The following is a 69,209-nucleotide window of genomic DNA, read 5'->3' as shown; positions in this document are numbered from 1 at the left end:
CTAAGAGAACTAAGAGGAAGGGCCGTTGCATTCTGGGTAGCCAACCAAGTGACAAGATGCTGACAACACTGGGTCTATAAGGACTGATGGGCCTACAGCACTATTCCAAGACTGGTGATATGATGAAAACAGGGGACAGAGTAATTTGGTAACACTCCTGTGGAAGGCCACTGGGGAACATGTGGCACTGGGGGATAGAAAGGCTGGGGACCTGGGCCCTAGCATGGCCCAGAAAGAGGGCAAGACAGGGGCAAGAGTTGGCCACGTGACTCTGAATGAAGGCCATTAGAGGAGCCAGGATTGAAGGACCTCGGCAGCTCCAGGGAGACCTGTAGCCCTGGAGGCAATGGACACAGGGGCCCTAATTGCTGGCCTCTGGGAAGAGCTGCAGTACCGGTGTCCGCTCCTGTGGGAGGCAGGTGCTCTCTTCTGCAGCAGTCATGAGAAGGCCCCTGTGGCGTGTGGGGTGATAAGCAATCACATGTCACTATGGCTGATGGCAACACAGAGGGAATTAGCTAGAGGGCTGGAGAACCAGACTTGGAGGCTTTGCAGAGAGGAGCAGGGTTCCAAATCCCACCGCAGTGCTGGGCTGGGGGCTCCCCTGCGGCTCCCACCGATGACTGGGCACAGACACTGCCGGACTCAGGGTGCTGCCACGAGAGCCACGCCTACCACTGCTCCTCAGGAAACTGGTGGCACTGCCCCTGCTGCCAGCAGCCCAGCCTGAGTGGGATCTGTGGAGCCCTGCTTCTTCCCACCCCACCCTCAGACTCAGTCGGCAGTGAGTGCATCTGACTGCTGGAGCCCAGGTCACGTGCCTGCACCCTAGCTGCAAGGGAAGCTGGGAGAGCTCAGACCTGGCATGTTCTGCCCCTTTCATGGCAGGTGGACTTAACTTCATAAAGTGGCAACTTTCTGGAACAGAAAGATTGATTGGTGCCCGCCAGGTCCAACAGCATCCTGCTGCCCTTGGCATTAAACCCAACTCCTCCCCATCCCCGCAGGGCCCAAAAGGTCTCATCTTCTGCACCCTATTTCCCCAGTTTTCAGTACCACCATGCCAAGCTCCAGCCCTTCCAAGGGCCAGGATATATGCTATGCTCTTGGCCTTGTTTAAAAACATTCATTAGGAGATCACTAGCATGAGACAGCTCCCCTGCCTTGGAGTCTTGCATAAGCAAACTGAAGTCCAATGTAAACAATAAAACAAAACGTAAGCTTAACCCATCAGAAACTGCCAACTCACCTCTGCCTAAGGACCTTCCACCAAGTCATACCCAACAAGGCAAACACCTAGCTGTAGCCAACTGAGTATTTCTTTACCTTGCTTCTGCATTCAGTCTCCAAAAGCCTGCTGCTCGCTGCTAACATGGAGCTCTCGGAACCTCTTCGTTTTGCATACTGCCCAAAGCATGAACCCTTTAATGCTCGGATAAACCTTGTCGAATCCATTTAGTCGAAAGCTTTTCTTGGAACAGGCTGCTACTCCCACTCGCAGCCTGAATGTCACCCCTTCGGAGAACACACCCCCGACACACACGCACACCCCAGTGATGACAGGCCCCCTTTCATTGCCCCCCTCCCTAGCCTGCTCTTCTGTTCTTTGAGAGAAGTGTCACTTTACAGGTGGAGGTTGTATGGACATGTGTGTGCCCATCCTCCTAGAAGCCCCACAGGTGTCAAGAGATTTTGGGTTGCTCATTAAGTTGTTCTCACTACTTCATGGTAAATTTTTCAAGACTAAGATATCTCAAATTTAAAAACATTTGGGGTTTTACAAAAACCCTATCACTCTAATATTGGCTTTCTCATCAGAGTGTGATTGGCCTTGTGGACAGGACTGTTCCTTGTTGCATGGCCCCACCGCATCCATCACACGCACTCAGCAGCCCTGAACCCCAGGCACTGCGTGCTGGTGGCACCTCCCCCAGTCTGGGAGACAACCAGCATCATTTGAACGAATTTTTTAAAGCCCCAGGGAACAAGATGAGCCAAGTTTAAGGACCACTAAGACCTCAAAATATTACAACACACCTATAAAATATAAGAAATGCAGTCAGGCATGGTGGCTCATGCCTGTAATCCTAGCACTCTGGGAGGCCAAGGCAGGAGGATTGCTTGAGCTCAGGAGTTCGAGACCAGCCTGACCAAGTGCCAGACCCCATCTCTATTAAAAATAGAAAAATTAGCCCAGTGGCATGGCACGCACCTGTAGTCCCAGCTACTTGGGAGGCTGAGGCAGGAGGATCAGGTGAGCTCCGGAGTCTTAGGGTACAGTGAGCTGTGAACATACCACTTCACTCTAGCTGGGGCAACAGAGTGAGACTGTCTCAGAAAAATTGAGAAAAAAAAAGAAAAAAGAAAGAAAAGCCCTCATCATGTCATGTCCTGGTGGTCAAAGTGTTTACCCTCTCATTGGAGATGCCTCCCATGGTTGCTGAGCAGGGATCTTACTCTTCCCCTCCACACCCATACCATCCCCAGCAGACGCCCCCCTCAATGGCCCACAGCAGAGACAAGACTCAGCTAGAACATGCAATGAAATTTATTGAACAGAAACATTTACTGCAACCACTGGAGAAGGGAATGACAACAAAGACAGCAACTGATGACGGCCACTAGAGGCCATAGGTCCCGGGCCCCCTCCTCCTGGGCTCCCTGGCCAGGTGCCTCCTCTGCCCGGCCCCCACATCTGCCCCCGGCCAGGACGCTGGACTCTCGCAACTTCCACTCCCTTCAGGGACCCCCTCCCGGCCCACCCGCTGGGGCGCGGCCCTGCCCTATGGCCGGCACAGGACAGTCACGGGACACTGGAAAACACAGCAGAACACACCCCACCACGTCGAAGAAACTGAGTCACAAGGGACAGCAGGGGTAGACGTCAAAGCACAGTCCCGGGGAGCCTCGCACAGCCCCCCGTCCGTCCCTGGTCCAGCTCTTCTCCCCGAGGTCACGGGGTGCGCGTCCCCGCCACCATCGTCGTCCGTCCTGCCCGCTGCCTCCTGGGACTGTGCTCCGGGTCTCCAGGGAGGAGCTGCTCGGATAAGAACACGCACATCTCCGCAAGGACAAGCTGCGGTTGGCCTAAATCTACTCGAAGAAAGCAAAAGCTGAGCTCACAACACTGCACGACAGCAAGCAGAGCCTGGGCTGGCACCGAAGCCCACAGCACGTGCCCGGGGCCGAGAGGCGGCCGGCCGGGCAGGCCGGGACGTGCCCCCCGGGGCTGGCGCGCACACAGCGGCTTTGCACAGGAATGGTGGCTGGTGGCTGGGGGTGGGGGGTGGGAGGGCGCCTGTGCTTGACACGTGGGTCACTACCTCTTCGAGTGCCCTCACCCAGGCTGCTCACGGGTGCTTCCAGGCTGGCTGCCCAAGTTGACAGGGTTTGGGTCTGGGGCCAGGTGTGGTGGTGTCATGGCAGGGCCGCCTCTCCCCTCCCCGTTGGGTGGCAAAAATGGTCATTTGGGATCACCAGGAAGGGTGGGGGATGGTGGCTGGGGCCCGTTGGGGGAGGTGGGAGGCCCCTGGGCCTTCTGAGCCTGTTTGCCTGAGGACTTGGGGCGGCTCATGTCCCCAGCCCTGTCCTCATCTCCCTACTCCTCCGGGAGGGACATGAGCCACTCCAGGGGGGGCTCCTCGGCCTCCTCGTCCCCTGCCTGGGCAGGGCTCTCGGGCACCCAGCCAGGACCTCCTGGGCCTGCCCCAGAAGCACTGCCCATCTGGGCTGTGGGGGGGGTCCCAGTGGCCTCAGTGGGTCCTGCCTGACCCAGGCCCGCAGGGGCAGGGACACTGTCGTCTTCCTGAGCATCAGGGGTGGCCTCGGCGACCTCTTCAGGGGCAGGGGAGGCCTGGGCGGCTCCCGGGCTACCGGCAGTAACCTGGGCAGCATCTGCAGGGTCAGGAACAGCCTGGCTGGCACCTTCATGGGCTGGGGAGGCCTCAGCTGCGCCTCCCGCGGCAGGGGCGGCCTGGGGGGCAGCTGGGTCTCCACCATCCCCAGGGGTCCCTTCCTCTCCTGTGCGCAGCCCCTGCTCCCTCGCAGCTAGAGCCGCCTCCCAGGCTTCGGTCTGCCGAATGAGCCGCAGCAGCTCCAGGAAGCCAGGCAGCCTCCTCTCCAGCTGCATCCTCCGCAGCTTGTCCCGCAGCGTCGTGTTGGGCCGGCCCTGCAGCAGCACCTGCCGGACTCGCACCTGGTCTGCGATGGCCGGGTGGAAGGCCCCCTTCTCTATGGCCTCGTGCAGCAGGCCTTCCAGGCGCAGCACGTAGGCAAACAGACTCTCTTCGGGATGCTGCGAGCAGGTCAGGAACTTCAGCCGTACCCTTATTCGGGTGTCCTTGTTCCCGAACACCTGCACGAGCTTGGCCAGGCAGTCCTGCACGGGGGTGTCAGGATTCTCTGCCAGGAGGCCACACATGAGATCCAGGGCAGGGCCGCCCAAGCCCTCCATCAGCCGCCGCCTCTTCTCCCTTTCAGATATGTTGCGCCACAGGTACAGCATGTTCTTGGCGTGCCCCAGCCAGCTCTCAAAGGACTCTTCCCTGCGGCCTGGCTCTTTCATTCCAGAAAAGGTTCTCAGTGGCTGGTAGGACAAGTTTTCCAACACAGCCTGCAAAGCCTGCCTCAACTGCTGGGCCCAGCCTCTGCCCTCGTTTGTTTCTTCTGCCAAGTGCAAGGCTTCTACCTCACCTAGAGCTACTGCCTCACCTGCAGCCCCTGCCATACTCACAGCTCCTGTCACACCCACAACTCCTGTAACGCCTGCAGCTCCCTCCTCACCCGCAGCTCCTGCCTCAACTGCTGCTCTTGTCACACCTACAGATCCCGCCTCTCCTGCAGATCCCGCCTCTCCTGCAGCTGCTTCTTCACCTGCAGCTCCTGCCTCTCCTGCAGCTCCTGCCTCTCCTGCAGCTCCTGCCTGTCCTGCAGCTCCTGCCTGTCCTGCAGCTCCTGCCTGTCCTGCAGCTCCTGCCTCACCTGCAGCTCCTGCCTCTCCTGCAGCTCCTGCCTCACCTGCAGCTCCTGCCTCACCTGCCGCTCCTGCCTCACTTGAAATATCTTTCACAACTGCAGCTCCTGCCATGCCTATAGCTCCTGCCTCACCTGCAGCTCCTGCAGCTCCTGCCTTACCTGCAGCTCCTGCCTCACCTGCCCATCTGGCCACTGCTTGACCCTGGGGCCTTGCAGGGAAATTGGGTCTGTCCTGTAAGTCAGCATCATGGGCCCGGGGCAGGAAGATCACAGTCCAGGGTCCCCCCTTGCCTGGTATCTGTCGCGGGATCACACCTTGGTTTATACAGTCTGCAAACTCAACCAGGGCTGTCCTGCCCCCCAGCTCCTTTCTGAAGATTTTGCCGAGCACGCGGTACCTGCCCAGGGGCCACAGCGCAGCCCGAAGGGCCGCCTGGAATTCGTCCTCCCGGCAGTTGTCAGGGATGCCCAGGATGAGCAGGGAGCGCTGCGCGTTCACGCCCATCCAGCGGCACCAGTCCTGCAGCATCGCCATCGCCATGGCCAGGGACTCGGGGGAGGAGTTCATGGTACAGAGGTGTGTGCTGATGGCTGCTGACTGTTGCAGTCTCTGTGGAGGCCTGAGTGTGCAGGGAAGAGAAATATGTCTGTGCCACACACCCACTCCTACTGTTCAGCTTCTCCCTACCTAAGGGAGGAGGAGCCTGCAGCGTCTCCCCACTTGTTTTATTTTGTTTCTTTGATTTTAGGGAACTTTTAAAATAACAAATTAAATTCGTTTACAAGATATAGGGCAGTCATATTTTCTGTTTTATCTGGTGTCAGTTCTAGTAAGTTGCTTTCTGCCCCTCAAAGGTATTTGCAAGTTTATCTACATTTTCAAAACTTTGGGCATAAACTTGTTCACAATTATTCCCTCATCTTTTAATGCCTGCATGATCTGTAGAAATGTCCTGTCTCTCATTCCTGATATTGATTAGTGTTCATTCTCTTTTGTCTTAACTAGGTTTGCTACGGTTGATCAATTTTGTTACTCTTTAAGAAGAGCCAACATTTGGGTTTATTAGTTGTCTCCATAGTTTGTTTTTACCATTTCTTTCCCCTTTTATCTCTATTATTCTTTATTTGCCTCAGTTAGTTTACTTTTGCTCTTCTTTGTCTAGCTTCTTCAAATGGACCACTAGGTCCCTGATTTTCTGCCTTTCTTTTTTTCTAATATAAGCATTTAAAATAAAAAATTTTCCTCTGATTGCTTCTTTAGTGGCCTCCCAGTGGTTTGGGTAAGTTGTATTTTTTTAAATTCATTTTGAAACATTTTCTAAGTTCCTTTGTGTTCTTCTTTCACCCACAGATTTCAAAATATTTAGACATATTTATCATCATTAACTTCAAATACAAATGCACCATGGTTAGAGAACTTAGTGTAAAAAGTACAGTCCTTTTAAATTTACTAAGACTTTTTAATGGCCCAACATGGCCTATCTAGGTGAATGTCTAATTTTCCCTTGTAATGAATCTGCATTTTGTGAAGAGGCCACGGCCCTGCTTCCTCCAAACCACTGCAAGCCTGTGGCCATCCCCCACATACGAAACCAAAGCATCTCCAGTTCCAACTATAGAGGGCCAGAGCACCTCACCGAACGCCCCACCCCCTGACTCGCCTTGGTGGACAACCACCGCTAGGGGGCTCTCGTCATCACCTCCACCCTAAGCAGCCATCCATTCCAGCCCAACCCCTTCTGCCCGCAAGGCATCCTCCCCTACTGGGCGCCCCAACACACAGCCGGTGACACTCCCCTCTAGCCCCAGGAAGCAGGATGCCTCCACACCAGGGAGCCCTCCAGTCCTGCCCCCACCCCTCATGCGTGCCCCCCCAGAGCCCACCCCTTCCACACCGCAGCCAGAAGCCCTCTCTTCTAGTCCCCCACAGCCGGGTGCCCCACAACCCGCTCCCTCCCCCAACCTCTGCTCCCACATTCCCCATGGCCAGGAGCCCACAGCCCCAGAAGCGGCGCGCCAGCACTGCCGTGCGCCCGCATGCTTAGAAGTTAACCCTCCCCTCCCGGCTGCCCACACCGGGCAGGCACCCTTCCTGCGGGTAGCCAGGCTGCCTTCCCCTCCAGCTCTCTCCCACGTGCGATCCTACCCCACTCCTCCCATCAACCCCCCCAGACATGTGGGCCTCACTCAGCTCACACGTGCCTGCCCAGGAGCCCTCCCCTATCCCTCTCTTCTAGTCCCCCACAGGGGGCACTCCCTGCACCCACCACCCGGCCCCTCCCCCTCCCCCCACCGGTCCCTCTCCCTCCCCTCACCCGATCCCAACTTCCGCCACCCCTTCCCCCCACCACCGGCTCCCTCCCCCCACCCGATCCCAACTTCCGCCACCCCCTCCCCCCTCCCCCCACCACTCCCCTACCCGCTCTTTCTCCCTCCCCTCCCCCATCCCAACCTCCGCCACCCTCCCCCTCTCCCACCCGCTCCCTCCCCTCCCCCCACCCCTCCCCCACCTGCTCCCGCTCCCTCCCCTCCCCATCCCAACCTCCGCCACCCCTTCCCCCCACCACCAGCTCCCTCCCCCTCTCCCACCCGCTCCCTCCCCTCCCCCCACCGCTCCGCACCCGCTCCCTCTCCCTCCCCTCCCCCATCCCAACCTCCGCCACCCCTTCCCCCCACCACCGGCTCCCTCCCCCACCATGCCGCAGGTAGCCCTTTCCTCTCAGGACCCTCCAGCCAGGAGCCTTCCCTCCATCCTCCACCCGACGATGCAGCCGGTTGCCCTCCTCTCTGGGCCCCCACACCCTGTGACGCTCCTCTTTAGTCCTCCTCTCACGCCCCCCACGCTTAGCCGTTGGCCCCATCCTCCCGTCTCCCCACACCAGAGCACCCCCCGACTGACCCCCATTCCCTCACCCCTCCAGCCGCCCCACGGTAGGGAACAATAGCCTCTGCCCTCCTCTCCAACCTCCCTTCACAATGGCGCTTTCCTCACAGGCTTCCACAGCTGAGAGCCTTCCACTACAATGATGCCCACGCAGAAAGCCAGGACCCCCATCCACTTCCCCAAAACCAGACAGGGAAGCCCCCACCCCATTCCCTACCCCAACCTCTGCCCGCTCTCCCCATGGCGGCTCCCGCTCTCCCCATGGCGGCTCCCGCTCCCCCCACGCCGGCTCCGGCTCCAACCCAGGCGGTTAACAGGCCTCTATGCGGGACTGCCTCCTGATAACTGTGGGGTCTAAGTCCCAGCAAAGCCCCCAGCTTACCTTCTCCAACTCTGTAGGCAACTCTGGAGTCCCACGTAGAAGGGTCTGAAGAACTTCGTCAGCCCCGCACGCCTGGAACTCTGAGCAGCTCCCGGTTCCCGTGTGCTAAGGCACGCAGGCTCCCAGAAACCGTTGTTCTCCCAGAAGCCCCAGCTCAGAGAGAAAGTTCTGGCGCCTTTGTGCAGGGCCAATGATTGGATGGAGGAATCACGTGAGGCGAGCACAGGAGGCGGTGCTAATTATCAACCTTACTTGAATGGCTGGAGCCTGATGAGCAAGGCGTGGAGCCTCCCTATTGGCTCTCCACCAACAAAATGGCCTACCAACAAGCAAGTAGGGTTGGGGAAGTAAATTGGCGGAGGAAAAGTTCGTTTTGTCAGTTTGGTCCAATTTTCTCTACTGTTTGCTTTACACTGTAGTTGATAATGTCAAAAAGGTATTATAGACTGGGCGCGGTGGCTCACACTGTAATCCTAGCACTCTGGGAGGCCGAGGCGGGCGGATCGCTCCAGCCTGAGCAAGAGCGAGACCCTCCCCCCACTCCCCCACCCCCACCGCCCCCATCCCCCATCCCCCCACCACCATCTCTACTAAAAAAATAGAAAGATATTATCTGGCCATCTAAAATATATATAGAAAAAATTAGCCGGGCATGGTGGCGCATGCCTGTAGTCCCAGCTACTCAGGAGGCTGAGGCAGGAGGATCGCTTAAGCCCAAGAGTTTGAGGTTGCTGTGAGCTAGGCTGACGCCACGGCACTCACTCTAGCCCGGGCACCAAAGCGACACCCTGTCTCAAAAATAAATAAATAAATAAATAAAATAAAAAGGTATTATATATTTTTACCAATTTCTTGAATAGTATCAATTATTGAGGGAGGATTGTTAAAATCTCCAACTATGATTGTGAAAATTTCTATTTCTCTCTTAATTCTTTAAATTTTTAAATATATTTTGAAACTGTTACTGGGTGCAAACACATTTATGAATTCTATGTGTTCCTAATTAATTGACCTTTATATCATTATCACCTTTTATTTTAGGTGATACTCTTTGTCTTTAACTCTACTTTGTCTGCTTTTAATATAGCCATTCTGACTTTATTATGTTTACAATTTGCATGAGTAAACATAAGCACATCTTCTTACTATCAACCCATCTGAGTGTTTAAATTTAAATTATGTCTCTTCTAGGCAGGAAAAGCCTTGGTTTTTTAATCCATTCTGACAGTCTCTGCTTTTTGATTGGAATTTAGCCCATTTACATTTAATGTAATTTTTATATGGTTGGATTTAGGTCTACTTTTTTACTGTCTGTCTCATATATTTTTGCTCTTATGTTCACCCTTTCCTGCCTGGGTTAATCAAATATTTTTTAGAATTCCATTTTATTTATCTATTGCCTTTTTAGAAATACCATTCTACATTGATATTTTGTGATTGCTCTGGACATTACAATATATATTCTTTACTTTTCACTGTCTACTTACGGCTTATATTGTACCACTTCACATAAATTTAAGAATCTTTTTTAACCATATTGATTCATTCCCTCTCCACCCCATCTTTTTAGGCTGTAATTGTTGTATGTATTATACATATGTATTATAGCTGTTATAAACCCTATAATGCACTATCATAATTTTTACTTTAAACTGTCATAAGTATTATAAAGATTGTGTTCTTCATTTCTATCCAAAGATCAAGGTTTCCCTACTCTTCTGAGAAGCGTTATCTTCGTAAATGGCACCAAAAGTCACCCAGTGAGGCATCATCTGGTGGGGCTTGAGAGACTGTCATCTATCCCACAAGTCATATGAAGTCTCTAAACGTTCATAACTATGAACAGACACGAACCATAGAGGAAGGACGGAGTAAGAAGAGCCAGCAAAGGACTCTGTGCAGAGCAGCCCCAGTTCTAAGAAGCAAACCAAGGGCCAGTGGCGTCCCTGAGCCTGGGCAGGGGAGCCCTTGAAGCAATGCGCAGACAGCATCTGCAGAGACCCAGTCCATCAGGTGGGCCCTGCTTCCCACCTTGGCTTCAGACTCAGTTGGCAGTGGGTGCATTTGATTGGTGGAGCTCAGGTCATGTGCCTGTACCCCAGCTGAAAGGGAAGCTGGGAGAGCTCAGATCTGGCGTGTTCTGCTCCTCTCATGGTACGTGGGCCCCCCATCAGGTGAGAGAACTGCATGTGCAAAGGTCATGGGGCCAGAAGGAATGTGGTAAATATTGGACTTCAAGAAAGTCAATGTGGCTAGGGCGGCCAGACTGTGCAGGAGGGGGTTGGTCTTTATCCCAAAATAGTTGGGAACCCATTGAAAAGCTTTAAGCCAGTGGTGCATACATACACATGTGTTTCTGTGAGTGACATGATCTCATTATATTTTTGAAGAGCTTTCTCTGGTTTCTTTGTGGAGAAATTACATGGGAGCAGAGTGGATAGGGAAGACTAGTGAGGGGTGCTTGAGGTTGCCCTGTAAGAGATGATCATAGCCTGGACGACAGTAATAGTGGTGTCATGGAGCAGATAGGGCAGAGTTAACAAACCTAAAACACGTGGAGAACTAACACAAGTCCATGAGTGTTGGGATGTGGAGGGTGAGCAAGGGATGCATCTCCATGTTCTGGCCTTTGACACGGGTGCATGGAGGTTCCATTCACTGTAGCTGTGGGCTTAGGGACCAGCTCTGGTAGGAAATTATCAGTTCAGTTTTGGCTATGTGCACTGGAGCATCCAAGTAGAGGTGTGAAGAAGGCAGGTGGATACAAGAATCGGGAACCCTGAGTAGTCGTCTGCACTTGGGACAGAAATAGACATCATGGAAAGCTGCAGGTGTCCCAAGGAGGAATGTACTCACTGACATGCCTCACTTGCCCTTCCTCCCCAAGCATGGATACAGGCCAGGGGAACAGGGGAATGTAGCCACTAGTGGGGACAGGCAGTGGGGAGAGGTGCAGCCCAGCTCTGCATGGCCTTGGGCTGGACAGCTGTCCTGACTCACTGGACGACTGAGCCTTTCCCTCTGCCAGGAAGTTTTGGCAAGGCTGTGGTCCCTGTCACCTAAGCAAATGCCTGGAGACTGGACACTGCTGGCTGCCCTTTCAGCAGCCATCTCCCCTTCTTCTTTGCTAAGAGGACATATTTTTGTTCAAGCGTCTTTCCCTCCCCCATGTGGGGCATGGTAACCCATCCACAAATCAAGAGACAGCTCCTGAATGGTTCAAGTACAGCTGCACGTGTCGTGGGTTAGTGATCCAGGCAGCCCGCGGCCCAAATGGCCCAGTCGGACCAAAGGGAAAGATCCCGACTCTGCCCACAGGAGGAGAGGCTTCTCTTTCTGTGGGCAGGAACAAGGAAGCCTGTGGTCTCCACTGACGCTGACAGACACTCTCAAGTGCATGGGGGCACATGAAGCCAGAGCCACGGCCTCCTCAGGCCTGGCTGCCCCCCCCACTGGCTCGCACCCTCTCGGGGGGCGGGGGGGGCTCCATCACTTCCCACGGGCTGGCGGCATGGCTTCACCCTGGACCTCCCTGCCAGGGCCCCTGGGGACCTGCTGCAGCTGCCCTGCGCCGGGGAGGGAGCTGTTTCTGTCCCGGCCAGCGCCCAGCACAGAGGGCAGCTCCACGGCCGTGGGACAGTGCCCGCTCCCCTGCACCCCAGCTACCTCGCCTGCCTGTCTCGCAGACCAGCCTTGGACGAGGAGAGGGCAGGACACCGGAGCTGGGGGCAGCCGAGCCAGCCAGAGCAGGAGACAGTCAGCTGGCGAGCCAGGGCTCCAGGGAGAAGAGGGGGACTCCTCCTCCCAGCCCCCCCCCACCCCGTCTTCCTCCCCAGTTTCTGAATCTGGGAGGAGGTCCTGGGCCTCCCGGCCACAGTAAGGAGAGGCGGCCGGAAGGAGAAGGGGAGGCAAGGTGGCCCTGCGGACATCGCTGTTGGTGCTGACAGGAGGTCCGTGCACTTTTACCCTCTCCACGCCCTCTCTTGGGCGTGTGTTTCTGTCTGTTTTGCGTCCGTCTAACAGAGTACCTGAGACGGGGCAATGTGGAATGAACAGAGGTTTATTTAGCTCACATCGCCAGAGCTGGGAAGTCCAAGAGCACGTTGCCAGCATCAGTCAAGGGCCTTTGGCCCACATCATCCCGCGAAGGCAGGGGAAGGGCAGGTGGAAGAGCAAGACAGCACGAACAAGAGCACGATGGCTGGGCTCACTGTTATTTCAGTCTGCCCTGAGGTCCACTCCCGAAATGACGACATTAATCCATCCCTGGAGGCTGCGCCCTGGTGACCCAATCACCTCTTATTACACCCCACCTCCCAACACTGTCACATTGGGGGTTAAGTTTCCAATAAGTGCATTTTGGGCGACTTACTCAAACCATAGCAGCACATGTCTGAAATTCTTCATCATAAAAAACTGAAAAAAATTCTAGAGGGGGGATTGATCTCCCGGTATAATTGTGGGCTTATCAACATCTCCCTCGTTCTGCCTTAGGTCTGGGGTGCTCCAGACTGACCACTACCACCCCGAGTGTGGGCAGCGCAAGTGGTCACACGCAATCCTGCCCACAGTGTCCCCCGGTCCCCCCATTTCCAGGCTTGCATGGGACCTGCATGCTCGGCACACAGCACCCTCCTGCAGTGGGTGAGGGGTGCACACCCAGAGCCCCCGGCCTGAGGCTTTCACTGCCCGGCTCCCGTGAAGGGTGGCTGCTTGCTCTCTGGGGACAGCCCAAGGCCAAAGGGAGCTGCCGTCCCAAGGTTGCCCCAGCCTCCGCCAGGTCCCAGATGATGTGGGTACACAGCACCCCCACCTCAACTGGCCCAGAAGGACTCCGGGCTCGGTCTGTTCCCCCGTGTGTGTGAACGAGCGTCCTGGGGCTGCCACGGCAAGTGACCACAGACAGGTGGCTTAAAACAGCAGGAACTTACTCTCTCAGTTCTGGAGGCCAGAGTCTAAAATCGAGGTGTTGGAGGGGCCTCGCTTCCTCCGAAGGCTCTAGGAGAGGGTCCTGCCTGCCTCTTCCAGCTTCAGGGGCTCCGCTGTTCCTCACTGTGGCCACACAGCTCCAGTGGCCACCTGCCTCTGCACGTGGCCTCCTCCTCTGTGTCTCTCTCTTCTGTCCCTTACCAGGACACCTGCCACGGGATTTAGGCCCCACCTAGATAATCTAGGATGCTGTCATCTGGACATCCTTAATTCAGTTACGTCTGCAAACACCCCCTTTCCATAGAAGGTCATGTTCACAGCGCCTGGGTGTAAGGACGTATCTTTTGGGGGCTACCATTCACCCCACTATAGCTCTCCAGCCCAGGCCCGCCCAGCCAGAGCACCAGTGAGGGGACGAGGTCGGGCATCCGGGCCCACAGTCGGGGGTCACAGGGGCCTCCCCGCCTCTGCTCCAGGAAGGGGCACCGAAGCTGTGCCTGAACTTGGCCCCCTGGGAACCTCGCTCCCCTGGCCAGAAGCTCCCTGCGTGGGTGTCCCAACCCTTCCCCGAGCCTGGGACCGACAGCTCTCGTCCTGGGAGCACAGGCCTGCCCAGGGCTCCTTGCTGTGGGCCAAGCTCTCCTGGCCAGGGCCCAGGGTCGTCTGAAGAAAAGAAACCGCCAGCAGCTCTGGTGTTGTAAGGACACGTACCCCTCAGAGCGTAATGCCTAGTTTCCAAGGGCTGGGACTTCCTGTATGGCTATTTTTTCCTTGTTACTTTTCTTTTATAGTGTTCTTCATACTCGTAAGTTTTCTTCAATGAACTCATAATTATCAACGGAGCTGTAGCCCAGTCAGCCCAGGATTTCAATCCCAGTTCTACCAGGTGGACCGTGACCTGTCGGAAAATGGCAACCCCAATGCACACCCTGAGGGACTGGCTTGCAGGTCACATGTGTAACCCAAAGAAGAGACCGATGCACCCACCAGGTCTCCACTTCTGTCCCTGCCCTGGTCTCCTCCTTCCCCTCCATCGTCTCCACACCACCCTCCCCCAAGTCACTTTTCACCTCCCCCCTACTTTCTGATTCTCGACATCCTGGCTCACCCGGGCTGGTCGCTTACTGGGTGACCATGGCTGAGACACTTGGTGCCAGCTGCCTGGCAAAAGTCCTCGAGGCCCCAGAGAGATGCACGGATGAATGGATAGACGTAATGCCCAGGGGTCTGGCCCACAGGAGGTGCTTGACCAACAGGGCCCCCTCACCTGTCCCCTTGGAGCAGCCCAGACGGAAAGCGGAAGCGCCCCAGGGTGCGCGGGGAGCGGGTCCCGAGGCCCCTGTGGGGCGGGCGCGGGCCGGGCCGCCCTCCCGCCGCGCCGCGCATGCTCCATGCCCCCCCTCCGCGCCCTGTTCCCACGCCGCCGCCGCCCCGGCCCCGCCCGCTCCCGGCCCGCTCGTCGGCGGCGCGCCGGACAGACGGACTGCAGCGCAGGACGCGCCTCCCGGGCGCACCCGGAGACGAGGGCGGGACCCGGCCAGGAGCCCCCGCCTCCCGGGGACGCCGCCCCCCGGAGGGCTTCTCGGAGGTGGTGGCCTTCGGGCCTGCCGGAGGGCAGGAGGTGAGGCCAACTGCCTTGGCCGCCGGCGGAGCCCAGGTACGTCGGCCTGGCGGGGCGGCGGAGGCGCGGGTGGGTCTGGGGCCCATCTGGGCAGGGTGCAGAAGGGCCGGCACAGGTGGCGAGGGCGGACGAAGGAGCGGCGGCGGCAGCGACAGTCAGGGACGCTGTGGGAGGCAGGCGAGTGCGGAGAGCGGGCGGACCATCCCTCAGGGCTGCCCCTTCCAGGGCACCAAGGGACATGAGCCAGCCTGGGCCGGGCACCGGGGGAGCCACAGCCTGCGTTTTACAGTTTTCCTCTTCTGATTGGTTTTCAGCTGCTGATCCTGGGGCTGGCAAGAGAGCACCCGTCGCTGATCCGCCTGGTGAGTTTGGATTTTGCACCTCTGAGTGTGGGAATGCCAGGCAGGCTGGTTGCGGCACTGCTGCCCAGGGGACACCTGGCAAACTGTCCACAGACACTGGCCCTGAGGACCCCCAGATGGGAGCAGAACGCCCAGAGTCGTGCCCCTGCGGCTTTCAAGAGTAGGGCTTGTGCCCCTAAGCGGTTCGGGGTGTTGATCTGGAGACTGGCATGCCAGGAAAAGGCATAAACTGCAGCAAGCCAAGGAAGAGGAAGCAAAGGGCTGGATGGGAGGTGGGCAAGGGAGAGAGAGAGAGAGAGAGAGAGGTGGCGTCTGTGCAGGGCTGATCATGACTGGTTCCATCCAATGCGTATCTGCCGAGCACCTACTGTAGGCCAGGCTGCTGCAGGCATTCGAGATGCACCATGAACGAGGTGGCAAAAACCCCTGTTCTGTGGTTCTAGTTCTAGTGGCTGAACACAGACAATATAAACATAAAATATTTTAAATTCATAATTACAGAGCACGTTACAAGGTGGTAGGAGCCAGGGAAGGGAGGTCTGGCTGCAAGTAATGGGCTAGAATAGGTCTCCTTTCAAACACAACATTTCTGCAAAAACGAAGGTGGTGAAAGAGCAAGCCATATGATTATGTATTAGAAGAGTATTCCAGATAGAGGGAACAGCCAGTGCAAAGGCCCTGAGGCAGGAGTGGCTTTGCTCCTGGGAGGGAGAGCTTAGAGGCCAGTGTGGCTGAAGCTGAAGGAAGGGGTGGGAGGAGGGGAGAGGTCAGGAAGGGCTGTGTGGGATTACTGTGAGAGATAGGGGCATTCCAGGGAGGACTGTGAGCAGAGATGGACAGGACCCAAGCCACCTGTTAGGAGGATCCCTCAATGGCCCGCTTTATGTCTGGGTCAGCCTCTGCCCCCATAGGGTAGTCCTCAGAGGACTTTGCTGGACCAGGCTGCATGGAGGGCCCAGGTTGATGTATGGGAGCCCCCAGGCTGGACAGTTCTGGGCTCCTCTGGTTTCCCACCCTGGCTATTCCACCAGGTGGCTGGCAGGTGACTAGGGCCCCCAGCCGGGGAAAGCTGGTGGGGCTGAGGGGAGTAAGTTGGGGTGTTGAGCCACAGGACCCCAGAGGAAGATCCACCAGGAAGAAAGAAGCCTGAGCAAAGCAGCCCTGCCTGTCCCACCTTGTGGACGCAAAAGCCCAAATTCCTGATCCCGCCTGAGTCAGATTGCTTTTCTTGATGTTGTTTGTTTGGGTTCTTTTTCCTTTTTCTGGGGAAATCGCCCCATCTAGTGACTGTCTAAAGGAATCGTGCCGAAGCGGGCAGGCTTCCCTGGAGCTGGCAGCCCCACTCCCTAGCCGCCCCCCTCCATGCTGAGTTTCGCGCTGGCTACGGCCAGCAACCAGGGGTGGGATGGCCCCTCCTCTCAGGAAACTGGGATGTCACCTGCTTCCCCAGGCTGATGGGCCTTCCTGGCTTCTTACCTGAGGCGCCGTGGTCTAATAGTCCCTCACCTGCGTGCCCGGCGTTTTGTTTGGGGGAAACCTGAGCTTCGGGGACAATCATCTTTCAGCTTGTCCTCTGGTAGCCCACAAAGCTCAAAGGGTCTTGCCAGTGCAGCGGAGGAAGCTGCTCCCCAGTTCTGCCGGGCTCCTTCCAGGAGCCTCCTTGTGCACATACTCAGAAGAGCCATACGCTGCCTGCCTGGGGTTAGTCGCCTTCCGCTCTGTGAGGACAGGGCTTGTCATGTCTTTCTTTCCAGGAGCTGAAATTAGGGCTGACTTTCACAGACTAGGTCTCCGGGACAGGTACTGTTGGGTGTGACCACTCCACGTGGCTGGCATCTCCGCTGGGTCTTCTGATGTTGAACTTCAGCGCTGATCTCCGTGTACAGGTGGAATCCTGCCAATGGGGTGTTGCACCCAGGCGGTCGCAGCTTGACAGCAGCCTGCTGCCTTGGGGGCTAGAACCCCCCACTATGTCTTGGGGTGGCGCTACTAGAGATAACACCTCCTCCTTTCAACTTTCCCAAAATGGACAGTGAACTCACAGTACTGTTATGGTAGGGAAAAAATAAGCTTATGCTGCTTTTCAACACAATAATATTATACTAGTCCAAAAATACTTTCAATTATTGGTAAAACCCCACGCACCGTTAGTTTTGCAGGACTCCCGGTGACTGGCAGTGTTATAATGGGATTTATGCGTGGCCTGTGGATATTAGAATGATTACTTTACAATAACACTTCTTTCCCCTCCTGTTTAAAATTGAGGTGAGGGCAGGCACAGTGGCTCACGCCTATAATCACAGCACTCTGGGAAGCCGAGGCGGGAGGATTGCTTGAACCAAGGAGTTTGAGACCATCATGGGCAACACAGTGAGACCCCCATCTCAACAAAAAATTGAAATATTAGCCAGGCACAGTGACTTCGCCTGTAGTCCCAGCTACTCAGTAGGCTGAGGCAGGAGGATCACTTGAGCCCAGCAGTCTGAGGTTGCAGTGAGCTATGATGACACCACTGCATTCCGGCCTGGTGACAGAGTAAGACTCTATCTCAGTAAATAAATAAATAAATACAGGTGACACTCACATAACATAAAAATTAACCATTTTAAAGAGAACAATTCAGGGGTCATTTAATACATTCACAATGTTGTGTGACCACCACCTCTATCTAGCTCAAGATCATTTTTATCACCCCATAAGGGAACCTCCACGCCCATCAGCAGTTCCCATCCCCCAGCCCCTGGCAACCACCAATCTGCCTTTTTTTTTTTTTTTTTTTTTGAGATAGAGTCTCACTCTGTCGCCCTGGGTAGAGCGCACTTTTCTCCTGCCACACACATGCCCACTTCTCATCTCTGGCGATAATAAAAACAAACACCGGACTGACAGAAGGCCTGCACTTGCCACCCCACACAAAAAACGTCCCCTCCAGCGACTCATTCTTATGCTAACTGGTGAAAGGTGCTCTGCTTTTTAAAATAATGGAGAAAGGATGGTGGAATGGTACTTAAAAGAACGGCTTCTTGCCAGGCTCCAGTACCAAGTATTGGCAATACCAAGTGAGCTAGGTCTCAGCATAGTTTTGTCTGCAAAAACTGTCTTAGGTTTAAGGAGGCAGAGACGAACCTTATCACAATTATGGTGAAAAGTGCTGCAAAAACTGGCAAATAATTCTCAACGTAGTGGTTATTTCAAAAGCTCACAGCAACCTCAAACTCCTGGGCTCAAAATGATCCTCCTGCCTCAGCCTCCCGAGTAGTTGGGACTATAGGTGTGTACCACCTGGCTAATTTTTCCTGTTTTTGGTAGAGACAGGATCTTGCTCTTGCTCAGGCTGGTCTCGAACCCCTGGCCTCAAGCAATCCTCTTGCCTCGGCCTCCCTGAGTGCTTGGTTCACAGACGCGAGCCACCGTGCCGGGCCTTGCTTTCTGATCCTATGGATTTATCTATTCAGATATATCACATGTTTTATAAGATTTAAAGATTTTTTGGGATGGCAGGTCAAAACCCAGTGACGCTAGGACAGATGAAAGGCAGAATTCTTTGTTACTTAGAGCTCTGAACAAGAGAAGGCTGCCACATAGGGCTGCATAGGGGGTTGCACTTGGGGACAGGGTAATGGTGAGCCTGAGCTGTGGGGACAGCTTTGGTATGGCCAATGGAGTGGGGGTGGGTCTTGGGATCTTGGGATCCCTGCGGATTGGTTAATTTGAATGATTTCATGGGCTCCAGGGCATGGAGGCTGTCCCTAATTGTCTGGTACCTGGCCCCAGAGTGCGGGAGCCCAGTAAGGGGGGCATTTGGGTGTGTGTTTAGTGGCCCCGGAGAGAGGGACCCCGATAGGGGAAGTGGTGGGGGTGGGGGCTTAGCAAACTGCCCTCAAAGGGCAGAGAGAAGAGAGTTTTTAGCCACAACTTCAGAAGTAGGTCAAGACAGCTCTTGTGAAATGTTATGTTACATCACAGCAATGGAATGACACACTCTGTGGCCTGCGTATCTGCATCTGGTGTTTTTCACTTAGCATGACGTCCCCAGGGTGCATCCGCACTGTGGCATGTGTCAGAATTTCCTTTCTTTTTGTGGCCAAAGACTATTCCATTGTAGGCAAGGACCACGTCTTGCTGTTGAGGGACCTTGGGCTGTTTCCACCTCTAGGCTCTCGCAGAACGTGGGTGTGCGCATTTTTGTGTGAACACTGTTTTGAATGCTTTTGAGTCAATACCCAGGAGTGAAATTGCAGGGTCGTATGGTAACTATGTTTAACCCACTGCGGAACCACTAAGCTGTTCTCCACAGCCCTTTTTCCTTTCTACTGTTGCACGTGGCGAGTGCACAGACGAGTAGAGCAGTCGAGGGAGGCCCAGGCGCCTCCCCCAGATTAGTCTTATTTGCTTCCCCTTCTTTTTATTTTGCCGCCTGCCATTTCCTCCCCAAACGCTTCAGTGTGCATTTCTTTAGCAGAACATTTTCTTCACGACCCGGTGCCATCATCCACGCAATGCACGAGCACCAACAGTCCCCTGCTGCCTTCTGCTGGCCACCCCATGGTCACCCTGCCGTGACCCCCACCGCCTTTGCCAAGGCTTTCCTGATTCATGCCAGCATTTCATCGAGGACCCCTGTTGCACTTGGGTGTCGGGCCCCTTAAATCTCTTTTCATCTAGAACAATCTTTCTCCTTAGCCTCCTTATGTAAGTTGCTCCCTCATGGTGTCTAAGTGGGTCCTTTGTCCCCAAGATCCTCTGGACACTGGACATTGGGTCTGAAGGCTGCATTAGAATCCAATCAGATGGCTTTGGCAGAGCCCTTCCCACCCTCTGTCCCACTGTTAGGTTAGATTACTCTCTTGTGACCAGCAGATAATCAGGGGATGACGTTTTGTTTTGTTTTTCTCTTAATATCCAACATATAGGGTTTTTTTTTGTTTTTTTTTGTTTTTGTTTTTATTTCATCTTGTTATGGGGGATACAGAATTGCAGGTTACATACGTTGCTCCTGTACTGCCTTTCCCCCCAAGTCAGAGCTCCAGGCGTGTCTGTTCCCCAGGTCGTGCGCATTGCACCCATCATGTAGGTATATATCCCTCCCTTCCCCACCCCCCCTTCCCGAGTCAGCACCTTCAAGTGTTACCACTCCCCAAACGGTGCGCAATGCACTCATTGTGTAGGCATACCCCCATCCCCTCCCCCACCCCCCACCTCAGTCTGATATCCGATTGGTGGGGATGACGTTTTGACATGTGATGTACCTTTCTCCCTCAGTCTTTTACCTAATGCTTCTAGCATCCATTCTACCTTAAGGGATTCTTTTTTTCTGATTAATATAAACTTCTCCATCAGAAACATGAGTTTATTTTTGGCTAATGTTGACTGGCAGTTCATCATGGATGATAAGGGACTTTGGGGCAATTTAAATGCCAGGGGAATACTATGGCTGTCCTTCTCCATGTTCCAGGGACCCTGTCCCCTCTCCTTCCCTCCCCTGACCTTATTGTTGGCACAGTCAAACTGTAGTTACCCATCAGAACATAAAAGCTCTCTCAGCCTACTCCCCTACCAGCCCCTGCCTGGTGTCTCTGTTCCTTGCCGGGATTTCCATGTTGCTGGTCTCTAGTTGGGTAGAAACGGCATTCTTAGAGCAAATGGTCTTTTATCTGACTGCCCTGGCCCATTTTGTGTTTCTCTAAAGGAACACCTGAGGCTGGGCAACTTATCGCGAGAAAAGGTCTATTTGGCTCACGATTCTGCTGGCTGGAAAATTCGAGATTGGGCATCTGGTAAGGGCCTCAGGCAGCCTCCACTCACGGCAGAAGGCAAAGGGAGCTGGTGTGTGCAGCTCATATGATGACAGAGGGGAGGGAGGTGCCGGGCTCTTTTAAATGACCAGTTCTCGGGGAAACTAACAGAGAACTCGCTCGTTACCCAAGCCATTTTTGAGGGATCTGCCCCATGACCCAGACACCTCCCACCAGGCCCCACCTCCAGCACTGGGGGTCAAATTTCAGCATGCGGTTTGGAGGGGAAACATCCTAGCCCTAGCACCGTCTTCTGGCCTTGAGAATGAATGTGGAGAAGTCCTGAGGCCAGAGTGATTTCTGCTTTGTCAATTCCATGCTCTCTCTGCCCTTAGCATGAGACCCGGCTCCCCGCTCTCCCTAAGGGCCCCACATGGTCTCATCTTCTGCCTCTGTCACCTCGGTTTTCAGCACCATGAGCACCAAGCTCAGGCCCTTTGCTCGCTCGCAGCCTCCAGCTGTTGGTCTGAATGTCACCCCTTCAGAGAGCACCTCCCAGCCTGCCCTTCGTTGCCTTCAGAGCAGGTCTCCCTTTGTGGCTGGAGGGTGCGTGTGCACTGGGGTGTCTATAAGAACCCCTGCCCGAGGGGAGAAGGGGCTGGCAATGGAGCTTGCAGGAACGGCTGGAAAGCTGGGGTCGGGGGTGCTGGCCCGATGGGAAGAGAGGAACGAAGGAACAGGCTGCCCCACAGGAGAGGTGGGCGTGGGGAGCTCACATGGGGAACGTGTTATGAGCTGCATTATGTCCCCACAAAGATATGTTGATGTCCCGTCCCCCATACGTGTGAAGGTAACCTTATCTGGAAGTGGGGTCTTTGCGGATGTAATCAAGGTAAGATGAGGTCATGTATACTGGAGTACGGCGGGCCCTAATCCGGTGACTGGTGTCTTTAAAAGACGAGGGAAGTTTAGACACAGACACACGGGGAATAAGGCCGCGTGGAGACGGAGGCACAGACTGGAGTGACGCGGCTCCGGCCGAGGGAGGCTGGCAGCTGGCAGAAGCTGGAGGAGGCAAGGAGGGAGCCTTTGGAGGACGTGTGGCCCTGCCTGCACCTAGATCTTGGACTTCTGGCCTCCAGAGCTGGGAGGGAATAAATGTGTGTTATAAGCCACGCTGTCTGTGGCGCTTTGTTACAGCAGCCCCAGGAAGCCATATGCATGGGGTGGTGGGCAGGGCCCTCGGTGAAGCTACGAGAATGGGAAAGCCACGGGCTCTCCTGGAGAGGACGCTGCAGGTGGCCGCTGTGCTCGGCAGGATGTCCAGGCCACCGAGCCCGCGGACCCCTCCCTGCTCGCCCTCTCACTCCCCAAAACCCTGCCCTGCTGGGACCATCTGACAAGAAAAACTACAGGCCGGGCGCGGTGGCTCACGCCTGTAATCCTAGCACTCTGGGAGGCCGAGGTGGGCGGATCGTTTGAGCTCAGGAGTTCGAGACCAGCCTGAGCAAGAGCGAGACCCCATCTCTACTAAAAATAGAAAGAAATTATATGGACAGCTAAAAATATATATAGAAAAAATTAGCCGGGCATGGTGGTGCATGCCTGTAGTCCCAACTACTCGGGAGGCTGAGACAGGAGGATCCCTTGAGCTCAGGAGTTTGAGGTTGCTGTGAGCTGACGCCACGGCACTCACTCTAGCCTGGGCAACAAAGTGAGACTCTGTCTCAAAAAAAAAAAAAAGAAAGAAAAACTACAGAAGTTTCCTCATCTCACGCGGGCTCTTTGCCCTTCCCTAGCTCCTCCGCGCCCTGGTGATGGCGGCCATTCTCCTGACGTCAAGACCCAAGGTGAGTGGGGCCCCTGCCCCGGCGTCTCCCTCAGCCTCTGCAACCAGGGTAGCGGGGCTGCCCGAAGTGCCATTCCCCTTTGCTGAGACTCCGGGCTAGGTGTCCTGCCTTCTGCCGGCTCCTCTTTCCAGGAGCAAGTGCATGCCCGAGCTTCCCCCACCTGCTGAGCTCTCCAGGGCTCCGCACCCCGTGTTGTGTTGCTGCCAGCTCGTCCTGGGACCTGCAGCTTGAACTCCCCTGTGGCCATGGGAATGGCTTATTTCAGGTGCCGGTGTCTTTTGAGGATGTGTCCGTGTACTTCACAAAGACAGAATGGAAGCTTCTGGACGTCAGACAAAGGATCCTCTACAAGCAGGTGATGCTGGAGAACTATGGCCATCTGGTGTCACTAGGTAAGTGACCCCCTCACCATGCACATCCCCAGTCCCACCTCCTCTGTCTCCAGACTCAGTTATTTCTGAGTTTCCTCATTTCTTGCTTACTATGAGTGTAGGAGTAAATGCATTTCTCCATCAGCCGGGTAATCCGCCGTAGGCCAGCTGTCACCCCAACAGAACGCTCTGGAGCTAAGCAAATGTTAGACGTAAACGCGTGGGCCTGCAAATTTCAGTAACTCCCCATCAGACCTATTTTGCAGATAAAACCACGCATTGAGTAAATGTCTTTCCACGAAAGATAGATGCAAATTATGCTCAACATTTACATGTGCTATTTTAGACTTAATTCATTTTTTCAGTGGTTGCATTTTACCTTCGTTCTACTTTAGAGAATTTAGCAGCATCTTTCCTTGCATCAGCCACAGAGGTCCCCCACGAGGACCAGGCGTGCACTTGGATTTCAAGCCTCAAGAAGTCCAGGAAGGAGCTGGGACAGCTCTGAGCAGGCTGCTGTCCCCCTTCTTTGCCAGCACACCCCAGCTGCACAAAGGGGCATCCGTTTTGCCAGTTATAGGGCAAAGCCGGGATCCACAGGCTAGGCGGGTGGGGGCCAGTGACTTACCCTGCCCCACGCAGCTGCCCAGCGGTACACGCCAGGGAGACACCCAGGAATCAGCCTTTCCCTCCAGCCAGCCCGGCGTGCTCCTCTACCTGGCCTGGTGGGGGCGCTCTCTCCAGGCATCCTCCCGCTGCCAGGAGTGGGCTGTCAATCCAGAGGTGGCTCCCCCGCTGCACCCACGGCCATGCAGGCGTGAGGGACCTGCTTGAGACTGAGCCCTACTCCCTTTCTTCTTCCAGATTCTGCAGATGCCACCTCTGTAATCTAACCCTGTAGAGAAAGACCAGTTCCTTCCCCTGCATTCTTTCTGACCCTCACCAGGCAGATCTGGGGTTCCAAGGAGAGTTCTGGAATCCTTAGTTGAGTCCGATGGTGAAACAGGGTGCTTCGGCTTTCTGGGCACATGGCTGTTGGCCTGCCCCCTGTGGAGTCCCTGCTGCAGCCCTTCTGTCCCACGGAGTCTCCACACAGATCCCCCACTCCTCGCAAGCCTCCCAGCCTCCCTGCAGGCCTCGTGACAACATGGTTGTCCCCTTGGCCCAAGTCATCACCTGCTTAAGACCCCCTGTGCCCACGTGTCCCCTGGACACTCAGAATCCCTTTGCTTCCTTAGAGGGACTCTGCCCTTTCTCTAGACCTTCCAGTGGCACTTTCTAGAGAGTTCTTTGTTCTGTGTTACCTGTAGATGTTAAGGGTAGCCTGAGTTCAGGAGTGACCCTGGCCTTAGCCACAGTGGTCCTGACCCGCTTCATTTCCACCGACAGGATTTTCCTTCTCCAAGCCTCACCTGATCTCCCAGCTGGAGCGAGGGGAGGGGCCCTGGGTAACAGGCATCCGCAGAACAGGGGCCGCCGCAGGACCGCAGGAAGGTGAGTGACGGGCGCTCAGCCGGGTGCCTAAGTCGAAAGGAAAGAAATACCCGTGGCCAAAGGAGGGCGATGCTGCCGCTTTGGGTGAGAGATTCTCTTTAGTGGCAGACGTCAGCCTCCCAAGGAGTGCTGCAACAGTGCCAGGTATCACACCAGCTCCGCTGTTTACGCCTGTCCCCGTCTCCTCTGGCTCCAGGCTGCCTGTGTGATGGCTTTCTGCCCTGCAGGCATCCTGCTCCTTCCCCCAAGTCCTCATCTCCTGCTCCTCTCTCCTCTGCCTTGGCACGAGGATGAGGAGGGCAAAACCCTCAGTATAGACCCAGGGAGGGCCAGCACCGATGGCTCTGGTGCTCTTCTGTCTTTTCCAGGTGACTGGATAAAGAGCAAGACGTCGATTTCAAAGCAGAAACATTCTCAAGGAGAACTCCCAGGCGCTGATCTTCAGGGTGCCAAGGGGGATCAGGCAGCGAGGTCGCCTCTGCCGCAGAGCCGTCCCGCGGGAGCCTCAGCGCCACGAACTGTCCAGGGCGGCGGGCAGAGTTCGCTTGGCCAGCAGCAGTGCCCCAACAGGGCCGAGAAGCGGTACCTGTGTCAGCAGTGCGGGAAGTCCTTCAGCCGTAGCTCCAACCTCATCAAGCACCGGGTCATCCACAGCAGCGAGAAGCCCTACGCCTGCCCGGACTGCGGGAGGCTGTTCCGGCGCAGCTTTGCGCTGCTGGAGCACGCGCGCATCCACAGCGGCGAGAAGCCGTACGCGTGCAGTGAGTGCGGCAAGGCCTTCACGCGCAGCTCCAACCTCATCAAGCACCAGGTCATCCACAGCGGCGAGAAGCCCTACGCCTGCCCGGACTGCGGGAAGCTGTTTCGGCGCAGCTTTGCGCTGCTGGAGCACGCGCGCATCCACAGCGGGGAGCGGCCCTACACGTGCCCGGAGTGCGGCAAGGCCTTCAGCCGCAGCTCCAACCTCATTGAGCACCAGCGCACGCACAGCGGCGACAAGCCCTACGCCTGCAGCCAATGCGGCAAGGCCTTCAAGGGCGTCTCGCAGCTCATCCACCACCAGCGCAGCCACAGCGGCGAGAAGCCCTTCGAGTGCCGGGAGTGCGGCAAGGCTTTCCGAGGCCGCTCGGGGCTCAGCCAGCACCGGCGCGTGCACAGCGGCGAGAAGCCCTTCGAGTGCAGCGACTGCGGCAAGGCATTCGGCCGCCGGGCCAACCTGTTCAAGCACCAGGCAGTGCACAGCGGGCGGGAGCGGGCGGGCGCCAGGACTGCCAACCAGCCCGGCAGCCCCGGCGGGAGCGCCGCAGCGGGAGGCCCTCCGCTCGCGGGCAGCGCCACCCAGCCTGGCGCAAGTCGCAGCTGAGTTCCTGGCATGGGACGGCCTGCGGGGGGGAGGCCGCAGCTGGAAGGATGTCCTCGCAGGGGAGCGGCTGCGGCCACCAGAAGACTCAAGGCAGAACCCAGCCCTGAGGCTGAGACACAGGCCACAGACTCCGGAAGGGAGCTCCGCAGAGCCCGAGCCCAGCGCAGTGTGCTGCCACCCCTCCGCTGACAGACTACCGCTGACAGCTGACGCGTGGGGACTGCGCCGACCACGCCTGCGCCGCTGCGGAGGGCACTGTGCTGTGTGCGCAGGCGCGTGAGTGCGTGTGCAGGGGACACGGGAGCAGGTTTGCACATCATGCCGGGAGCCGCTAATCTGCACTCTCATCCCCTGTGCAACAGAATTGCATGCCACGGGGCAGGGCGAGCCAGCACGGGGCAGTGGCCCTTGAGTTTACAGAGGATGGGCCATTTCCCTTTGTGGGGTCGCTCCCTCCCCCTGAGAGTTGTCGATGTTCCCAAGTAGGGGACACTAAAGCACTTTAGTTCTTCCAGCACTCACAGCTGGAGGGGTCTGAGGCTAGCCTGCTGCTCTCTTCTCCCAATGCAGGCCTGGGGCAGGAGTGGGCCCGCGGGTGCCTCTGGGCGAGGCAGCACCCAGCCCACATCAGCCCCCAGGGTGGTTATGGGGAGTGGCTGGCCCAGGCCCTGCATGCAGGACCAGGCCCGGGGCTCTCAGCTGCTCTTCCTGGGAGAGGAGCCCTTCGCCCTGTTGCTCACGTTTCCTGCCAGCCACTCCGCTGGCTTCAGTCTCTTCCCTGCCCACCCACTGCCTTCTGCCCCAGACCCCACCAGCAAAGGCCGCCTCAGCCTAAAGCTTCAAACTTTCCTGCTCCTCCTCTCAGGCAGCCTCCCCTTGTGGCGGGGGACAATTAGGAGGAAAGCATGATGGGTTTGGAATTTGCACTCAGGTGATCCTGCATTGCAACAGAGCATGCCCAGCATCTCCCATTGACTCTTTCACAGGACGTTTCTTCGAATTGGGGAGGCTCAGTTGCTTTGAATGTTTTTGTATTCAGGGCTAATGTAGATTGAAACACAGAGCTTTGCCATATGAGTGTGTCAGGGAATCACCCCCCCCCAATAAGAATCCCCCCAACCCTCTGAGAAGACCTCAGGCAGGAGAAAAGGAGCCACCCCAGACCCGACACCTGATGAGTGTGGTGGCAAGCCTGGCCCCTCCTCTCCCCGCGACCATGCAATCCACCCCTCTTCCCCTCAGCCCTGTGGAGACAGGGCAGGCCCTTTGAATGGCACTTTACTGAAAGCCAGCGTTCTCAAGGAGAAAGCTTGCGGCTAGCCAGAGGCAGCTGCTGGCAGGCCCTGTCTTATTCCACCCATGCTGTCCCCAGAGCTAGGCCCAGGAGTTCTGCCCCTGGGTGCTCTCAGCCCAGCAGACTGGTAGGCAGCCGCCACCTCCTTCCAGCCCCTCTCTGCTCCCGTGGAGAGCAGAGCTTTGTCATGCACAATGCCTGAGGGCAGGTAGGTCGTAGGCAGATTGAGGCCACCCCCCAGGTCTCCAGGAGATGCCCTTCCCTGCCTGCCAGAGGGGCGAGGTTCAAAGATAGCTGCCTTGGCCGGGCGCGGTGGCTCACGCCTGTAATCCTAGCACTCTGGGAGGCCGAGGTGGGCGGATCGTTTGAGCTCAGGAGTTCGAGACCAGCCTGAGCAAGAGCGAGACCCCATCTCTACTAAAAATAGAAAGAAATTATATGGACAGCTAAAAATATATATAGAAAAAATTAGCCGGGCATGGTGGTGCATGCCTGTAGTCCCAGCTACTTGGGAGGCTGAGACAGGAGGATCCCTTGAGCTCAGGAGTTTGAGGTTGCTGTGAGCTAAGCTGACGCCACGGCACTCACTCTAGCCTGGGCAACAAAGTGAGACTCTGTCTCAAAAAAAAAAAAAAAAAAAAGATAGCTGCCTCCTATCGGGAGAGCTTGGGAAGACCTGGAAATACAGAGCTCCCTCTGAGGACGCTGCTTGGAGCTCCAGTCACTAGGAGAACTCCAATTATATATAGATAAATACACACACATACACATATGTAAGTGTTATACACGTATAAATGTCGTGGGCAGTCCTAGGGTTCTTGTAACTTGCTCTTGTCTTGTAGCCTCCTGCATTGGGCTCCTGTACTCCTGTCCTATGGTTGCCTTTTTGTCTGTAAGCCTGCGGCTGCACGTCATGTCCCATCCCCATGTCCTCTGTGCTGAGCCCAGTGCCCGCGTTTAGTAAACACGTGGGAAAGGAACGTGGCACTCCTGGCCCAGTGAACTCAGACCCGGGGCCGCAGTTTCTCTAGCTTTACCTCGAGGCAACCGAAAGCATCTGCAACGTTGGGTTCCCAGTAGGAAAAAAAAGTATTAGGAACGGTGCGTTGAAGTCCCTGGCGAGGGAGTTGGGAGGGCTGGGTTCTTCTGAGGCACAGTCTTTGCTGGGCTGGCACGGCTTCAGGAAAGCAGTCCCCCTGCAGGGAGGCGCCGGTGGCAGGACGCTGTGCTCTTGGGCTCCAGTCTCACTTTCTTCAAGTGAACCAGGCAAGGAAGAGACTGGCGCACCCCGACGCCACTTCCATCACCCTAGTAAGTGAACGATGCGGTCCCTGCAGGCCACACGGTAACCCCGCCTTCACTAAAGTGCGTTGTATCTGCGCGTTACCACGCCGTTCCGTTGGCTCTAACTTATGAGCTAACTCTGCTTTGAACGTAAGCTCCTTTTATCACCTGGGGACCTACACTCAAGGCCGACTAGACACAGGAAGGAAAACGTGCAGGTGTTTTCAGCGGAAAGTGGATTTGCCAGGACAGATGTTGGACGCTTTCAGTCTGATTTTGGAAAACCTCCAGGGCTCCCAGTCTTACCTAGATAAATTACGCTTAAAATGTCAGCACATCCTTTTGTTCATCCTCAGTCTGATTTAGCTCCTCTTAATTATTAATAGATTTGCACTACAATGATTAGTATCATTTCGTTTTAGGTATGGTCGTCAGGTATGCAATAGGAACTGAACAGGTTTGGCATGGAACAAAAGAGTGCCCAGAGGGGACACTCGCGTGTTTCCTTCCATGGTGCCTTGACATTGGGCCCCTCCCCCTTGCCGAGTGGGGAACGGGGACGAGGCCCACACTTGCTTTTTGATGGACAACTAGTAATAGAATGTAAGAGCTTAAACTATTGGGGTGAGTCCCGCCTGCTTTGCCCCTGCCCCAAGAACTCCCCTGGATACCAACCTTGGGCCCCTTCACCTTTGGACCATTTGCCTTTGGAAACTGGACTTTTCAAGAGCCGTGTAAGTGCCCTGGTGGTACGTCCATGTAACTGGTACGTTGTCTGACTGAATTCATTGTCAAATGGAATTGTTCCTATTTACTTTGGTTGCAAACAAATAAGGAATGTCTGCAAGTGTTGGCTTGAAACGAGCCCTCTAGTGCAGAGGGGCTATTCTGAGGGTTAAACTAGCCGGACAGACAGCTGGGTTCAAGGGCTCAGGAAAAGCTATAAGCATGGAATTGTGCGGAAGAGCCCAGCGCCCATGCTTGGGTGTTCCTCTGGGCCCCCGGGAGGGTGAGACAGAAAGGCCCCGTGGCGAGCTGCCTCGGGTCTGCCCAGTGTGCAGGCTCCTCTGACCGGGATCGTGGGCAGCCACCGGAGGCCAGGTGGGCACTGTGACTCTGAGACCAGGAAGGGAGGCTGGGCCTGGTCCTATGTGTTCCTTAGTGAAACGCCACATCCGTCTCCTGAGAAACACAGCTGTGACTTCCTTCCGGTTGTTTTTGCTGCCAGACTTCGGGCAGCATGGCAGCATCCACACTTGGCATTGTGGGTGCAGAGGGCAGCGCTCAGACAGGAAGAGGAGGTAGAGGGACTTGGTGGCGTAGTGGGGGAGCTAAGAAGTGCTTGGGTTGAGACAGGTGGGTGGAAGAAGGGCGTGTTCTGGGGGACCCTAGAAGGGTTTCTGTAGGACGGTTACAGGTTAAAGGGTCAGTTAGAACCAGGGTGTGGAGAGCCTGGGATGCCACCTGAAAAAGTTTGAGCTCCAGCTGGTTCCTCATGAGGAGCAATTTTCCTAAACATGAAAGAACTGTTCTACGACCACCACAGATTGTATACACTGTAGTCATCTAGATGGTTCTGACTCCCCCAAGGTGTGGATCTGTGGGTATGGCTGGCTGAGTCCCCCACACATGTGAGAGGCCATAGCTTCGACACAAGGGGCCCCGTCCACAGTTCTCAGGAGTTTCGTCTTACGCTAGACCCAGTGTGTCTATGAGTTCGCAGGACAGAGGCCCTCCGGGATTCCTGGATAGCTTCAAGTTCAAGACCTTGGATATTCGAGAGTGGTGCAGTGATTCCTTTTGTGTTCAGGAATGCCAAAGTTGGCCCTTCTCCACCACCTGGGAATATTCGTGTAGGGAAAAGGCCTGTGGATTTGGAGGTTCTTGATATTTTTAGCCTTTCTTTGGCAGCCTTATGGAGGTATAACAGGCACGCCCTGCACATCTTTCAAGTGTACAATTAGATGAGTTTTGACCTGTGCGTACGCACGTGAAACCATCCCCACACTCAAGACAGTAACCTTGTGGTTCCCCTGTCCCCATCCCCACAACCGCTGCTCTGCCTTCTGTCACTAGACAGTGTCGTTTTTCTAGAGTTCTACATAAATGGACTCGTACAGTATATGTCTGGCCTCTTTCACTCAACATCGTCATTTTGAAATTTACCAGGTGGTTGTGTGTCTATCAATACTGCATGTTTATTGCTGTCAGTATTCCATTGTGTGGATGGACCACGATACCTGTTAACTACCTGTTGGTGGACACTTGGGTTATTTCCAGTTTGGGGCCATAACAATTAAAGCTGCTATAAATGTTGTGTACACGTTTCTGTGTGGACGTGTTTTCATTTCTCTTGGGTAGACAGCCGGGAGCAGAACTGCTGGGTCATGTGGTAACACTCTGTGTTTAACTTTTTGGGGAACTGCCAAATCGTTTTCCAAAGCAGACATGGCGTTTTCTGTTCCCACCAGCAGTGTATGAGAGTTCCAGTTTCTCCACGTCCTTGCCACTACTTGTTGTAGTCTGTCTTTTTTATTCCAGCCATCCTAGTGGGAGTGAAGTGGGATCTCGTGGTTTTGATGTGCATTTCCCTGCTTGCTAATGATGTTGAGCACCATTTCACGTGCTCATTGGCCATTCATATATCTTCTTTGATGACGTGTCTGTTGGAATCTCCTGTGCATTTTTAAATTAAGTTGTAAGAGTTCTAGACACGAGTACTTTGTCAGATATATGTTCTGCCGTATTTTCCTTCCAGACTGTGGCTTGCCTTTTGAAGAACAGAAGGTGCTATATCTTGATGAGGTCTAACTTATGGGTTAGACTTATTAGAATTATTTCATGGTTTGTACTTTTGTGTCATAGTTAAGAAATCTTCACAAAACTCAAGTCACTAAGACGATATCCTGTATTTTCTCATAAAAACAAAGATATGTTTTCTTATAGAAGTTTTATAGTTTTAGCTCTTACATTCAGGTCTATGATCCATTTTGTGTATGGTGAGGCAAATTCACAATTCATTTTTTTCTACATGGATATCCCGTTTTTCCAGCATCATTTGTTGAAAAGATGATATCATCCCCAGTTGAGTTGCCTTGGCACCTTTGGGGAAACTCAGTGGCCATGTGTGTGTGAGTCTACTTCTGGCCTCTTCGTGGTGCCCCATCAGGCGGTGCTGTGGGCTGAATGTTTGTGTCTCCTCAAAATTCATACGTGGAAGGCCTGACCCCCGTGGGATGGTGTTGCGGGGGGACCTTAGGAAGTGAAAGATTTAGATGAGGTCATGAGTCTGGGGCCCTCATCGTGGGATTAGTGCCCTTGGAAGAAGAGGAGGAGACACCAGAGCTTTCTCTCCCCACCATATGAGGCCACAGTGAGAAGGTGGCCACGTGCAAGCCAAGAAGAGAGCCCTCACCAAGAACTGAATCTGCCACCGCCTTGACCTGGGACCACTCAGCCTCCAGAACTGTGGGAAATAAGTGGCTGTTGTTTAAGCCACCCAGTCCGTGGTATTTTGTCATGGCAGCCTGAGCAGACTGAGGCAGTCAGTTTGCCTGTCTCTGTCCCAATGCCACCCTCCATTGACTTCTGTAGCTTTATACCACGTCTCGAAATCAGGTAATGTGAGTTCTCCAGCATTGTTCTTTTTCAAAATTATTTTGTCTATGCTAAGTCACATTGTCACATTTCCACATGAGTTTTAGAATACCTTGCCAATTTCTATGGGGAAAAAAAAGCCTCCTGATTTGGTTGGCATTGCATTGAATCTACAAATCATTGGGGGGAGGATTGACATCTTAGCAATATTGAGCCTTTCGGTCCCTGAACGGGATACTCCTCTCCATGCCGGGGGCCTTCCTTAATTCCTCTCAGCAGTGGGTTGCAGTTTCAGTGTCCAGGTCTCGGACTTGCATTGTTAGAGTCACACCTACATGTGGTTACTGAGTTTAAGGTTATTGTTCCAATCGTCCTTCATAACCCTGCATTCTCATTTACTCATTCATTCAGCCAACAGACATACACTGAACATTTACCTGTGTGCTGAGATACGAGGACGAATAAGACACGTGTCTTGCCTACACTCAGAATCAGGCTACACTCGGTATTTGTTTGTTCCTTTGATGTTTATGTTTAGCCCAGCCCATGTTTGACAATGACCTTGACCACAATATAAAACATGTCCCATCCAAGTTGACGGTTATGAGGACTTAAAATTATTCTAAGAATTTTTTTAAAAGTCTTCTGACAGAAAAAGAAAATCAAATCCAAACAAAGAAGTAAGAATCAAATTAATTTGGGTTTTTTTTTTCCCAATGAAAACATTCCTTATTTAATATTTCATGTACTTTCCTTCCACATTCTAGCTTGCTAAGTGAGAACAAGGCGAGAGGAGGCAGAGGGAAGTGAGCCAGGCAGGCAGAGGACGAAGGAGGAGAGTGGAAAGCACAGCTGAGGAGAACGAGAGCAGCTTTGATTGTCCTCTGATTATGGGAATGTGTTGGAGGAAGAAACAAACACAGCTTGTCAGTTAGGAAAGTGGCCACAAGTAGTAGAAAAGCTGGCTGTGATAGATTAAACAATTAGAAGTTTGATTTTCTCACGTAGGGACTCTGGGGGTAGCTTTCTGGCATTGGTTCAGCAGCAGAGCTTTGGGCGGTGCCCAGCATCTTTCTGATTAGCTTAGCTTTGCCACACGATTACAAAGTGGCTGCTGAAGCTGCAGCCATCACATGTGCATTCAAAGACAGAAGGAGGAAGGGGCTGGGACAGATGCTCTATCAAGAAGCGTCTCTGCTTCTTGTTGCTCTGTCTGCTTTCTATCAAGAAAGCAACAAATTTCCCCAGAAACTTCCCCCAGCAGACTTCCACTTAGGTCTCAGTATCCAGAAATGGATCACGTGGCCACTCTTAGATGTAAGAGAGGCTGAGTAAGCTGGGATTAGGATTGTCATGACCTGTCAACTGGGGCTGAGCCCACTGATGTCCTGAACAAAATTGGGGTCTTATCCCCAGAGAAAAAGGTTAGAATGGACACTGCGTGGCGTTGGGAGTCAAATTGTGTCTCTAAAACAGATACGCTGGCGTCCTAACCCCCAGTGCCTCAGAATGTAACCTTATTTGGAAATAGGGTCTTTGCAGGTGTAAATATTTAAGATAAAATGGGGTCATACGGGGGTAGAGTGGGCCCTTAATCCAATATGGCTGGTGTCCTTGTAAGGAAAGGAGAAGGCCATCCCCAGGAACAGTCGTGCTGGGAGAAGACAGCCATGTGAAGACTGAGACATGGATTGGGGTGATGTGGCCACAAGCCAAGGAAGCTTGGAGCCATCAGAAGCTGGAAGAGGTAAGAAGGACGCTCGCCTGGAGCCTCCAGAGGGAGCGCGGCCCTGCCCACCCCTCCGTTTCTACCTGCACACCTTCGGCTCTTTATGCCTAAACCCTGGGGGCTGCAGCGAGGGAGGGTGTGGCGATGGGGGCGCCTTGCTTGAGCCCTTCCCCCCCGGGCAGTGCTCTGCTGGGCTCCTTGCACAAGCTCTGGCCCTGAGGTGGGGGCCATCCTGACCCCTGCCTATAGGCTCCGAGATGGAAGAGCGTTGTCTGGGTCTCACCGCTGGGAAGCGGCCACAGATTCACACCCAAGTCCCGGGCTCCAGCACCCACTGTTCCTTCCACTCCGGCCAACCCAGGAGGGCAGTTGTCTAAACTCTGTCCCCCAGACGAAGGCGATCCAGTTGCCGTTCCCATTTTCCCGCCTTTGCCCATGCAGGGATGATTCTAGAAGTTTACCATACCCAAAGACAATGTCACCTCAAAGTAGATTTGATTGTCTGAACAGGATTGTACAAAAGGGAAAAAACCAACCTGTTAAACCCTGCTCTGGGGAAAGGGTCTGCCCATCCCTCCCAGTCTGGGTTCCCACGGGGGGTCGGGGGCCTTGCAGCAGCGCCAGGACATGCTTGGTGTGTCCGAGGCCTGTGTGGTTGGAGCCCAGTGAGCCCAGAGTGGTGGGGAGGGGCGCAGGCGGCAGGGGCTGGGCAGCGGTGACAAGAAGAGTATGTGCCTAGCACCTAGTACAAGGCCTGGAAACAAAGGACAGCTATAGTCACAGTTGACGTTAGCTGCGCCGCTGACGTTCATCTGCTGTGTGCCAGGCCCTAGGTGTGACCCGTCCTCACAGGAACAGTGATTGTCTTCATTTTACTGCCAGGAAAGCCAAGGCCAAGGTGTGAGGTCGCTTCTGCCAGTGACAGAGCCGGGCAGTCGGAGGGGCCGGGGCCTGGCCCCAGGCTCTCTCACTGCGAAGTCTCACACTGTCAACTGCTGGGTCCCGCCCAGCCACATCTGCGGGGTCTGGGAAAGGCCAAAGGTTCTGGCTCTTTCTGCACGAGCCGGCTTTCCAGGTTCCCTGGCAGGACGGGTGAAATGCTGCACATGCCCGGGCTGCCAGGCTCGGACACAGGACAGAGACATTTCTAGCTGTTAGCGAGACAGCTGGCCTTCTAGGACTAGCCTGCCCCGCCCCCTCCAGACTTGCCGCCTTCCTCGCCTCCACCCGCTTCCCTTGTGCCCGTCCCGTGCCTGTCTCCGAAGCTCAGGGCCGATGGAACGGGGCCAGATTTCCGGGAGCGGAAGGAGACCTTTCTCCCTGTCACTTTCCTAGAGCTTTGCCTTCAGCATTTCCCCTTTGGGAATCCTTCCTCTGGCCCTTTGAGATGTGTGTCAGTCTTTGAAAGTGACACGGAGGGATCGCTCTGAAATGCAAACGCGGAGCAGGTGCCCTCATCCCTGCCTCCCTGGGCTTCAGCCTGGGTCGTGGCTCCCGGTTCCAGCCACCGAGAGAAAGCGTTGCTTTTCCTTCAGATAAAGGCAGTTCACTAGCCAGGTAGCCACGCAGATTCCCAGGGGCACCTGTACCAGTCACAGGTTACTTGAGAAGCCATCTGCCTGGCTACGGAAAAGGCCGTGTTTCTTTCCCCGTCTTTGCAGTCTCGTTAGCAGTTCGCTTTACCGCTTTCTTTCTTTTCCGCATGCGTGGAGGGGACTCTCTGGCTTGGCAGGACCTTTAGTCTTCCCCAGTTCCGTGCAGGGGCGGAGTCCTGAGGGTGGGGACAGGTCCAGAGGTGGGGGTGGGGGGCCCAGCGGAGGCCATGGATCAGGGCCTAGGGCCGGGACACGGGGAGAGCTGGGCCCGAAGATGCCAGGCAGGACATTGCCAGCCCCTCCTGGCCTCCTGAGGAGACTGGCCACCCAAGAGGCTGGGGCTTCAGCTGGGACTGTGGCGACCGTCACACCTCAGTGGTTGCAACACTTCTGGAACCCCCCCCCCATCTGGGTCTTGAGGGTGGCTAGAAATGAAGAGATGGAAGTTGGGAGGATGCCAGCCAGGAGCCGAGAAACAGGAGCGGGGGCGCGGGCACGGCCTGCTAACAGCGAGGGAAGGACGGCCCCAGGAGGCAGCGGCCCCCCGCCTACGCGTCAGGGGGGCTCGCTGAGCTCCCAACCGGCTGCCACAGACCTGGGCTTTGCCTGGAAAACACTCCTGAACTTCCAGGATGACAGGAACATCTTGGAAGCCTCCAAACAAAAGGAACTAGCAACAGCAGGAATGAAGCCGGAGCCGCAGAAAGGTCTGCAGCCCGTGGCCCAAGTCCCAGCAGACGCCACGCACCCATGGGGGACAGGAAAGTAACGCAGCCTCAGATCATTATCCAGTACAACTAAAATACTTAATAAAAGATGACCGCAGGCCGGGCGCGGTGGCTCACACCTGTAATCCTAGCACTCTGGGAGGCCGAGGCGGGTGGATCGCTCGAGGTCAGGAGTTCGAGACCAGCCTGAGCAAGAGCGAGACCCCGTCTCTACTAAAAATAGAAAGAAATTATCTGGCCAACTAAAAATATATATAGAAAAAATTAGCCGGGCATGGTGGCGCATGCCTGTAGTCCCAGCTACTCGGGAGGCTGAGGCAGGAGGATCGCTTAAGTCCAGGAGTTTGAGGTTGCTGTGAGCTAGGCTGACGCCACGGCACTCACTCTAGCCTGGGCAACAAAGTGAGACTTTGTGTCAAAAAAAAAAAAAAAAAGATGACCGCAAAATCTTCACTCAGAGGTTAAGGTGAACTATACTATATAAGCATTGGATTGGGAAGGAAACGAAAAGCAAAATTAGACGGTAACTCTACTGCAAAGCGAAGAAGAATGTTTAATAGCTAATGTGTGGGACACAGTAAAATCCACGTTTAGGGGGAAAGTGCAGCCTTTGAGTGCCTTAGTCGTTCAAGAAGGAAAATGACAAAGGGGGTTAGTTTTCATCTTAGGAAATTGGAAAAAAAAGAACAAAAGCTAAACCAAAAGAAAATAGAGAGATGGAATGAAAAAAGGTAAATGGGGAAGTTAACAAAGCAGAAAATAAAAGAAGGACAGAGGATAAGTCAAAATTCTGGGGTCTTTTGCTTTTTTTTTTTTTGCTTGTTTTTCTTTTTCTTTTGTTGAGACAGAGTCTCACTTTGTTGCCCAGGCTAGAGTGAGTGCCGTGGTGTCATCTTAGCTCACAGCAACCTCAGACTCCTCGGCTTAAGCGATCCTACTGCCTCGGCCTCCCGAGTATCTTGGACTACAGGCATGCGCCACCATGCCCGGCTAATTTTTTCTATATAGATTTTTAGTTGTCCATATAATTTCTTTCTATTTTTAGTAGAGACGGGGTCTCGCTCTTGCTCAGGCTGGTCTCAAACTCCTGACCTTGAGCGATCCGCCCTCCTCGGCCTCCCAGGGTGCTAGGATTACAGGCGTGAGCCACCGCGCCCGGCCTTTTGCTTTGAAAAGACCAGTGAAATGTATAAATCTCTTACGATCCTTGTTAAGGACAAAAAACTATACATGACTAGACATGAGAGGGAGACATCGCTACAGATACTGAAGAAATGAAGAGAATTATGTCACTTGAAAACCTAGAGGAAATGAACTACAAAGTGACTCCTAAACAACAAAGATGTTTAGGATTTTTTTTTAGCAGCATCACCTAGTACGGTCTCATTTATGCAAAATCCTGAGTGAGTGTGTGGGAGTCAGGCGCGTATAGGTGGGTGCAGGGTGTGTGCGGTGTCGCGTGGGCAGTTAGGTGTGTGGCACACACGTGTGAGGCGTGTGTGCGTGTACGGGTTGTGGGGGTGGGGTGTGTGGTGTGTGAGTGTGGGGATGTGTGTGGTGGGAGGGAGCGGGGACTTGCGCATGCGCCTGTGTGTGTGTGAGTCCTGGCGTGGTATGGTCTGAACGTTTGTGTCTCCTCAAAATTCACATGTTAAGAGCTAAGCGCCAAAGTGGTGCTACGAGGAGCCAGGGCCTTTGGGAGGTGAGTGGGGTTACTGCTCCTGGGAGAGACCCCAGGGAGCCAGCTCGCCCTTTCCACGCTGCACGCACGCGTGAGAGGGCCACGTCTAGGAGGCACGGGCCCTTCCCAGACATTGAACGTGCCGGTGCCTGCATGGTGGACTTCCCAGCCTCCAGGACTGTGAGACACAAACGTCATTCATGAGCCACGCAGTCTGTGGCGTTTCTGTTACAGCAGCCCGCGTGGACTAAGACGAGATGCAAGTAACATGTCACAGGTCCTCATCCCTGGGGAACCACTTAGGAGAGGATGATGCTCGAGAGACGTTAAAAGGCAAATGCATGTCCCAAACAGAGTGTGTGAGTGTTAGGGAGCGTGTGTGAGAGTCTGAGAGTGCGTGTGAGTGTAGGGGTACAGCCGCGTGGGGCTGTTTACAAGCGGAGCTGCAGGAAAGCAGGGTCCCCACGATGCTGGGGCTGTTTCCCGGGAACAAGGTGAGGGGCTTCTGCGCAGCCAGGCTCAGACTCCTTGTCCCCTTCACATTGTCTTCAGCACAAAGAAGAGCTGGAGATGCTTATGGCCTTTTGTTTTAGTCTTTGTCGCTCTCCATGAATAATTCTGTTTTCAATTGGCTCATGTCACATGTCCCCAGTGTGATCACAGCCATGTCCCCATTGGCCAACACCCTTCATAGCCTAATGGGGCTCATTAGTGGCACAGTTTGACCAGGGGTGGGCAGCTGGCCAGGGACCAGCTGGAGCAGTGGAGCTGGCTCGTAGGACAGGTCGCAGCTCTTTGGGGTCTGGGCTTTTTTGTTCAGCCCCATCCCAACCCCTTGTGGATGTCAAGAGCTCGCTTGTTCCACAGTGTGGACGCCCCGCGGCTGGCGGTGAACACTCGGGTGGTTTCCGAGGTGGGGCTGTTAGGAACACAGCCACTGTGGACATGCATTCCTTTCTCTTGGGTAAATACCGAGGCCTAGGCATGGACTGGCTGGGCCACCTGGTGGGCGCACGTGGTGACATTGTGAAACACTGCCCAACTGTTTATCCAAGTGGCTGCACCATTTTACCTTCCCACAGAACGAAAGAGCATTTCTGTCTTCCACAGCCCCACCGACACCTGTCATTCAAATAGATGCTAAATGTTCAGGAATTTTGAGAACTAATTATTAAATACCATCATCCTTAAATTATAAAAACTGGCAAATGAAATATTAAAAACAAAGGAGATACTCAAAATTCATCACATCATCATGGTGGTGGCTTGGGGCTGGCCCACCAGGGCTTGACTCACTACTATTTTTGTTGATGGCCTAAACTTAAACGGGGAAAACGTTACTAATGCAGATCACATTTAAGAATGTGTGTCTGGGCCGGGCGCGGTGGCTCACGCCTGTAATCCTAGCACTCTGGGAGGCCGAGGCGGGTGGATCGCTCGAGGTCAGGAGTTCGAGACCAGCCTGAGCAAGAGCGAGACCCCGTCTCTACTAAAAATAGAAAGAAATGATCTGGACAGCTAAAAATATATATAGAAAAAATTAGCCGGGCATGGTGGCGCATGCCTGTAGTCCCAGCTACTCGGGAGGCTGAGACAGGAGGATCGCTTGAGCCCAGGAGTTTGAGGTTGCTGTGAGCTGGGCTGATGCCACAGCACTCACTCTAGCCTGGGCAACAGAGTGAGACTCTGTCTCAGAGAAAAAAAAATTAAAAAAAGGAATGTGTGTCTGTGGCCATGCGTTGTTAATAGCAAAAAAAAGACTTTTCTAGTATGTGAAAACTATCAATCAATTCATCAAAGAAGCTGTTTATCTTTGTTGTTTCGCTTTTGTCTTACTCATTAATATAAACGAAGGTATTCCTGACAGCGACGCGGGAAGCACACTGGCCCACCCGCGGGGACCACGCACGGGGGCCAGGCACACGTCAACGAAGGCATTTGCGAGAACAGCTGGCCGTGTGGGACGCACAATGAAAAACACATTGCACATTTTATTGTATACATTGTGGATTTCATTATTTATAAGATGTGTGCTCACGTCCTACATGAGTACAATTTATAACAAACGTGTATACCCACGGGGGCCAGACGCACCTACGTCCGTGCACACGCTCACATGCGCTTGCCCGGACAGCCGCTGGCTAGGCATTTATGAGCACATGGCTGCTTTGAGGAGGCAGAGGCAGGTCTCAGCCTGTCTGTGCAGCACGGTAGGCAGATGCTTGGCATGGCCAGTCCCAGACAGGCCCCGGGAGGGTGCCCGGGCCAGGCTACTGCGAGGCCGGGGCAGCCCAGAGTGCTGCGGGAGAGGCGCTGCGGCCCGAGAGAGGCGAGAGGGCACAAAACCAGAGCCCCCGTCTGTGTGACCCTGGAGTTGAGCCCCTTCTGGCAACCGATTTGGTGTCACCTGCCCAGAGAGTCAGAGGTGAGGCCAGGATTTTAAGGGGACCAGGGGTTCTGGGGGACTCTGTGCCGCTGCTCCTTCTGCTCCTGCCTGGAGCAGGGTCCTGCACTCAGGCTCAGCCCTGCTGGGCCAGCCCCAGCCTTGTGACACTTTCCCAGGTGGGTGCTCTCCTCAGCAAGCTTGGCTGCGACAAGACCTCTGGTTACCAATCTCATTCCCAAACTGGTCCCTGCAGGGCTTTCGTGACCACAGACCCTGCCCCACCCCCGCCAGGCCACGGCCCGTCCCACCGCACAGGGCTGTACCTGCTGCTTCTCCCTCCCCGGCCCGCCGCGCTCCCCATCGCCCTGGGGGGCAGTCCTGCTCTGGACCATGAGAGCGGCCTGATGTGGCCGCTGCCCACGCTCTAGCCTCATCATCCTGCCACCTCGCACGCTGCAGTGGCTCTAGTCATTTTGACCTACTTAGGGTTCCCCGAACGGGCCTGGCTGGCTCAAGGCTCGAGGCTTTGCTCATGCGAGTCACTCTCGGGTGTGGCCACCCAACCTACCCTACCCCTTCTTACCTGCCCCTGCGTTTGGTGACACAAGTCTCTCCTCGCCCATGAGGCCTCCCCACGAGACTGGGAGTGCCTCAAGGTGGGGCCCCGAGGCAGGTTAGCCAGTAACCCAAAGCCAGCCACAGCTGCCACGCCACAAGGGACAGGCGGCCCAGGACAGACTCGTTTCCAGACATTGTCCTCACCACCTCTCCTCTGTGCCTGCCTCAGTGCCCAACACCGCACACACTGCGGCACACCCTCCCGCCACTCGGCATGCACGTGCGCATGCGTGCACGTGCATTTCACCCTGCTACCGCTTCACAGAGCACGGACAGAGGTTGCAGGTCCCCCAGCGGCAAGTGCTGGAGCTGGACGTTGCACCCAGGCAGGGCCAGGCTTAAGGCCCTATCCATGGATTTCTTAGGTCTCTGGGGTGGCAGTGCAGGGAGGGGCAATATTCAGGGATTGGTAGGAGATCAGCCAGGGAGGTGGCCTGTGGCTCAGAGGCCACAGCCCCAACCCACCAGCCCCCCGGACCAGCCTAGGAGCCCTGATGTCCCCCGACCCGTGGAGGTCAGTGCAGGGATGGGCCACAAGGGGGCGGCCCTGGAGGTCTCGGCTCCGGTCTCTGCAGGCCGGGTGTCACGGGAGCCTGGCCCCAGTGTCTGGCCAGTAAGTCAGCTGTGAGTAGTCTGCAACGTTTATTGAGAAACAGGGTGAAGGGCAGCAGTGTGGCCCTGGGGCGGGGTCTGGGGAAGGCTCTAGGCTGCATGGCTGGTCGGGCCAGGCCCGGGAGGCCCGGGAGGCCCGGCAGGTGTATGGACCTGGGGTTGTCCACCAAGAAGAGCTGGGGGAGGGGCAGCGAGGCTCTGCTCAGAGCCCGGCTGAGCGGTGGAGGCTGGTACCGCCCGTGGCGCAGGGAGCATCTGTGCGGCTGGTGCTCAGGCCTCCAGGTGCGGGGCATGAGGCGGCAAGTACATGGGCTCGACGTGGGCCCAGCTGCGGGCCTGCTCGTCTGCCCAGGTGAGCAGCTCAGCCGCACGGTGCAGGAAGATCAGGAGCAGGGTGTGCACGTCGCCCTCAGCCGAATGGGCCGCACTGGGCTCGGCCTGGAAGTAGCGGTGGAAGAGGCTGCCCAGGCTGTAGCCCTTGCGGCCCTGGGCCCGGGTGCCATGTCCGTGGGCGCGGTCCAGGCCTCGCAGTGCGGGCAGCGTGTCCAGGCAGATGGTGTCCTGGGGCAGGCGGGCACCCAGGCGCTGCAGCTCGGTGCACAGCAGGGGGAAGTCGTAATCGAAGCCGTTGTGGGCCACAAGGCAGATGGGGCCCGCCTGGCGGCTCAGGAAGGCCTGCAGCGTCCGCACCACGGCACGGTCGAAGCCGGCTTTCCGGCAACGCAGCAGGCCTTCGCTGCTCAGGCCGGTGATCTCGCTGGCCTTGGCGGTGAAGGCGCGCTCCGGGCACATGCACAGCGTGAGCTTGTCCAGGATCCGGGGCAGCATGGGGGTGCCAGACTCGTCGTGCTCCGGGTTCTCCAGGCAGGAGCGGTGGACGGCAAAGAGGGATATCTCGGCGATCTCAGGCTCCACGTTTGGGAGCCCCGTGGCTTCCAGGTCCAAGAAGACAAACGTCTCGGCCCGGGGTGCCTCAGACATGGCGATTTCTCACAAGGACGGCAAGGCCTCAGGCTGCCAGAGCAAGAGGCACAAGGGCTGAGGGCTGAAACGATGGGGACACGTGGGCCCTCTCTCTGGCCAAAGCTCCGACCCCTCTGGACCTCATTTCCTCTTTTTTTTTATTTTCTGTACAGACGGGGTCTTGCTATGTTGCCCATGCTGGTCTCAGACTCCTGTCCTCAAGCCATCCTCCCACAGCATTGCGCCCAGCCTGGCTCTCACTTCCTGCCACTCCCACCCCACTTTGGGCTCTAGGAGTGGTTTCTAAGGCCCATATCCAGGGAGACTCTGAAGGGACCTCCAGGGCTGGGATCTAGCAGCCAGGACCTGTAACTTCTGTCCAGGATGGGGCTTCCTAGGGAATCATCACCCCCCTCCATTCTGCCTCTCGGGTCCCTCCCTGGCCAGCCCCACTCCTGCCACCTGAGAGCAAAAGGAAGGCCTCAGAACCCCTTGCCCTCTGCCTCCAGGTATAGTCACAGTCTCCATCAGGGCTGTGGGGAGGCAGATGCAGCCCAATGATGGCACCTTGGCAGGGCCCAGCCCCTTCACCCAAACACCACGGCTGAGGCCTCAGGCATAGTACCCTTGGGTCTCCACCCCTAGAATTAGCTCCTATGCGGTGACCCCGACCTCTCCCGGGCTCGGTATCTCCTGGCCTTCTCCCTGGCACATAGGTGCCAGCCCCAAACTGGCCTCTGCCTGCCCCCAGGTTCCTGGCGGCTGTCCTCACCAACCCTGGCGCACTGGCTTACCTGGGCGAGCACTGGCCGGCTTCCTGGGCTGCTGCTCGGCACCTGTCTCCGCACAGGCTGCTCCAGGCGGCCTTTAACCAGCAGCCGCGGCCCGCCCCCAGCCGCCTGTTGGGCAACGAGGAGCCTGGGGCTGCAGGACCTGTGCAGCCGGCTCGCCGCCCCCTCACTCGCTCACAGCCACTGGGACACACGCCCCACGTTGCGTTTACAGACGGGACGGCAGGCTCCGGGGCCATGCGGGCTCCAGGGAGTTCCTCACAGGCACAAGGAGGAAGCCCAAGCAGTGCAGAAGGCCACGCCCTCCATTGAGCCCACCTCCAGGTCTGGCAGGGGCCCAAGGTCAATGCCTACCCCATGCTGGGATGTGCCACACAAAGGCCAGGCCTCGCTTTCCCCCATCACTGCAGATCAGGCTGCCCCTTGGAAGGCTGAAGCAAGCTCGGGAGTGTGCTCAGCCTACAAAGGGGAAGGGGTGCTAAGGATGGGGGCCTTAGCGTCGCCCCTGTGAGCAGCGGTGACTTCAGGGCAGCCCACACACTGCCCGGCTGCAGCATACCCACCTTGTGGGCTCATTTTTCCACCAGGAAGGAGATGGTATCTGCTTCAAGGCTGTAATGATCCCTGATGTCTAACAAGCGCTTAGCAGCGGCTGCCACGGGGACAGGCAGCTGGGATGAGCAACGCGAGGGGCGGGCGGGAGCCCCAGGTCTATAGGAGCGGCCGCTCCAGGTGCAGGGCCCTGGCAGTACAGGAGGGGGCCAGGTACAACCTGGGGCAGCAAGTGGCGGCGTCCCGAGCACCTCATTCCACAGCAAGATTCACCAGCACTTGGGGCACAGGGAGGCGACCAAGGTGAGTCCCTTGGCCTGTAAAGCAGTTGGCGCACGTGGACAGTGCTGACCACAGGCCTGCCTCTCCTCCCAACTCCCATTGCAGCAGTCTGGAGGACGCCCCAGGAGACTGGGCAGGAGGGGCCTGGTGCCCGGCTCCCCGGGCTCTCCTTGCCTTGAGTGCCCGCAGGGGAACCTGGGGAAGCAAAGGCGACAGTGCAGGGAGCAGGCGGGGCGGGCAGCAGCAGGTGCGAGGGAGACCCTCCCGCTCCTGGACCCACAGCGGCCGAGGGAGGCAGAGGCCCCACGGGTCGGGCCTGTTCCTGTGATCCCAAGGAGGGAGGTGGCTGTGATGGGCACACTTCTCAGGGAGGTGCTGGGTCACCCTGCAAAGCCCAGAGAGCAGCTTCCTGGACAACCAGTCAGGCCACGTCAGGAATTCCCCAGCCTGTGCTGAGCACCCTGCAGGGGAGGCAGGGGAAGGAGGGAGCACGGGCCTTGCGCGGGACCCCGAGGAGGGGGGCGGGGGGGGGTGGCGGCTGGCAATGGCAGGGAAGAACAGAAGCAACACGGAGAGGGCACAGCCCAGACCTGCCAGGGCAGCCGGAGGGCTGTAGCCAGCTGGCCTGGACCTGGGACACCGGGCAGCCCTGGCCAGAGGGGAAGAAAGTGATGCGGAGCCCGCAGACACAAAAAGGCTGGAGGCAACTTCTTAGAGCCTGAGGTTTCCTTTGTGCACAGTTTGAACCCCTCTGCTCAGCCCTGCCACCTTCCCTCCCTCCCAGGGCGCCTCGGGCCCCTGCCCGAAGAACAGGAACCGCTTCTCCGTCTGGCTTGGCCGCCAGCCGCCCCGGGCTCTGAGAGGGCTTCCTGCTCCCTCGCTAGCCTGTGCCCTTGTGCAGGCTGTCGTCGAAGACCTTGTATTTCTGTGTTAGTTCATCCATTTTGGCGGCTGCAGAGGAAAGAAAAAAACACAAACAGCAAAGTGAATCTAGCACTTCCCGGCCCGGAAGAGGCAGAGGTGGGCAATCCACGCAAGGGTCACCTCCTGCCCCTTCGGCCCACCCCAGCCACGTGTCCTCCCTGGTGGACCCTTGTCAGGCTCCAGGCACCACCGGCAGCAGGGAAATGGCTGAGCGGGGAGCTGCCAAGGGTGTCCCTCCTGGGAGCCAGGCCGGCAGCTCAGGGGCCCGGGCCGCGGTCCCAGCCAGCTGCCCATGGCCCAGCAAGGAGCCAGGGGCTGGCTGCTCTGATGTCGACGGTGTATTCAATTTTAACCAGACGAACAGTATGTGTACACAGTGACAAATCCAATGACACGGAACAGCCCTAAGGCCTTAGCGGAACAGCACCAGTCTCTACCGCCCACCCAAGCCCGGAGCCCCCGCTGTGACCCGAGCCGCCCGGCTCTTCAGGGTGAGGAGAGGGCACCAGGGCTGCCGTGACACCTGCCTCTTGAGGCAGCAGCCTGAGACAGTGACTGCGGGGTGTGACCTGAGGGGCTTCTGCTCGCTCCCCTGCCCCCACAGAGGGTCAGCTCTGCCTTTGTGTTTTCCACTGAGCACAGGACTCCTCGTCTTGCTCGGCCTGTCCCCTTCCACAGCCTGTCTGCGACACTGCCTTTTACATGTCAGGTCATTAACACTCACATTAGGTGCTGTGACAGCCCGAATGTGTCATCCTCTGCCCATCCCGAGGGTGACTCTGAAGCTAGGAATCATGGGTGTACCTCAGGGCGATGGGCCTCGGGGTGCTGGGTGGGTGGGCTCCTCCCTGCAGAGCAGGGGCTGTGCTCAGCCCAGCCTGAACTGCGCCCCCGGGACCCTCTCCACTTGCCATCAACGCGACCGGTGGCGTCCCAGTTTCGGGGCTTCCTCTCGCGGCCTGCAGTTCTCTAGTCTCCCCCTAGGTGCTGGACTGCCTTTGCTCTGGGTGGCATCTGCCTTCATCAAACCCTCCGGCCGCCCCCGGGGGCAGCTGTCAGTCGGCACCTCTCCGCCCTGGCCCAGGCCTTGTCTGTCGCCCTTGCGCTTGGCCGAGCTCAGGGGAAGCGCCCCCAGGGCTGCCCCTCCGAGGCAACGGGCTCTTTCTCGAAGCTCTGGCTCCAGCGCTGTGACCCTGCTCCTCCAGATCACAGAAGGCTGGATTCTGGGCCACATCTTGTGCGTTCCATCTGCCCCGTGCTTGGAATCTGAAGCCTCACTCAGCTGACTCAGTCTGCTTTGCCTGTCACTTCCTGGGCAACCCACGCCTCCATCTCCCTTCCTCTTTCTCCGGCACGTTCGGTCGCCACCTGGATTGGGCCTCCATGTCACTTACCCGCGTCCATCGTTCTGTCTCTGCTCTGTACTCTTAACAGTTGCCGCCTCGTTCTGTTTTCCAGTCTTTGCTCATTGCTGGGTTTTCAGAGCTTTGCGGGTACATCTGGATGTCACAGTGAGTATGTTCACTCACATTTCCCGCTCACCCAGGTCTTTCTTCTCTCTTCCACGGTGCTGGTTCTCTTCCCCCAGCCCTGGACAGCCGCCGGGGTTGGGAGAGGGGGCCTGGGTAGCTGGCGCTGCCCCTGCTCTGCCGTGGTGGGGCCCCCGCTTCCTGCAGCCTCTCTCCTTAGCAGGGCTTTAGAGGGGCCTGGGTTTCCTCATTCGTTCCAATCATTTTCTTTGCTTCCGCCCTCTGCTTCCAGTCCACTCACCACTGCCCCTCCCGGGGCTCCCCAGCTGCTCCCTGGGGCTGTCCTCTCGCTGCAGCGGTCCCCAGCCCTTGTGCTGTTCACTTTCTGCCTTCCAGAACCTGTTAACATCTCTCCTGCGCTGGTGCCCTCAACTCCCCTCCGCTCTTCCCAGCACTGAGAGGGTTGCTTCGCTTCCGGAACACATCGATATTTTCACGGATGTGGGGTCTCAGGGGCCCTGGGAGGCAAACGGGACTGCAGGTCCACCCGATCAGGATGGCGACACCCCGTGTGTGGGGAATGACAACGGGACAAGCTGCCAGCCCACACCGCCAAGGCCCTCCCTGCTCACATGGGACCACACCTCCAGCCACGGGCCCAGCGGGCACACTGGGCCCCTCTCTTCAATACTTGGGGACATGCCACCAACACAGCCTGGCCACTGGCACGCAGATGGGCGGGAGGGGAAATGGCACAGCCACACAGACCTTCCACGGTGGCAGGGCTTGAGGAGGTCATCGAGACCAAGGCCCTCAATGTGTCACATAGGAAAGGGACAAGTAAAGGACGGTTCCAAGTGGCCTTTGGAGTGCATTTAATGCTAGCTCCCTTCTTTGGGCATGTCTCAAGCCTAGGAATTCGTTTCAAACCAAATCAGGAAGGTGCCTTGATGGGATCCGAGTCCGGAGCCACGAGAGAGGTGGGCGCCCTGTTGGCCCTGCCCCCCTTGCATCTCTCCAGACCCCGAGGCGGCCCACAAAGTGCTGCAGGTTCGCAAGCCTGACACACACAACGCCTATCTGAAAAGCAAAACCTGTCACCAGCCCCATGGTGCCACAGTTCAGGTAAGACGGCACACTGTTCGGACACTAATGATCATTATTATAATAATGACAGCACGGATTCCACACAGTTTATTAATAGCAATTCTACACACTGGGGTGCGAGTCCTAGTGGCAGTGGTGACTAGGATAAATGCTAGAATAAATTTTAAAGTGGAGGATTCCGGTGCAGTTCAATCAGCAAGAAGTGACTCCTGAGTGCCCATGTGGCACTCATGTGACAGGCATGTGCCAAGGCCAAGAGCAGTGAGAAGGGAAGCTGCCCAAGGAGAGGGTGGGCTGGAGAGTTCATCCAAAGACAGTCACCAAAGGAGGGCTCAGGGGCTATATGACCCAAAGCCACTACTTGAGGGCACATCAGTGGAAAATATTTCTAGGTAAACGCCTTGGTTGCTGCTGCAAACAAAAGACTGAGTGAAAAGCCGGGGAGGAAAGGCTGGGGAAGGAGCTGTCCACAAGGGCTCTGAGAAGCTCTGACATAGTCTTGGGACCCAGGAAGGCCATGTGCATGCCCAGGGCTGTGAAATTGCCCAGGAGAGACCTGAGCTCACCTCCGGCTGCCCTTGAGGCTCTGAGTAAGCACGAAGTAAAGAAGAAAGAGCTGTCAAGTGCCCGGCTGAGTGTCGATGAAAAATATGAGTCTCCACATCGAAAAAGCTCAAAAAGCTCCAAATGGGATAAACGCAAAGCCATTCGCACAGAGACATTATAATCAAACTATCCAAAGCCAGAGATCAACAGAATTTTGAAAACAAGTGAAGAGACTTACTGTGTGCAACGGACCTCAATAAGATGATGAGCTAATTTCATGTCAGAAGTTATGAAGCCCACAAATAGTGGGATAACATATTCAAAGTACAAAAGAAAACGACCGTCCACCAGGAATTCTATATCCAGCAAGATTACCTTCAAAGATGAAGCAGAAGTTAAGATAGTCCCAGATAAACAAAAACTGAGTTCGTCGCTAGCAGACCTTCCCTACAAGAAACACTAAAGGTAGTCCTCCAGGCTGAAATGAAGGGGCACTAGACAGCAACTGAAATCCACGTGAAGAAATAAAGAACCCCAATAAAGGTAGCGACACAGGCAAATACAAACGTTAAGTATTTTTATTTGGGACTCTTTTCGTCCCCTACGTACCTTAAAAGGCAATTACATAAAGCAACGATTATAAATCTGTGTTGACAGGCATACAACACATAAAGTTGTGATTCATATAAAATAACAGCACAAAGGAGGGAGAAGGAAGAAAGCTGCGTTGGAGCAACGTTTCTGTGTACTGCTGAAATGAACTCGGTACTCGACTGTTTAAGATGCTACCTATAATTCTAAGGGCAACCACTAAGAAAATAACTTGAAAAAATAGAGTTAAAGAAACAATAAGGTAATGAAAATGGTAAGCTAGAAAATATCTATTTAACACTAAAGAAATAAGAGGAATAGAAGATCATCGGTATTTACGTTAAGTATAAGTGGATGAAACGGTGTGGTGAAAAGGCAGAGATTGGTAGAATGGATAAAACAGTCTGGTAGTACCTCAAAAAGTTAATTACAGAGTCACCACGTGACCCAGCAACCTCATTCCTGGGCATATACCCCAGTGAACGGAAGACCTGTGCTCACATACACATTTGTGCACACCTTTTCATAGCAACATTCGTAGCTGCCAGAAGGTAGGAACAAGCACATGTCTACTGACAGGTAAACGGATAAACAAAAGGTAGTGTATCCAAACAAGGGAATGTTCTTCAGTCCCAGAAAAGAGTGGAGTACGTGGATAAACCCTAGAAAACATCATGCTCAGTGAAAGAAGCCAGACACAAAAGGCCACATGTCGTGTGATCCCATTTATAGCAACGTCCAGACAGGCAAATCCGCAGAGACAGACGGCAGGTCGGTGGTTGCCAGGAGCTGGGCTAGGGGAGTGGGGACTGGCTGCTAATGGTCTGGGATTTCTTTTGGGGGTGATGAAAATGTCCTGGACTTAGGTAGTGGTGATGGTTACACAACGTTGTGAATATCCTAAAAGCTGCTGAATTGTATACTTTTCAAACGGTGAGCGTTATGTTATGTGAATTATAGCTCGGTAAAGCTGTGTATTGTTAAAAACGAAGAAGAGCAAAGTAGAAAAACTGGCTTTATCTTTTTTCTTTGGATTTATTTTGCCATTTATTTTCTAACCTCCTGAAATGTGGTATTAGTGCAGGGATTTTAAAGAAAATGAATGGAATAGAGAGCCCGGAAAGCCATGCGTGCGTGGGCACGTGACAACTAACAGAGGTGGCAGTGTTGCAGACCAACGGGGACAGTGAATTCCATTCAGTGGTGCTGAGACAAATGCGGACCCCCGCCTCACACTGCACCAAGATTCAACGCTTGGAAGATTACAGGCCTAACTGTAGAAGGTAATACTATACAGTTTTGGGAAGACAATGTAAGAGTATCTTCAGGACGCTGGAGTAGAAAAGTATTCGTCAGTGAGACGAATACTTTCTGCCCACAAAGAAACGATGGCTGCATGTCACGACATGCAAATGGAACGCTGCTGCACGGCAGAGGACCGCAGAAAGGCACGAAGCGCTAAGCCGCACGGTGCGAGCAAATACATGCGATAACCTGAACGTGCAAAAACTCGCGTCCAGAACATAAAAAGGGCTGCAAATCGAAGAGAAAGAGACGAGCAACCCAACAGAAAGATGAGCAAGACTAAAACAGGCACTTCACGTTAAGAGAAAACTTCAATGGTCAATAAGGGTATGAAACGCTACAACCTTGTTGGTAATCAGTGAAATGCGAAATAAAGATGCGATGCCATACAGAACGTGCCCACCAACGGGGTGCCGGTGAGGAAGCTGGAAGCAGCAATGGGATGGCTCACGCACTACCAGTGGGGGACGGGCAACACGGCAGGACCAAGTCGTGCTGAAGATGCTGAAACAGCCCACACGTGCACCGACGGTGGCACGGCTGGGCACGGGGCAGGGCGGGCCTCTGATGGAACGCTGCGTGGCACGGGCTGGCAAACTACAGTCCACCACCTGCTTTTGTAAGTGAGGTTTTCCAGAAACACAGCCAGACTCTCTCATCTATGCATCCTCTATGGCTGCTTTCCCGCGACAACAGCTCAGTTGAGTAGCTGCCACAGAGACCCCGTGGCCTGGGACGCCTAGAATATTCACTATCAGACCTTTTACAGGAAAAGTTTCCCGACTCGTGCTAAATGGCCATGAAAATGAACAAATTACATATCCACATGATACAGGTGAATCTCACAAAGAAATAACTGCCACCAAGTCAGGACAGCAGTCACCTGGAGGCAGGAGAGGATTACGACCAAAGAGGCACATGGGAGGTGCTAGGCGTGTCCCACTTCTCGACCTGGGCTGCGGTGACACAAGTATTCACTCTGAAATCATTTGAAGTAGAATGAAGGAGGTTTGACTCAGCGCAGGGAAAATACCAAACCAGTTCGTATTTCTGACCCTGTAAGTTGAGACTCCTCCCGAAATGCAATTTTTCTTTTTCTTTTTCTTGTCATCTGTAAACTGGATATTCTTTATTTTTATAGACAAAGGGCTTTAAAACAATATTAAAAATATGCTCAAGAAACCAAAAAAAAAATTTTTCTTAATGTAGATTTCCACAATTCAAAAAAATTATTCAGAAGAAAAATTTAATTAAAATTGAATTCAGATACAATTGTGCACCTACACAATGGCAAAACCGTGGAAAGGATCGAACGCAGGGCTGCTGAGGACACAGTGGAAGGGAAACCATTTGAGCCTAACGGCCTGGCCTCATAACCCTGCAGGAACTCTGTCTTAAGGACATAATCGAAGATGAATGTCTAAATATATTCACTGTGCACTTTTTTTTAAGATTGAAAACCAAGGAGAAACGACGCAGAACCCCGCCGTGTAGACACAGCATTATTTGCCCGAGCATTGCCCGACGTCAGAACTCGGGATCATCTCCGTTTGCTCACCACTGCAAATCCTGCCATGGCAGTATGTGTAATAGTAAAAACTGAAAATGACCTACAGATCCAGTAATAGAAAATGTTAAGCAAATGTTAGCAGGTACCTGACTAGAATAATATTTGACAGTTAAAAATGTTACTTAGGGGCCGGGCACGGTGGCTCACGCCTGTAATCCTAGCACTCTGGGAGGCCGAGGCGGGCGGATTGTTTGAGCTCAGGAGTTCGAGACCAGCCTGAGCAAGAGCAAGACCCTGTCTCTACTAAAAATAGAAAGAATTATATGGACAGCTGAAAATATATATAGAAAAAATTAGCTGGGCATGGTGGCGCATGCTTGTAGTCCCAGCTACTCGGGAGGCTGAGACAGGAGGATCGCTTGAGCCCAGGAGTTTGAGGTTGCTGTGAGCTAGGCTGATGCCACGGCACTCTAGCCTGGGCAACAGAGTGAGACTCTGTCTCAAAAAAAAAAAAAAAAAAAAAAAAAAAAAATGTTACTTAGGAAAAATGGGAAAACACCTCGAATGAAGTCAAAGGGAAAGAACATAATATAAAACATAATACACATCTTATGAGTACATTTAACTTAAAAAGAACCAGTAATAGGAAAAATAATGGAGGGAAATAGACCAAAATACTAACAACCAACCACTTCTGGGTCGCCAGCGTCATTTTTATTTTTAGCTCGGCAGGCCTTTGGGTTACCTGAATTTTCTGCAATGAATATATTTATTTTATAAGCCGTTGAAAGTACTTTTTTTCAAGGAAAGGAAAAGATGCTTTAGAAAAAGAAGAAAGAAAGAAGGGGCCAGTCCTCAGATGTTCCCCAAATGCTGGTGCACACAGAAAAGAAGCCGAGAGGGCGGCCACATACCTAGACTCATCACAGAGCTGTCACTGCCCCAGCAGATCTGCTTGCCCTGCTGCTTCCTCACCATCTCGGTGGCTTTCACAGAGGTGTCGGCGACCTCCACGACTGCCTTCAGTAGCTGGGGAGGGAGGGTGCGTGCGGGCATTAAATGCTGCTGGTTTGACCCGGAGATAGCATCTCCTGCTTCCCACCCAAGTTCACACCGAGCGTGTAGCGCTCGCCCCCAAAGACAGAGTTCTCGGCCGGGCGCGGTGGCTCACGCCTGTAATCCTAGCACTCTGGGAGGCCGAGGTGGGCAGATTGTTTGAGCTCAGGAGTTCGAGACCAGCCTGAGCAAGAGCGAGACCCCGTCTCTACTAAAAATAGAAAGAAATTATCTGGCCAACTAAAAATATATATAGAAAAAATTAGCCGGGCATGGTGGAGCATGCCTGTAGTCCCAGCTACTCGGGAGGCTGAGACAGGAGGATCGCTTGAGCCCAGGAGTTTGAGGTTGCTGTGAGCTAGGCTGACGCCACGGCACTCACTCTAGCCTGGGCAACAGAGTGAGACTCTGTCTCAAAAAAAAAAAAAAGACAGAGTTCTCGAATCTAAGTCCCCTTCCTCCTGGCCTGGTGGAGATGCCACACTATGACGCTGCTCTGGTAACCTTCCGTGCCTAGTGACATGCCAGCCAGCATTGCATGTCCTCCCAGACCGAGTAAGGCAAATGGCCCAAGAAAAAAGGGCAGGAGAGGCCTGTGCCCTAACTATCCCTGTTGGAGGGTCTCACAAGACAGGGTGGTCAGAGGCTGTGAAGTCTTGGAGCCTCTCCCTGAAAAAACCAAAATAAATGGTGTGAAACCCTTGAGCCAAGACCAGAGTTCTGCATATGGCAAGTGCGATAATCGTAACTAAACCCGGCTTTTCGGGTTGGCCTCTGGGGTTCTGGAATGTGGAACAACGAAACAAGTAAACACCTACTCGGCGTGGCAGTGGGAGACCGCTTTCTCCTGTCTTGCCGGAGCCGGTCATGGGCACAGACAGGCAAGCATTTGTCGCCTGTCTGGCACGGTTCTTGGTCATGTACAAGAGCGAATGCATCTTGATTTGTTTGGGTAGGATGTGAAAACAGAATGAGACCAATATAAAGACGGAAGCTGGAGGCTGGGATAAGGTCTCGTACCGCGGCAAGTAGGACCTAACGCAGGCAGCGCGCAAACCTCTTCAGGGCCCAGGGTCTTGACTTAGTTAATACCCGCTGAAGTGCGGTGGGTTTGGGGACGACACCCACATCGCCCCTCCACCACACACGTGCCCTCCCTCCGTGACACCAAGAGGAGCATCTGGCCCGACCCACTGAAGGTCCCAGGCCTGGAGCCCAGAGCCTCACCACGTACTGGCTTGCAGGGAACCCAGGCCAAGCCCCTCCCGGCCCCGCGGCCCAGCCCTCAGGTCCCTCGTCAGGGGCTGCTGAGGCCCCTAAGCCCAGGGAGGGTGTGAGCTGTCCGTCTGCGAGGGCAGCGCAGGGCAGGCGAGAGGGAGGACCATTCTTACTTGGCTGCAGGAAGTCAGAGACTGGTACACGGCCTGGACGATGGGGCCGCACGGGTGGAGATCGGGGCCTGGGCGCTGGCAGCACTCACTCAGCTCGTTGTCATAGACTTCGAGGAAAGCCAAGATGAGGTGGTGGAAGTCAGAGATGACCAGGCGCAGCTTCTGGTCCAGGGTGCTGATGCCGGCCCCCTGCTTGTGCTGCGCAAAGCACTGCAAAGGCGGAGGCAGAGAGTCCCTCGAGACTGTCCCCGCCTGGCCAGCCACACCGTGCAGTCGGGACGGGGAGACAGAGGGGCTGAACGGAGCAAGTCAGCTTAGAGCAAGACCTTCTTTCTGGCTTCGGGCCTCAATCCTGCCACGTACGCTAGCGAGGGCCTCAGTCTTTTTCATAAGCGTATAAAGAGGCCGCGCCAAGGGCTGCCGGGAGGGCCACAGGTGACGAGGCACAGGCAAGCAGGGAGCTCGGGCAAGCTTCCCGGCTCGCGCACAGACCTTTGCTCCCAGGCCCAGCTTCAGCGCCCCTCACCTCTGCGTGCAGTGAGCACCTGCAGTGTTCTAGGACCTGTCGGGCACCGTGCACGAGCCACTTCCCTTAAGCCTCACATGCTGGGGGAGGTGACGTCACTTGCCCTAGGACACAAAGCGGGCCCCCCAAGCCCAACCGCCCCCGCCAGGAGGCACCCCTCACCTCCATTCTGAGCACCTGCAGCTTGGCAGTGCTCTCCTGCAGCTGCCTGGCCAGCTCCACCACCTTCTCCTTCTCAGACTTGGCCGAGGGGCTGTCGCTGCAGGGAGAGAAAGGGGGACATTTCCAGCTCCACACCGCCATGGGTGTCTGTGGTAATGGAACCAGGTGGGGCTGGAGCTGGGACAGGAACCTGCGGCAGGGCTGCCGAGGCCTTGTGGAGCACATACCGCTGCCAGTCATCACTCTGCTTGTTGAAGACGGACCGCATGTCCATGGGCCATGGGTCACACTTGGGGTTCAGGAGCATCTGCAGGTGGGGGCTAGAGAAGAGCTCCTTTAGCAACGCCTCGTTCTTCTCCATGGTGTCCTTGAAGTACTTTTTCAGGCTGCAAAAGAGGCACCCAGGACCTCGCCATCACAGGCTGTGGCACTGACCCAGCAGGCCCTTGGTCCCACATGGAAGATCCAAGAGGCAGAACAAGACCAGGCCGAGGCCAGGAAAAGGAGCCCCACTACTCCGGGTGCTCACCCACCTCCAACGTGCCCGGCCCATCTTCTCCCAGACCCACACTGCTCCTTCCAACTCACACCCGGGACCCTGGGCAGCAGCCCGGCATCCTTAGGACACAGCCACCCCTTGCCCATACACTGCTTGGCCCAGACTGGCCAGCCAGATCCCCGAGGGGGGTGTCCTGCCTCAGCCGGCATCCCTAGCTCCTGGGGCAGTAGGCGACTGCTGCCAGCAAGCTGCTGCCCCCAGAAGGGGAGTGAGACCCCAGCTGCAGACGTACCCCCAGTCACACGAGCTCCAGATCTAGAACCAAGACAAGACTGCCCAGGGCACCCATCTGGGCCATCAGAACCTTTACCTCGAGCACCTGGAGTATCCAATGGTCAGGCTCCGGGCTACATCCAGCAACTGGTCCATGAAGTGTAGCTGCTTCTGGGCACAGGCACAGCCCTGGGCAGGGAAGGCCACACACATTCACTGGCTAGACCTCAGCTTAGCAGAGGCAGCTGTTCCAGGCACTCCTGCCCTACATGCCACCCTCTGTCCCTGCCTGGCCACATCTTGGACTAGCTCAGGGACTTTGGCCTCAGAGGCTTCCGCCATCAAGTGCTCCCTGCCCGGCCCCCGCCTCAGGCTGCCATGACGCCTAGGACCACACTTCGGAACATGCCAGGTGCTGCAGAAACATACAGGACTGTGTGCTTATCACAGAGCTAACAGCACAGCCTACTGAGTGGGCGTGTGACATGCAGCAGGGCCTGCTGAGACAGAACACGGCCCACAGGGACCTGATGGTGGCCCACTTGTCAGGTTGACCTCCAGGACAAGGCCAGCGACGGCTGAAGCCAACGTGATGGGGTAAGGTGCACGGCAAACCACTTCCACCTCAGCACCCACGTTAGGTAGTACCCCTCTTCAAACCATTTTCAGGCCGGGCACGGTGGCTCACGCCTGTCATCCCAGCACTCTGGGAGGCCGAGGCGGGAGGATTGCTAGAGCTCAGGAGTTCAAGACCAGCCAGAGCAAGAGTGAGACCCCATCTCTACCAAAAATAGAAAAATTAGCCGGGCATGGTGACGCATGCCTGTAGTCCCACGTACTCGGGAGGCTGAGGCAGGAGGATCACTTAAGCCCAGGAGTTTGAGGCTGCAATAAGCTATGATGACGCCACCGCACTCTACCCAGGGTGACAGAGCAAGACTCTGTCTCAAAAAAAAAAAAAAAAAGTACTTTCACAAATTCTCATTCCATTTTATTTTTCTTTATTTTAAAAAATATAAAATAATACGTGTTATTTGTTTTGGAAAATTCAGTAAAGTTTTAAACAGTTAATGCAATTTACTACTTCATTTATTTTATTTTATTTATTTATTTATTTATTTTTTGGAGACAGAGTCTCACTCTGTTGCCAGGGCTAGAGTGCTGTGGCGTCAGCCTAGCTCACAGCAACCTCAAACTCCTGGGCTCAAGCGATCCTCCTGCCTCAGCCTCTCGAGTAGCTGGGACTACAGGTATGCGCCACCATGCCTGGCTAATTTTTTCTGTATGTATTTTTAGTTGTCCATATAATTTCTTTCTATTTTTTAGTAGAGACGGGGTCTCGCTCTTGCTCAGGCTGGTCTCGAACTCCTGACCTCGAGTGATCCTCCTGCCTCGAAGCCAACAGAGCTACCATGTGACCCAGCGACAGTTCCAGACGTGGCAACATACCCAAGAGGTATGTAGTCGGAAAGTCACACAAGAATGGTCACAGCAACAGTATTCATAATAATCAAACAGTGACAATAATTATTTCAAAATTCAGAAATGTTAAGGGCAGGCAGGGGTCTCCTGACTGGCTGCAGGTGTGTGAGGGTGGGCAGGGGCCTCTGTGTAGAAACACGTGGGTGGGCAGCATGTGGGGGCCTGGCTCTGCTACCCTGCAACCTCAAGTGAGTTGTTCGTCACCTCCCCTACCACCGAGGGTGGCTGTGACAATTACTGTCAAAGTGCTGGGCAAGAATGTAGTCATCAACCAAGGACACGACACACTCTCTGTCCCTTTGGTCATCGTCAGCCAGAGATCTGCCTCCATCTCCATAGTCGCCCTCTCCCCTGTGCCCAAGGACAGCTAGGGTCTGCCCAAGAGAATCCTAGCAGCTCTCGCCCCAGGGACACCTCAAGAAACAGCCTGCCCAGGCACGCGGCCAGCTCGGGGGCCTGAGGAACCTCAAAGGCACCGGGGTAAGAAACTGCTCCCATCCCCATGCCGGCATCACCCAGGTCCCCAGCCCAGGGCAGAAAGCATGCACGCCCTCTGTGGGGACAGATGAGCTCCCCCTCTTACCTTCAGGAGCTCCTCGTCGTCTGGCGCGCACAGCATCAGCTCATGGCCTAGTTTCACCATCTCTGTCGGAGCACAAAGACCTTGTCACTGCAAGCGCCCACCCAACCAGAAGACGACACCAGATATCCCGGGGGCTCACGACACACAGGGCGCTGAGGCTCCACGGTGAGGGTGCTCCTGCAGCCCAGCACACACGAGGCCAGGACCGGGGTGGACCAGAGGCAGGTGGAAGACATACCCCGGTGCCAGAGCTGCCTGCTGCCGTGTGACCCGCACTCTCTGCGTGTCAGTTTCCTCTCCTGCCACTAAGGGGTTGTGCCCACACTCTTCCATGTGTGGGCTCTCCAACGCTGGCTTTAGCGGAAGCCAGCCAAAACACGCTGCGTGCCGCCCTCGGAGACCTCGTGAGGCCAAAGCAAAAGGAACCACCGCTCGCATGTGTTGATGTCCTAAAGGTCTTTCATGTCACCATCTCCTACCATCTTGCCGGCAACCCTAGCAGGTGGGCCTTGGTTCCATTTTACACATGGGGAACCTGAGTTCCCGCATGGCACATTCCCAAACACATCTTCTAAGTAACCGCCTGGTATGCGGAGAAAGGCCAGGACTCGGAGCCAGGAAGCCTGGGGCGGTGCCAGCCCTGTCCCCCCACCTACCCTGTGGCAACACCCTCGATCCTCTCACAGGCAGGACCCTTCTCCAACCTCTACGTGCCGCAATGACAGAACAGGTGCAACCCGGCACGGCGCCTGCTTTGGAAGGTGTGTCGCGGGAAGCAAGCAGAGCGTCCGTGTGAAGGCACTCAGCCACCCTGCAGATGCTGCACAAAGGCCAACTGTACCCCCAAGGAAGCCCGCCCCCCACAGCCCTTAAGCCCAAATCCTCACGACCTCCCTGATCCCTCTCTCCCCCACAGCGAGTCCAGCCAACCCTCCCCTCACGCTAAACCCAGGATCTGACCAGTGCTCCCCCTCCACTGCCCCCCAGCTCTCGCCTGGATCAGCCACTGCACGAGCTGCACTGGTGTCCCCGCCGCTGCCTGGGGCTCCTATTCTTGCCACCGTGGGCCCAGGGGTCCTGTTAAGCCCAACATCCAGCATTAGCCTTCCTCAGAGTAAGAGCCAATATCCTTCCGTGGCCCACAAGGCCCAGCCTGACCTCCCCCCTTGCTCTCCAGTCCACTCCAGCCACACGGACCTCCTCACTGGTCCTCAAAGGTGCCAGACACAAGCGCACCTCAGGCCCTTTGCACACGCTGCTCCCTCGCCTGGAACACGATTCCTCCTGCCACCTGCCCAGCTCACTTCCTCCCTTCCTGCCACCTTACCTCAGTAGTACCACCCTTCCCCCAAGCCACCCAGGCACCGCTCTGGCCTCGCCTGGCAGTTCACAACGCTTCCCACCGTCCGATGCTCTGAGGATCTTCCTGCCTTGCCTGTCCATCGCCTGTCTCTCCCGGCTAGCACGGAAGCTCTGGGAGTGCAGCAGTTGGCTGCTACACCCCCAGCACCTAAAACAGAGCCCTGTATACAGTAGGTGCTCCTTTAATATTTGCCAGATGAATTCCAGAACTATCCTAGCTCCCTACTTGTCCTGGTTTCTCTCACATTCTTTGACACACCCTAAAGAGGTAAGCAACACTGGAGTTTTCAACCCCACTTTACGAAAGAGGAAACTGAGGCTGGGAATGGTGAGGTCAAGGCTGTGGCTGGACTAGGGCCCAGCCTGAGGGCCAAGGTCAGGGTCAGCATGTGTGTCTGTGTGTGTTAGAGAATTCACGTGCCATCTCATGGCCTCTGGGTGGTCCCATTAGTAGGCAAGTATCAGACACAACAGCTCCAGGGACAAGGACAGTACTTCTATGTGGCCCAAGCCAGGCTACAGGCTGCTGCAAGATACAACATCCGGTTCTTCCGGCCCAGTTCAGCTGTAGGGACGACTATCTGGATAATTAATTTGGCAATGCCAGCTGGGGCATGGATCAGGGCTCCAGGGTCCAGTTTATCCACCCTGGAGCGGTCAGAACAAACACGGGCCCATGAAAAATTTGACCTTTGAAATTCCATCGACTTTTGGAGACATCATTGTGAAGGTGAAAAGTTAGCCATCTAATAGTCATTACCGGGTTAAGGACAGTTTCTACCAAGAAATGATGGAAAAGAAGAGTTATGAAGACAAGCCCCGGCACGAAGCAATAGGCATGCTCCCAGGAGCGCCACGTGCAGAGGGCATGCACACGTGCCGGGGAGACAGAACCACCAATGGTGCCAGCAACAGTCACCATGTCTGCCTACCAGTGCTGCGGAGGACTGACACGCTCTTGATCCCTGTTAGAGGAGCTCTTACACTCCCCATGCCTAGAATCAGGGGATCGGGATTCTAGAAGGCTCTAGCAACATCCACAGAGTGTGCACCATTCAAAAGAAAACTCCAGTCTGGTGCAAAATTCACTACGACTGAGGAAGGAGGCTATAAACAAGCCCAGAATTGCCCAGAATTGCCCAGAATTTACCACCAAATTCCACACTCCTCTAATGAGACCTACCTTGGATCTTCACCTCTGCCGGGGCTCCTTTTAGTGAGCTGAACTTGTCCTGCAGGGCGGGGCAGACCCTGCAAGGCGACAGCAAAGCCAGTGAGGCCTGAGAGGGCTGGAGACTCCCCCTCACCACCCCGTGTGTCCACTTGCTCTCAGGAGTGAACTGCTTGTGTATATGTGCTAAATAACACTGTAGAATGGTTAATCTTATGTCATGTTAATTTCATATCCACAAATTCTTAGGGAAAAACACTTGAAAAAGTTTACCTCAGAAATGTGCATTTGAATACTGAAATGAAAATTCCTCTCACAGTTAAAAAAAAAAAAGAGACCACACCAGGGGAAAAGAGAGAACTCCTCAACACTCTGAGCTCTTTCTTGAAACAGTGGTGCCGGATGGCTTTGGGGGTGCAGACCGGGCCCTCTGGCACTGGCCCCAGGCTGGCACCTGCTCCTCCGGGGTGGGGCACTTTCTTCCCTTCCAGCCCCAGTGTACCCAGCCACCAGCTCCCGGAAGACATGGCCTCCCCTGGGTAGTTCGCAGCCACCTTGGCATCCCTCTGTCCCAGTGGGGCCCGGGCACCATCCTTCTACTGAGCTCTCACCTCCCAGATCACAGGCTTGCCAAGGCCAGGAGCTGGCTTTCCATTCTGTATTTCTGGGGCTTAATGCTGTGGCCAGTTAGTATCTAATGAATGAACAATCATCACCTCTTGTTGCAGAATAATCTGCCATTAGTTAATGCCAACACTTAGCTCTTCCCAGAGAGGAGTCAGCCCATAAGCAAGCCCCGTTTCTGTAAATAAAGTTTTACTGCCATTCAGCCCTGCCCATTCCTCCACACACTGTCTGTGGCTATTTTTGTGCCACAATGGCAGAGACTGACAATATTGACTGTCTGGGCCTTTGCAGAAAAGGCTCACTGAGCCCTCCTTTAAGCCATTTGGGGGCTCCTGCTGTGACAGACTCTACAGTCACAGTCACAGTCGCAGTTATTCACCCTTGGCATGGTGCAGCCCTGCCTTGACAGCAGCACACCAATACACGTGACGAGGGCCACTCGTAAGCACCTTGCCTTAAAAGTGATCTGGTGAGCAGAACAGATTCCAGACGCAGACTGCATGGAAGTCCCAGACATGTGTTGTAAGCCACACACAGCTCAAGCCTCCCACTGGCTCTCCTCCTTCAGGGCGACACAGTCCAACTGCTGTACCCCCAGCCCCGAGCTCCATGCCTGGCACAACACTGAGGTCCTGGGGATGTCACCCCAGCTGTTGAGGCCTCAGACTCTCACTAGGGAGCCCTAGGAGCTTGCCACTATGGCAGCCCCCCCCACACACACACACACATCATGCAGAGAAAGAGGCTCTTTCCACAGGGCTGCTAGAGCCTGAGCTCCACCCTGCCATGGCCCTGGTTGTCACTTCTGCACTGCAAGACCCAGGACAGTTCATGGCTCCAGCCTGACCCTCAGCTTCCTAGTCTGAGACTGAGAGGACTGACATAGAGCATTTCCAAAGTGGTAGTTAAAGCAAGGAAAACCCTCCAAAATCCAGCTGAGCACAGCATCGAGGAGGCGGGTGGACTAGCCCGGCACTGCTGGGAGCCACTTCACCTCCAGTCTGAGCATGGCTCAGTAGTCGGCGCTTCCCACCTAACCAGCTGCTCTCAGGGAGGCCTCTGGGAGGATAGCTATCACAGAGAGCACACACCCCATCTTCCCCAGGTGGGCTGGGAGGCGTCGGTGTCCCCCCCAGATGGGAAGAGGAAGAAAGCAGGGCATTACCGTACACACATCCACTCCAGAATCTCCAAGCGACGCTTCGAGGGGCTACACAGAATTTCCTGAATCGTCTCTGGTCCTGTGACATACACACCCTCTAGAAAGGGGCAGTTTAGGTCCTAAGCAAGGAAAGGGCAAGCCAGAAGCTTTAGGAAGCACAACCACTGAAGGGTGCCAAGGCGCTTCTGTAAGCTCTCATGACGCCTCCCTTCACACATGCCCTGCAGTCCAGCACCCCCCCCCCCAGCTCTCCTTCCATCCTGCCAAGAGTTCACATCCCCTCATTATCAAACCCATACCTCCTGAGGCCTGCTGCCCGCATGCCTTCAAGTGTGTCCCTTCTGGGCTCCTGTGGCAGCAAGCCCTAGGAGCAACACCTAAGACATCAGATCTAGGCTCCCGGGCAGAGGGAAAGGGGAGAGAGAGAGGGAGAGGGACCACAGAGCCTGCCGTGGAGGGGCGGGGATGGGGGCGGGGCAGGCAGAGTGAAGAGGAGTGAGGAAGAGATGGAGGGGAGGGAGAGGAGCGGGGCTGTGGGAAGGGGGAAGCGGGGCAGAGGGAGCCGTCAGTGGGCCAAAGGGACCTGGGACAGCTCCCTGGCCTTATGGGTCCCGCTTCCTCACTGCTGCGTTGAGGGGTTTTGGAGGCCAGCCCTGGCATCTGACGCCAAGCCCCCGTCTCGCTGATTTCACAGAGTGGCACTGGGCTCTGCCCATGTCTCCCCCAGACCCCTCAAGCTCCTTGAGGCCAGGGCCTCCCTCAGTCCTTCTCTGCACTTGCTCCAAGCGCCCAGCCCGGGTCTTGCAGAGTTCCATCCGTGGCGCTGGCCCCAACTACCAGACACGGGGCCATGCAAACAGCAAGCGCAAAGGCCCGGGGCACCCCAAAGAGCAAAGATGCATGCTCCACAAGCAGCCCCTCGCTGCAGGGTAACAAGGTGCAGCCAGGACCTGCCACAGAGGCCGCGTGGCGCCGCCGACTTCCGCGGCAAGCCCGCCCCGACCTCGAGCAGGGCCCCGCCCGGCCCCCCACCCGCGTTGGCTCCCTGGGCCCGCGGCACCTTCAGCTTCCTGAACACCTCCACAGCCGCCCTGAATATGCTGTGCTCATCCTTGTCCTCGTAGTAGTCGCCGCCGCCACCGCCGCCGCCAGCACCCAGCCCCGCCATGTTTCGCGCTCGCAGCGGCGCCCCGCCCACGCCCTGGCCCCACAGGCCGGCCCGCCTGCCAATCACGCGCCACCCCGCCCACCCCTCCCCGCCGCGACTTCCTATTGGGCCGCGGCTCGGCGGGAGCGGGCGCCCGGGCTCCCTCGCCAGCGTCAGCGCCACCCAGGGGCCGGGCCACGGGGAACGGGGCGGGACGGGAACTCAGGCCGATCTGGGGCTGGCGCTGGCTCTCTGTCGCCAGCCTTGCTGGCGTCGCCCTGCCGGCAGCCGGGAGGAGGACACGATGCTTGTCCAGGAGGGGGCGCTCCTGCCTCGCTCGGGTTCTCCTGGGCCACAGCTGCGGGGACCTTGGTCCCCAGCAGGAAGAAGGGGAGCCTTGGATGTAGAACGGAACTGGGAATTCAGCTTCCCTCTCCCAGCGCGGGGCTCTGTCTCCTGTTTACCATGCTCACGCCATAGTTAAAGGGAGGTTTCTTGAATTCCAATCCCATGCCTACACGTTAGCTGTGTGACTTTGCATCGGTTACCTAACCTGTCTGTGCCTCCTCGCCCTCACCTATTTGGTATAATGAAAACACCCACTTCATTGGGTTGCTAATGAGGATGGCATGAGGTAATAATTCTATGAGCTGGGCATGGTGGCTCATGCCTGTAATCCCAGCACTTTCAGAGCCAGAGGCGGGAGGATCACTTGAGGCCAGAAGTTCAAGACCAGCCTGGGCAATATAGTGAGACCCCATCTCCACAAAAACTTTAAAAATTAGCCAGATGTGGTGGAGCACACCTGTAGTTCTGGCTACTTGGGAGGCTGAGGCAAGAGGATCGCTTGAGCCTAGGAGTTCGAAGCTGCAGTGAGCTATGATCATGCCACTCCAGTCTGGGCAACAGAGCAAGGCCATGTCTCTAAAATAATAAAATAATTCCTATGAGATACCCAGGACAGTGCCTAGCCTGTCAAAGCACCATGCAAATGTTCACCATCGTCATCATGCTGGGTGGCCCCGCTCCCCTTACTCTCACCCCGCCCCAGTCTATCTGTGGCTCCTTCCTGCCCTGTCCACTTACCAACTGCTTTGCATGTCTCAGGCCCTTCGAACTCAATGAGTGTGGAATGAAATTCATCAGCCCCTCCTCGCCCAAGCGTTCCAAGCCCCCAGCTCACTGAATGCCCCCACCCCTGGCACTGCTGATTGGACCTGGCAGGAAGGAGCTGCTGCTGGACTCTATGCCCCTCTACGCCTGCCCTGCCATCTCCTGGAGGGGGTGGTTCAGAGGCAAGTCCAGAGTCAGGGAGACCCAGGGACCAGGTACGAGGCATTTAAGTCATCCAAGTGACAGGAGAGGACTCAGCTCTGTCCTGGGAGGAGCGGGCAGGATCAGGGGCAACAGGAAAGGACCTCAGCCTGGCCTTGGGAGGCCCTGACACAGGCCCCACTAGGGTGGGGCAGGGCCTTGTTCCCTATTGAATGTTTTGATGACATGGAGCCTCCAAACTTGTGCTGAAGGGACATGGAGAGAAGGCCCAACAGCCCCAGCCACGGGCCCAGCCACCTGCAAAGCACCATGCGGCCCCTCTCCACCCTTCCACGTGGCTGCTGCCTTGGGCCCTTCTGAAAGCTGAGGGCTGGCAGGGGCTTTGGGTTGTTTTTTTTTTTTTTAACCTTTTCTCTCTCTTTTTCTGTTTTTGTTTTTCTTTTTAGAAAATTTCATTTCAATCACAGCCCCAGCTCAGACATTCAAATTCTTGTGGGTTTTTCTGTGGATCTTTCCTAGCATTGGGGAATTTGGCAGGAGAAACCACGGCAGTGTGGCAGCCTCCCCCCACCCTCCCCATATCCTCTGCTCCTGAGGATCGGGAAGAAACCAGCCTGTGTATTCTGGAAGAGCATCTCCCTCCTCCGCCCAGCCCGGTGGAGCCAGTGCGCTAAGCAGATCTTTCCCCGGCTCAGCCGCTCTGTCTATGGCATAGGCTGGAACTTGGCCTTGAGGGGAGAAGACCATCTCAAGAGGTCATGCAGGCCATCCCCCTGCATGGAAGACCTGTTGGCCAGCCCTGAGCCCGTGGAGATGGCTGCTGAAGACACGGGTAGGAGGCAGCAGCCTCCCTGCCCACATCACCCTGAATCATAGCGCCTCTCAGGCCTCTTCCACTGGAAAGGCTGGAGGCTGGAGTGGGAACAGAGGCTGCTGGGCCTCTCAGGAAGTGGGGAAGAAGGGGCCCAGCAGTAGGAGCTTCTGGAAATGTGGACTCCAGCTCAATACAAGGAAGCACTTCTTCAAGAAAGCACCATCTAAACACCAACTGACTGCACAGAGAGGAAGGGAGCTCCCTGTCTTGGGTGGCGTGCGAGCCCAGGGACGTGGACAGAGATGTGGCGGGATGGATTCGTACAATGGGGAAGGGGAGGAAGATCTCTGAGGGGCATTTTAGCCCAGAGACCCTGGGTTCTATGAGGAAGGCCTGGGTGGGTCAGGGGCCAAAAGTGGAGCTGAAGGACCCATCGACCTGGAAGTGGGGCATTAGTGGGAGGCTGTGGGGCCCTGGGCAGAACTGCGTGTCACATGCAGCAAGAGCCAACCTCCCGATCATGGGGGAGACTTGGCCGTGGGTCCCAGCAGGCCCTTAGCCATGTGTTGGTGCTTGGAAAAGAGACTGGAAAATGAGGCCAGTTGACAGGCGCTGGCCCCACCATGCCAGGGATGGGCTGGTGGGTGGTGGAGGCAGGTGAGGCCTCTCAATTTGTGTAGTGGGCACAGAAATGTATGGCCAAGCAATTGGGTTCACTCAATCAGCTGGCCTCCCTGCCCTGTGGAGGGCGTGGGGACAAGAGAAAGTCCTCGTGAGCATCTCGGCCCTGGGGTTCACACTGCTTTTAGCAGCAGACCCCAGGGTGCAATGGGAGTCTTAGCTGCAGCCCCCAGTCCACACCACTGATCAAAGGAAGCTGAAATCCAAGGGCTTTCCTCTCCACCCAGAAGGCAGCTTGGCTTCTGCCGCATCTGCCAGCTGTTGGAGTTAGACCTGAGGAGGCGCCGCCTCCCAGGGGGGCACGGCCAGTGGGATGAACGTTGTCTGAGCTGAAGCCCTTCGTGGGGCCACATCAACCCTGAACCAGGGAGCCTGGGGCGCTTTCGAGGGACTAAGGCTCCCTCCACCCCTCCCCTCCCCACCCCTGAAGCTCCCCAATAAGGGCAGAGAGCACCAAATTCAGGCTCCTTGTGTGTGTGTGTGTGTGTGTGTGTGAGAGAGAGAGAGAGAGAGAGAGAGATTGATTTCAGGGGGAAAACTGAGTTATAGGGTGAGAAGCTCGGCACATCCATGGCAGAAGGAAGTGGCCATGCCTGCCGTGGGACTGGGGGAGAGATGGGGCAGAGGAATGATGTCAGGCTGAGGATGGCCTGAGTTTGGGACTCCCCAGACAAGGCAAGGCCAGGGGCCTGCCCCCTCCTCCCCTCCCTCTCCCTGCTCCTCCCCTCTTCTTCCACCTTCCTTTCTCTCCCCCTCCCCCTCCTCCTCCCTCCTCTTCCTCCTCCTCCCCCTCCTCCCCCTCCTCCTCCTCCCCTTCCTCCCCCTCCTCCCTGGGCCTCTCTCCTCTGCTCCTGAGCTACCATGCTGAGCTGTTGACCACCCATCCACCCAGGCATCCTGGTTTGCAGGCTCTGCGCCCAGGTCTTGCAGCCAGCCCACGCCATCTGTGCGAGCCAGGAGCACGCTCAGAAACCAACCCTCTTAGTGCACATGGAAGGAAGGATGGAGAACACGAAAGTGGGAGCTTGCAAATGAGATCAGGAAGAGCCTCAGGCTGCAGGGACCCCAAACTTTGATGTGGGCAATGAGACCCAAAAGGTGCACAGAGCAAGAATGACACTGACTTTCCCTGAGGTGGCTGTCATTCACTTGCCCTGCGGCCGGGGGACAGGCCTGGCTAAGCACACGCTACTGGCATCCCATAAGTCCAGAGGACTCCCGCGCTGCCACTGTGGCCTTACAGAAGTGGGCCTGCTGTCACTGTAAGCTTGGAGGAGTCCAGTGGTCTCTGGTCTTAACCCTGGATGGGCAGCAGTGCCCACCTAGGAGCTGACTGCAAACTGTCAACTCTAAAATGTTCTCATCCTAGGCCTCTGCGTCCACCTTGAGAGTTTACTGGTATATGAGGATGGGGAAGCTGCCATAGGACCTTGGCCTCCTCTTCCTGTCACTTCTAGTCCCTATGCTGGGGCAAGGACCAAGGCAATGCAAGACAGTGCCACCTTCACACCCCATGATGCCCCTGCCCTAGGCTTCCTGCTTCAGGGCACCACCCCCACCTCCTGCAGTCGAGGGGCGCTCAGAGCCAAGGGGTATCACCATCACCTCCCCTCACCCCAGGCCACAAGCTCTTGCAGGAGCACATTCCACAGGATGGGACCGCAGGGTGAATCTTGCTCCAGGCCTGAGGCACCTGTGGGGGGTGTGGGTAGAGCCTGGCTGGATGGGGGAACGCAAGGGCTGAGGGGTCTTCCTCTGCCCTCTTACCCCAGGTCCCATAAATGGGGGGGAACGGTCTGGGCCCCTGGGGACCTGTGGCTTTCCCGCTCCTGCCCTAGCACTCCCAGGCACGCAGGCGGTGGTGGGGGAGGGTCGGGCGCGGCAGCCCCGGGCGGCGGCAAAGGAAACGGCGGCAGGCGGGCTCACCCCCTCCGCAGGGAGACACTCGGGTCTAGACGGCTTGGCAAGGCCGGCAGGGCTGAGTCACATGCGTCTGGAGCTGGAGACGCGGGCCCCAGGACTGGAACATGAACATGCCCGCTCGGAGGGCTCGGCGGCGGGAGGGGTGCTCAGCCCGGCCTTGTCGCCCCCAGCCCCTGAGCTGAGCCTGAGCTCAGGTGTCTGCTCAGCCTCTGGCCCCAGCCTGAGGACCTCGATGCCCACCGGGAGTCGGGTGGAGCCCACGAGATTGGCAGAAACAAACTGGAACTCCAGGCGGGGAAAGAGGATGGGAAAGGAGCCCCCGCGGTCCCCCATTGCCACCATCCCCTGCTCCCTGTGGGCCAACCCTGGCTATATGCCACTTGTCCAGTCCACCTCCCAGGGGCACGCTCCGCAGTGACGCCACAGCCCAGTGGCTGAGGGCCTAGGGTCCCCGACCATGACCGGCAGTGCTCCTTACTGGCTTCGGCTTAGCCTCGGCTGGTGTGTCCGGTGCTCACAGAGCATCTGCAAGAAAAGTTGTTTAATTGGGACCAGATCCTCCGAGCTTTCAATGGCATTAAAACAAGATGAGATGAGTTTTAATGGGAAGGGTTGCTGGCAACAGTAAGGGGGCACGGAAAGTTTGGCTTTTTTTCTTCTCAAAGCTTTAAGGGGAAAAAGGCCCCTGTACCTTCATTGATATAGGTAACCGCATGCACAGGTACCCGGAGAGACCCCCATGTGCCCACAGGGGCAGACCCAGCAGCCCTGCACACACACGCACACACACTGGTGTCAGTTTTACTCAGACAACACGTGGAAGGCTCAAGACTGGGTCTGTTCCCTTTCTCTGGGAGTCACCCCAAGGGTGTATTCTTGACTGCCAGACCACTGTTCTGCCCTGGGCCCTGGCAAAGGGCTGAAACATAGTAGGTGCTCCGTGCACTTGGCAATGACGGAATTCCCTGTAGATAGTGGGAGAGCAGGAGCATAGATACACATGTGAAACTAGCTTCTAGATGTCAGCTTGGCTGTCTAATAACCAGCCTTACAGTCGAGCTCCTGACCTGTCAGGTGTGAGGTTGGCTCGCTCCTCCCACCATGTTCTGACCCCATCCTGGGCCAGCCACTGTCCCCTCTCCCCTCGATGGCTCAGCTGCCTCCACACTGGCTCCACCTCCTGCCCTCATGCCCCCAGTCAGTCTGTGCTCCACTCCACAGCCTGAAGGACCCCTGAGGGTGTATAAATTCAATCACGTGACTCCCTTGTGGAGCTGTGTGCAGTGGCTCCCTGATTCCCTCAAGGACAAAGGCAAAGTCAGTCTGCCACCTGGCCACACCCTCCGCAAGCTGGCGCTCCTGTCCTTTCACAGCCTACTGGCCCACTCGACCTGCTCCACCATAATGGTCCCCTCGCTGTTTCTCAAATTGGGCCAAACCCTTTCCTGCCACAGGACCTTTGCACTGGCCGTCACTCCTTTTTGGAGGACTCTTTACTGGAGTTCTTTTTTTTTTTTTTTTTTTTTTTGAGACAGAGTCTCGCTCT

The 69,209-nt window shown here is 55.6% G+C and overlaps 3 protein-coding genes across 3 annotated transcripts; 1 reads left to right on the top strand and 2 right to left on the bottom strand.

Moving 5' to 3' along the window:
• The first annotated feature begins 22,704 nt into the window (after window positions 1-22,704).
• Window positions 22,705-40,687, top strand: ZFP92 (ZFP92 zinc finger protein). The gene is made up of 8 exons (XM_069464157.1): window positions 22,705-22,737; window positions 23,003-23,129; window positions 24,498-24,602; window positions 24,971-25,950; window positions 26,172-26,241; window positions 26,536-26,649; window positions 36,058-36,229; window positions 40,513-40,687. The coding sequence occupies exons 1-8, from the start codon at window positions 22,705-22,707 to the stop codon at window positions 40,685-40,687; spliced, it is 1,776 nt and encodes a 591-aa protein (XP_069320258.1).
• A 1,072-nt stretch (window positions 40,688-41,759) lies between these two features.
• On the bottom strand, window positions 41,760-42,470 carry TREX2 (three prime repair exonuclease 2). The gene has a single exon (XM_069464073.1). The coding sequence runs from the start codon at window positions 42,468-42,470 to the stop codon at window positions 41,760-41,762; it is 711 nt and encodes a 236-aa protein (XP_069320174.1).
• Window positions 42,471-44,780: 2,310 nt separating this feature from the next.
• HAUS7 (HAUS augmin like complex subunit 7) lies at window positions 44,781-63,015 on the bottom strand. Its single transcript, XM_069463461.1, has 10 exons — window positions 62,884-63,015; window positions 61,827-61,942; window positions 60,047-60,114; window positions 57,502-57,563; window positions 55,534-55,625; window positions 54,892-55,050; window positions 54,665-54,761; window positions 53,977-54,186; window positions 52,444-52,558; window positions 44,781-45,028 (listed from the first exon to the last, which is right to left on the bottom strand). The coding sequence occupies exons 1-10, from the start codon at window positions 62,989-62,991 to the stop codon at window positions 44,958-44,960; spliced, it is 1,098 nt and encodes a 365-aa protein (XP_069319562.1). The 5' UTR covers window positions 62,992-63,015; the 3' UTR covers window positions 44,781-44,957.
• Window positions 63,016-69,209: the final 6,194 nt, after the last annotated feature.

This window comes from Eulemur rufifrons, chromosome 30, assembly GCF_041146395.1.
Source record: "Eulemur rufifrons isolate Redbay chromosome 30, OSU_ERuf_1, whole genome shotgun sequence".
Taxonomy (NCBI): Eukaryota; Metazoa; Chordata; class Mammalia; order Primates; family Lemuridae; genus Eulemur; species Eulemur rufifrons.
The sequence above is the reverse complement of the archived record's forward strand: the minus strand, read 5'-3'. Positions and strand labels throughout refer to the sequence as shown.

Bases quoted from the DNA above. Each gene is read 5' to 3' on its own strand.
- ZFP92 (XM_069464157.1), top strand. From the start codon at position 22,705: ATGGCGGCCATTCTCCTGACGTCAAGACCCAAG. The intron at 22,738-23,002 runs GTGAGTGGGGCC...GGCTTATTTCAG, and splicing joins TCCTGACGTCAAGACCCAAG to GTGCCGGTGTCTTTTGAGGA. The intron at 25,951-26,171 runs GCAAGTCGCAGC...TACCGCTGACAG, and splicing joins GCAGCGCCACCCAGCCTGGC to CTGACGCGTGGGGACTGCGC.
- TREX2 (XM_069464073.1), bottom strand. From the start codon at position 42,470: ATGTCTGAGGCACCCCGGGCCGAGACGTTTGTCTTCTTGGACCTGGAA.
- HAUS7 (XM_069463461.1), bottom strand. From the start codon at position 62,991: ATGGCGGGGCTGGGTGCTGGCGGCGGCGGTGGCGGCGGCGACTACTAC. The intron at 54,187-54,664 runs GTGAGGGGTGCC...CCGCCTTTGCAG, and splicing joins TGCAGGTGCTCAGAATGGAG to TGCTTTGCGCAGCACAAGCA. The intron at 52,559-53,976 runs GTAAGAATGGTC...CTCCCTCCCCAG, and splicing joins CTCTGACTTCCTGCAGCCAA to CTACTGAAGGCAGTCGTGGA.